This window comes from Petaurus breviceps, unplaced genomic scaffold, assembly GCF_028583685.1.
Source record: "Petaurus breviceps papuanus isolate PSGF00001 unplaced genomic scaffold, PetGlider_PUasm1.0 140, whole genome shotgun sequence".
NCBI lineage: Eukaryota > Metazoa > Chordata > Mammalia > Diprotodontia > Petauridae > Petaurus > Petaurus breviceps.
In genome coordinates this window covers 52157823-52229911 of record NW_027185698.1, presented here as the reverse complement: position 1 = coordinate 52229911, position 72089 = coordinate 52157823, and the positions used below count along the sequence as shown (strand labels likewise).

The following is a 72089-nucleotide window of genomic DNA, read 5'->3' as shown; positions in this document are numbered from 1 at the left end:
ACATAAATACATTTGTTTCATGTATTACTTTCCCTCTACTTCTCAAATTGATGCTGTTGGAGAGGAATTTCATAGATAAATTTTTTGGTTCTTGTAGAGGAAAGAGAATTGAATTTGAAATCAGGAGAACTGGGTTGGAGTCCCATAGCTGAATCTTTCTTTGATTATGATAAAGTGACTGTACTTCTGTGATCCTTTGTTACCTCATCTGTAAAATTAGCGTAACAACATCTTCTGAAAAAATTTGTAAGGAAAGTAATATAAGAAATTTCAATTTTCATACTGAATTATTAATATTCCTCTCATATTATTATTTTGATTATGATACCAACATGAATGAGACTTGAGATTTTTAAAAGTTTGTTCCATTCAACTAATATTTTGATGTGCACACTCTGCTAGGTGTCCTGTCCTAGCCATTGGGGATAAAAAAAATGAAATCCCAAACAGTCCTTAATCTCAGGGAGTTCACTTTCTATTGGAGAGGAAGGGATGAAATATTTACAGGGATAGGTAAATACAAGATAAATTATGGAAGGACAGTGTTTTACAAACTAGGCTTCTTCTAAGTAGTGACCCACTAGGTGAGAAACAAGGAAGCTTGAAACTCTAAGAAGCAGAGATGAGCCATGGCATTTTGAACTTAAAGGATGGCCTGTGCAGAGGGACAGATATGGGGGTAGATTTCTGGGTCTGGGAAATAGGCAGGTCAGGTGGATTGGAGTATAGGTATGCCTGAGTATAAAGTGAAATAAATCTGAAGAGGGAGACTGGATTCACATGGTATGGGATTATCTATCTATCTATCTATCTATCTATCTATCTATCTATCTATCTATCTATCTATCTAGGTAAACAATTATTATTTTGTCCTCAAGTCAATAAGATATCTGTTGAAGACTTGATTAAGTAAGGAAAATGGCCAGCTATGTGCTTTAGGAAGAACATTTTGTACATTTTTAAAAAGGAAATTGGGGTTAAGGAACTTCCTCAAGGTTACACAGCCAGGTGTTTCTGGGTGGGTGCTAAGCATCTGAGCCTGGATTCGATCCCCAGGTCATCCTGATACTGGAGCCAGTGCTCTTACTCACTGTGCTACCTGGCCACCCCTATTTTGTACATTTTTAGAGGATAATTTAGAGGGCATAGAGCCTGAACGTTAAATTCATAGGCTTTTTCAGTGGCCCAAGTGAATAGAGATGCAAACCTGAGTTAGGGAGGTGGACATAACAGTATATATGATACATGTTATGGATATAGAAGTGACAAGATTGACAACTGACTGTTTGGGGAAGGGAAGACAGAGGGAAAAGTAAAGGGTAATTGCAGGATTGCAAACCAGGGTATATAGAAGAATGGTGGGGCCCTGAACAGAAATAAGAAATTATGGAAATAATTTTTTTAAATTGATGGTTGAAGATAATAAGAGTTCTCTTTTGAACTTTTGATTTTGAAATGCCTTTGAGACATCTTTGATACACAAGTATAAATGTCCAACTATTGGTGATCTCTTGAAGATCAGAGGTAGATAAAGACTTGAGATTCATTTGAATAGAGAAGTTAATGGCAATGGAACTTAATGAGCTCACTTAAAAGATATTGAAAAGAAGAGAGGGGTTAGAACAGAGGAAGATGCATGTGTAAGATTAGGAGACAGCAGAGGGATCATAATCTGGCAAAAGGAGGCTGAGGAGGAAAGGTCAGACAGGTAGAATAGTACTAGTATCAGAGTGTCATGGAAACTCATGAGGAGTTGGTGGTTCATCTTGTCATGTGCTTGGTAGAAACCAAGAATCAATCAAGCAAGCCATATTTATTTAGCATTGACTTTTTTTCAGCTACTTTGCTAGGTACTAATGGTACAAATACAAAGTCTCTTACAACCCCTATCCCCTAGAAATTTAAATGAAAATTATGAAAATATTATCATTTAAAAATTAACAAATTATTGGTAACTTTGTAGAGAATATTTCCTGTGTGTTTCTGGGGTCAGAAACAAGGCTATAATGGGTTAACATGTGAGTAGGAGCAGAGGAAATGGACTAAACAAGATTAGATTTTTTTTCCCTGAGAGGTTATTGGGAAAGGGAGGAGATATAGTATGAACACTTGAAAGGAGGTCAGGGTCAAATGGAAAATTGTATAGGATTGGACAGATCTGAGCTATTTTTTAGGAGAAAGTGGAAAGCCCATAGAGGAAAAGATCAAAAGTTAAAAGGGACTTTTTCACTCAGGAAAGCTTAGGGTTGAACTAGTACAGATGCAATGAATGGAACAATTAGAGGAACTGGCCCTGGGGAAAAGAAGAACTATCTCTTTCTTAGAGATTTTTCAATGACAAAAGGGGGTGATATTGAGGAGTTCTGAACTGCAGAAGAGAAAAGAGGGGCCTCTAGGTGGTGCAGTGAGTGAAGTGCCAGCCTCAGAGTCTGGAGGACCTGAGTTGCATTCTGGCCTCAGACACTTAACACCCACACAAAAATTCTAGCTGTGTAACCTTGGGAAACCCCAATTGCCCTCCAATAAAAGAAGAGAAAAGAAAGGGAACCTACAGGAACAGCCTGTCTTTTGTCAGAAAAGTTGGATGCCAAGTCCTCTCTTGAGAGGGTAGGAAGTATTGAAAAATTCACTCAGCACTCCATAAATTTTTCTTTAGATAAGCCATTATTTTTTCTTGTGGTCAGTCATAAAGAAAGAGGTGGACAATAGGCCCATAAATGAGTGTTATAAGCAGTTTCTTCTACAGCTAAACAATATCTTAATATTTTCTGTCTTTCCTATTGGATTGAGAGAAAAAGAAAAATTATTTCAGAGTTGGGAGTAATAAGAACATTTCAGGAAAAAAGTGATACTTAAGATAATTTCTTTTGTTTCATATTAACATGCATCAACAAATGCCCAACATTTCAAAACAGTTTGGTCTTTAAAAGAAATGAGACCTATATATGTAAAATTAGACTTCCTTTTTGTCTCTTTTTCATCCTGAAACTGTTTTGCTGTTACACTTTCTTTCTCCAATCTGAATCACAACCCACTTAGCTACCTCTCCTCACTCACAGTGGGAGACACTCCTTGTAAATGACATGTATATTCAAGGAACAGAAATAAACAGTTCAGCCATGTCATAGAATGCTTGCGTCATTCTGTACTTCTAGTCTGTCATGTTTGAAACTGAAGAAAAAGGCAAACCGAGGCAATTCTCAGAGCAAGATGCCATTTTTCAGCAGGGCATGCTGCCTGTGAATAAATTGATCAATGGGTTGCCTGTATTAATGTCAAAGTCCCTTAGCAAGAGAACAGTTCCTCTTTTATAGATTTTAGGATGTATAAAACAAAAACCAGAATAGGGTAGATGATGTCATAGGCTTAAGGGTAATATGGTTGTTTACAGAACGGAAGTGCAGAGAAACACATGATTGGTTCGAAGTTTGGTAATCAGGGCTAGCAATGACTACCCCTATTTTCTCCTGGGAATAAGAAGTGCTCATTACTTGGGTCAGGTGCAAGATAGTGGGCCAGACTTTTGGACAGGAAACCAGACATCCTTGTCAGATAGTTACATGATATAGGCCTCACTTCCTTGCTTTCCCATGTTGTCCTCAAGACAGCTGATATCTCTGAGGCAGGAATATATCAGTGATTATCAGGGGATCTTAATGTCTAAATTTAACCCATTACAACCCAGCTGAATTCTGAAATTATTCAGAGGCCAAGAACCATGACTCAAGTATACAGGGCAAAAGCAGTTACAGGATAAATTAAATTAATAATTTAATTTATTAAATTAATACAGGATAAATTAAATAATTAATTGTAAATAGATCAACAATTAAATCGTATAGGATCAATCTGAGAGTTTATTGGGATGGGTAGTGTGATGGGCATGTAGGAGGTAGGCCAGCGAATGTATCCTGAACACATCAATAGACATATCCGTCTTAGCTCTGTATTCTATTTTAATCTCCCTTTCCTCTATCTTATAGGCTCTCTTTCCAAGACATGTCTAGAAATAACTGCTCTGCTGTGACTGAATTCATTCTTTTGGGGCTAGCAGAGGATCCAACCCTTCGTGTCATCCTCTTTGTGATATTTCTGGGTGTCTATGCTGTCACCTTAGTTGGTAACCTCAGCATAATCATGTTGATCAGAAATAGCTCCCAACTTCACACTCCAATGTACCTTTTCCTTAGTCACTTGGCTTTTGTGGACTCTGTATATTCCTCATCTGTCACACCTGTTATGCTCAAAAACTTCCTTGTGGGAAAAACTATAATCCCTTTTGGAGGCTGTGTGGCTCAGATGTTCAGTGGAGCCATCTTTGGGACAGCTGAGTGCTTCCTGCTGGCTGTGATGGCCTATGATCGGTATATGGCCATCTGTAACCCCCTACTCTACTCCACTAACATGTCTACTAGTGTCTGCACTCTATTACTCATCACATCCTACCTGGGTAGTTCTTTAAATGCTTGGACCTTCACTGGTTGCTTATTGAACAGGTCCTTCTGTGGACCCAATGAAATTAATCATTTTTTCTGTGATTATTCACCACTTTTGGAGCTTTCCTATTCCCAAGATAATCTTGCTGAAATTCTTCCTGCTGCCTCTGCTGGGTCAATAATGATGACCACAGTGCTAATTATCATAATTTCTTATGTATACATCCTCTTCTCTGTCCTGAAGATAAACTCTGCAGAGGGGAGGTCCAAAGCTTTCTCAACTTGCACCTCCCACCTCACAGCAGTGACTTTGTTCTATGGGACCACTACATTTGTTTATGTGATGCCCAAGTCCAGCTACACAACAGATCAGAATAAAGTGACATCTGTTTTCTACATTGTAATGATCCCCATGTTGAATCCCTTGATCTACAGTCTTAGGAACAATGAAGTAAAAGGTGCCCTGAGGAAACTCATGAGTAGGAAACATGCTTTTTCATGAGTTCAGCTCAATATAACAAGTATTTATGAAGTACATACTATGTCTCAGGCATGGAAATAACTTTTGGGACATAGGGAAAAAAGTAAAACTGTCTTTGTATGTAAGGAATTAGTGTTCTACTGATTTAATTGTTAGGATAAAATGATATCAATAAATTTGCTTTAGAAAAGGTATATTTTTATTTTGATAGGTTAAAGTTGTCCATTTGAATGTTGATTAGAAATGTCTGAAAACACATGCAGTGCTCCATAAAAATGGACCTCCCACCTTTGTAAAGGTGGAGGGAGACATATCTTCTCATTGCTGTTCTTTGGGTCCTTGATTGTTTTTTTTGGAATCTGGCAGCACACACTTTCTGTTGATATATGGGGCTTGTTCTTTACATTTACATTCTTATAGTCACTGTGTGTTATTTTATTGGCCCTGCTGTCATCACTCTGTATCAGATCATGTAAATCTTTTCCTATTTTAATCACATTTGGCTGTTTTTTTTTACAGCACAGTAATATTCCATTATCTTCATGTGCCACAATTTATTTAGCTATTATTCAGTCCCTGGGCATCTGCTTTGTTTCCAGTTTTTGTTACCACAAAATTGGTGCTATAAATATTTTGATGTATGCAGGAATTTTCCTTTTATCAGTTACTACCTTTGTGATGTAATACACCTGAAAAATTGTACTCTTTTTTCCCATATGGGATAGCTCTTCATGGGATGTAAGGAGGGCAAGATACTAGAAGAAAATTTAATTCATGAAAAAGAAAAGATATCAATAAAAAATAATCAAAAAAATTTCTACAATGTCTCTATTTCCTACCTTTCCATTCTTACATTTTCTTCCCAGCCATACATCCAATACCATCTAGCTACACTGGACTGTTTGTCTTTCCCCAGACAAGACACTCCATCTGTGTCTTTACAGTGACTGTGTCACAATCCTAAAATGTTTTGCTACCCTTCCTCTGCTGCTTAGTTTTCTGCACTTTCCTTAAGACAACTTAAATCCCATCTTTTGCAAAGAGTCCTTCATCTTTAGCTAACAGTAACTTCCTCCCTAAGATGACCTTCTATCTACTTTAGTCTGTAAGTAGTATGTGCCTGATTATTTACATGATGTCTTCCTCAGTAGAATGTCATCTTTTGAATGACAGGGGTGGGGTTTTTTTTTGCTTTTCTTTGTATGCCAAGTTATATTTTAGTGCTTGACATATAGTAAGTACTTAAAATCCTTGTTAACTGACCCTCAGTTTGGTTATTCTTTGTTAGAGGTTTTCCAGATTTTCAATCTAAAATAAGCCTAGGAGTGTTATTCCATATCTGGTCTTATTAAGGCAGAATTGAAAAGAATCATCTTTCCTAATTTAAAAAAATCTTTTTTTCCAATTATATATAAAGCAATTTTGTATTTAAAAAAATATTTCTATGTGGGGGATGATTCTGGAAAGATGGCAGAGTAGGTCAGAAAATTCTAAGCTCTCCAGATTTCCTCCACAAACAATTCAAAATAGTACCCCACAGTGAACATAGCGTGGCAAAAATAAGCATGTTTAGGGGCACAGAAGTGATTCTCCTGGGACAACTGGAGAAAAGATGAGGAAAGACCCCAGGCATGGAGGTTTATCCAGAGTAAAGTGCAAACAGTCATAGGCTATCTCCTCTGAAACAACAAACAACATGCCCTTGTGGCAGCTGGATTGGGAGGCAGCCTTACCTTTAGCCACAGGCATTCTGACCTCACAAACAGCCTGGGGAGATCAGACATCTTAGCAGGGGAAGACTGAAAGACCCTTTGCTGCAGAGGGATGCCAGACCCATCTGTGCTGCTTAGATAGGTTCTCCTGGCTGTGACTGAAGGTAAAAAGGAACCAGCACACCTCCAGTCAGTGCAGAAACAATGGTGCAGGGATACTGCTGGCTGTGGCCACTTACAGGAAAGCTGAGTTCTTGCTTTTGGTTCCAGGCCAGAGGGGAGAACTGAAGGTAATAGCCATGGAGTGTCCTCAGGGAGCAAGACCATTTCCAGCATAGTGATGCTGGGGGCCCTAGCTGTAGTTTGGAGGGGGAAAGGAGTGCCAAGTTTGGTCTCAGGACAAAGCTCAGAAAATAACAGTAAAATGAACCTGAGGTCAGAGGCACCATCCCCCAAACCCCAGGACTAGAAGTGATTATAACAAATTGCTAAAGATAAAAAAACAAAACAAAATAAATATGAGTAAGCAAAGCAGAAAGAGCCCAACCATAGACAGCTACTGTATGGATAGAGAAGACCTGGGTTTGTTTTCAAAGGAGGATACTGAAGTAAAAATGAGCCTCTCCTAACCCCAAAAGTAATGTCAAATGGTCACCTGCCAAAAAAAGAGTTCTCAGAAGAACTTAAAAAGGACTTTAAAAATCAAATAGAGGTTGAGAAAAAAAATTAGGAAAAAATAGGAACAATCTGAGAAAACCAAGAAAATTATTAAAAGAAAGTCAGGCAACTGAAAAAAGAGATCCAGAATCTTAAGGAAGAAAACAACTCCTTGAAAATTAGAATTGGGTAAGGAGAAGTGAATGATGCTATAAGATACCAAGAAATAATAAAACAAAATAAAAAAGAATGAAAAATGGAACAGAATGTGAAACATCTCATAAGAAGCAGTACTTGAACTCAAACTATGTTACGAAGTGTCAGTCATCCAAATGATAGGGTACTGACTAAGCAGTAGAGTGGTGGATCAGGAGAATAGTTTAGGTACACTATACACAGTAGTAAATAACTATAAAAATCTAGTTTTTTCTTTTTAAAAATACAACGATCCAAGATTTTGGGACAAAAACAAAGTATTTGACAAAAATTGTTTAGAAAACTGGAAAGCAGTTTCATAGAAATTAGATACAGGCCAGCATCTCACATGGTATACTGAGATAAGGACAAAATAGGTACATGATTTAGACATAAAGAATCATGTAATTGGTAAATTAGAGGAGCATGAGATAGTTTACCTGTTAGATTCATGGACAAGGGAAGGATTTATGACAAAACAAGAGATAAAAGAGCAATACAGTATATAAAGTGAATGACTTTGGTTACAAAAAAAGTAAAAAAAAGTTTTGCACAAACAAAACCAATACAGCCAAGATTAGAAAGAAACAAAACCGGGGGGGGGGATTTTTATAGCAAGTTTCTCTGTAAAGGCCTGGTTTCTCAAATATATAGAGAACTAGATCACATTTATAAGAATATGAATCATTTCCCAGTTGATGAATGGTCAAAGGATATGAACAGGCAGTTTTCAGAAGAAATAAAAATTCTCTATAGTCATATGAAAGAATGTTCTAAATCACTATTGGTTAGAGAAATGCAAATTAAACCAACTCTGAGGTACCACCCCCCAGTTATACAGCAATAAAAATACTAGCTCTTTTTCCCAAAAAAGGTCAAAGGAAAAGGAAAGGGACCTATATATACGCAAAAATGTTTCTAGCAACCCTTTTTGTGGTAGCCACGATTGGAAATTCAAGGGATGCCCATCAAATGAGGAATGACTAAAGAAGGTGTGGTATAAGATTGTAATGTTATACTATTTTGATCTAAGAAATAAAGAGTAGAATGCTTTCAGAAAAACCTGGGAAGACTTACATGAAGTGATCCAAAGTGAAATGAGCAGAGCCAGGAGAACATTGTACACAGTAATAGCAATATTTTATAATGATCAATTCTGACTGATTTGCTATTCACAGCAACACAATGATCCAAGACAATTCTGAAGGATTTATGATGGAAAAAATGCTATCTACTTCCAGAGAAAGAACTGATCAAAGTCTACATGAAAATTAAAGCAGTTTATTTTCTTTTAATTAGTTTTGATTTTTTGTTTGCATTTTCTTTTGCATTATGGCTAATATGAAATATTTTGTAGGACTGCAAATATATAATCTACAACAAATTGCTTGCATTCTCAGTGAGGGTGGAGGGAAAGAAGGGTGGGGGAAAATATAAAACTTGGCAAAAAGGAAATGTTAAAATTTTTGTTCACATGAAATTGAGAAAAAATTAAATGTAAAAACATCTTTTGCAAAGAATGAGGCAGTAGAGACATAAATAACTCAATAGGATCATCTGATTTAAAATTAGGTTATTTCAAAGTAAAGGTGAGCATAGGTGAGAAGAGTGAAAAATATGTTCTGAGATATGGTTCAGGTGTAAGAAATAAAAGATTCCAAAGGCTTCTGATATAATTGCTGGTTAATAGAACAGTGTTTCATGTAACAGAAAAGTTGCCACATCTGGAGTAGCTCCTTTGGTTGTTATATCTATTTATACTCAGATGTATTACATCAACAAACTTAACAAGAATAAGAGTTCCTGTAGATCTAAACCCCTGAGAACATAACTTATTTTCTCTGAAAATGTGTTATTGTCCTCCCATCTCCTAGACCTTCCCAACCTTTATATTTCCCTAGTGTCTTCCTGGGTTCCTATCTGGATATTTCATATAACTTGCCTGGCTCCAGAGTCTCCACCCTTTGTATTCTCCTTGATTTCCTACTTAACTTGATCCTGACTCCAAGAAGTCCATTTTATCAAATTCTACTTAATGTACTAAAGGAAAATATAAATATAACAGTGAGGTCTAAAGTAATTGATTACACAACTCTCAATTGATCTCATGGTGTTCTGTGACTTGATAAGCTGACACACCTGAAGGTCTTTTGAAAGGAAGATTAGAACAAAAGGGACAAAATTGGGAAAAAAATGTTTCAAAGACAGAGAGGACAAGGTGGACAAATCATCTCACCAAGCTCACCATCCTCACCAAGGGGACAAATCATCTCACCAAGCTCCAGAACTTCTTTTACCCTTCAATGGCCAGGGAGTGAATGATATTTATCTACCGCCTCTCAGCTTTCTCACACTGTCAACAGTCTTGTGGAAAATCTTTGTGTCATATATTATAAATGCTATTATGTTTCAGGAAAATTTTTTATTAGGAAACTTGAAAAGATTGCCAATACTGCCTTCACCCTTAGACAGTTCTCTTCACTGGAAAGAGTACCTCTGTGCCAGAATCTGCAGTTTCTGCTAAGCTGAGTTTCATACATGGTCTTTTCAGCCTCAGTTGTGTGTATGTGCAATCAGTATGGGTTGTGGCCTGAGGTGAGATGATGAGGACCAATTTTCATACTTAGTGAATAGCATCACAATCACAATTTCCACTTGTTGATCCGAGAACAGTTAAGAGCTTCCAAGGAAGATCAGACTTATTAGTTTGACTATGTTGCTATCCAATCTTGTTTTTCAACTTTTAAAAATCCTGCATAAACACAAAGAAAAAACTAAATGAAAACCCCTGAGGATTTAGAGAATGTGTCAGACAAGACACCTCTATGTTAGTAATTTTCTTCATCCCAGTGGATTTCAAATGGCATTTTAATGAGGTAGATTATATTTGTTGTTAGGATACTCAGGAGGTTATATCCCAAATGCTAAGAAAACCAACATAAATATGGTGCTGCCATGCAAAGACAATAACCTGGAGTCTACAGTTATCATCTTCTTGTAACAATAGGTACCATTGCTGTTCTTGATTTTGATATAAAAACAATTAGATCTATTTTTGATTTGTCATCCATTTCAGAGAGCTATGTCTATTCTTCATGTCCATGACAGACTTTATGTTGATTTCAATTTTACATCTCTCTCTGTCTCTCCCTCTCTGTTTCTCTTGCTCTCTCTCACTATTTTCTAATGAGTAAGCTTCATTCTTAACTTCCGTCTTCTTGTTTCTGGTCCCTTACAGTGTTATATAATATTAAAGATTTAGAAGTGAGGTATATATATTGAGCATTATTACAGCATGTTAGTAAATAAAATTCTGATCTCTCATAGGTGATATCATATGCCCTGAAACATTACTACCAACAGTAAGTACATGATCAAGGATAGTTTGATAAGTAACACTTAAGGAAAAATCTTCATGTATACATAAGAGCATTTGTTTTGTTTATTACTTCCCCCCCCCTTATCAAATTTAGTCTTTGGGTGCAGAATTTCACTGATATATTTGTTGATTGATGTATTTGTAAGAGAATCAAACTTGAAGTCGGGAGAACTGGGTTTGGGTCCTACATCTGAGTCTTATTATTGGCTCTGACTGTGATTGTGACTAAGAGACTGCACCTCCATGATCCTTAATTACCTCATCTGTAAAATTAGTTTGAAAATATCTTCTAAAAATTGTGGTGAGCTAGTAATGTATGAAATTTAAATAGTCCAATTGAGTTCTTAATATTCCTCTTGTGTAATTGTTTTGATTATGATGCTAACATGAATGAGGTTGAGATTTTCAAAAGTGCATTGTTACCTTCTATTCAACTAATGTTTTGATGTGCACACTATGCTGGCTGTCCTGTTCTAGCCACTGGGGAGAAAAAGAATAAAATGAAAAACAGTCCTTAATTTCAGGGAGCTTAAATTCTATTGGAAAGGAAGGGGTGAAATAGTTACAGAGATAAGTAAATAGAAGATAAGTTGAGGAGGGACAGGGCTTTAGAAACTAGGCTTCCTGTGAGTAGTGACCCACTAGCTGTGACATAAAGGTAACTCAAGATTCTAAGAAGCAGATATGAGATAGGGCATTTGGAGCATGGAGGATGGCTTGTGCAGGGAGCAGATCTGGGGGTAGAGTTCTGCACGTGGGGTACAGGCAGAAGACTAGGTGGGCTGGTGTATAGGCATACCTGAGAGTAAAATGAAATAAATCTGAAGAGCAACACTGGATTCATGTGGTATAGGAGCATAAATATCAAGCTAAGGAATTGTTATTTTGTCCTCAAATCAATAAAATATCTGTTCAAGGCTTGAGTAACCAAATAATATCGTCAGTCTGTGCTTTAGAAAGACCATTTTTGTAGCTTTTTTAGAGGATAGTTTAGAGGGCATAGAGACTGGACTTTAAGAGCCTTTTGCAATGGCTCAAGTGAATAGAGATGCAAACCTGAGTTAGGGAGGTGGATATTAGAGTATATGTGATAAATGTTGTGGATATAGAAGTGGAAAGATTTGGAAACTGACTGGTTGTGAAAGGGAAGATAGAGAGAAGAGTAGAGGTTAATTCTACGATTGCAAACCAGGGTCCATGGTTGAATGATGGAGCCCTGAACAGAAATAAGAAATTATAGAGATAAGTGATTTCAGGTTTAAGGTTGGGGATAAGATGAGAAAGAGCAGAGGTTCCCATTGGAAATTTCCCACATTGTTTAAGGATCTCATGTAATGATATCCCTTTGTAGCAAAACCAAGTTCTATGAGCAAAATAACATAAAATGATTTAGAAAGTAGATTTCCCATTCCTTGTGATTTTATAGCACAAAGATCATCTTGGAAACCAAGACTTTCCCTGTAGTCAATTAGCATGAAGTGAATAATATCTTCAGTTCTGGACCATGGTCCAGGTCCGGGATCACAAAGCACTCTTTTACTTTGGAAGGGATTAACAATGGTGGTTACTCAGCAAAATAGCATTTATGCATTTGGATATAGTTTATGTATACATTTAAGAAAGTATCCTATGGTGAGAATTAAAGTATTCTTTTTTACTTTTACAGGCTTTTCTTCACTATCAAAATAGTAAAATTGGCAAATCATAGGGTAATGACGATTATTAGGGAACAAATTGGAGAAAACAAATTTATTCATCACTGCCTTGCTTATGGGCACCCTGCCATGGTGCATAGGAACAAAGTTGGGGAGTAAGATAGTAGGATGGCTATGTAGGACTTGGTCAATTAATGTTTCTTGAATACATCAATGGATATATCCAAATCTTAATCTTTATTCTAATCTTAATATTCTACTTTTCTTCTAACAGGCACCCTTTCCAAGACAGATGTCTGGCAATAACTGCACTGCTGTGACTGAATTCATTATTTTGGGATTAACAGATGATCCAACCCTTTGTGTCATCTTCTTTGTGATATTTCTGAGTGTCTATGCTGTCACATTAATTGGTAACCTTAGCATAATTATATTGATCAGAATTAGCTCCCAACTTCACACTCCAATGTACTTTTTCCTCAGCCACTTGGCTTTTGTGGATATTGGTTATTCTTCATATGTCACACCTCTCATGCTCATCAACTTCCTTGTGGAGAAGACCTCAATCCCTTTGGAAAGCTGTGTAGTTCAATTTTGTTTTGCAGCCACCTTTGGGACAACTGAATGCTTCCTCTTGGCTGTGATGGCCTATGATCGGTATGTGGCCATCTGTAACCCCCTACTCTACTCCACCCACATGTCTACCAGGGTCTGCACTCTGTTATTCATCATATCCTACCTGGGTGGTTGTGTAAATTCTTGGGTCTCTACTGGTTGCTTATTGAATTTGTCCTTCTGTGGATCCAATAATATCAATCACTTTTTCTGTGATTACTCACCACTTTTGAAACTTTCCAACTACCAAAATGATCTTGCTGAAATTCTTCCTGCTGTCTCTGCTGGGTCAGTACTTATAATCACAGTGCTAATTATTCTAATTTCTTATGTATATATCCTCTTCTCTGTCCTGAAGATAAGATCCAGTGAAGGGAGAGCTAAAGCTTTCTCAACTTGCACCTCCCACCTCACAGCAGTCATTTTGTTCTATGGAACCCTTACATTCATTTATATGATGCCAAAATCCAGCTACTCAACAGATGAAAATAAAGTGGTATCCATCTTCTATACTGTAATGATCCCCATGTTGAATCCCTTGATCTATAGTCTAAGAAATAATGAAGTGAAAGGGGCGTTGAAGAAACTGATCAGTAAAAAACATCTTTTTTTTCATGAATTCAACTTAATACAACATGTACTTATTAAATAGTGCATACTATGTCCTAGGCACTATGTTTGGTTTCATGGATGCAAGTACAAAAATGAAACATTCCCTTCCTTTAAGAATCTAATATTCTATTGATACAATGGCTATGATTAAGTGATACTAATTAATGGGTTTCAGAAAAGCTAGTAACTTAATCCTCTTTGCCTCAATCCCTCATCTATAAAATGAGATGGAGAGTGAAATGACAAACTACTCCAGTATCTTCCCAAGAAAAACCCAAATGGTTCAGGAAGAGTCTGACTGAAATGGCTGAGCAGCAACAAAATTCCTTATGAGTGTTGTTTTCTTAGCTCTGCTATCATCACTGTATCAGATCATGTAAATAATTTCTTTATTTCTCTGTTGATCATATTATTTTTTACTGTGCAGTAACAGTTCATTATGTTCATAAAGAGAAAATGTGTTTAATCATCTTTCAATCATGGGGCATCTGCTTTGTTTTGGTTCTTTGTTACCATAAAAGTGCTTCTATAAATACTTTGGTCTATGCAGGGAATTTCTTTTTATCAGTGACTACCTTTGTAGCATAATATACCTAGACCATGTATTCTTTTCTCTTTGGGATAACTCTTTATGAAGGGTGAGGTAAGAGAGATACTAGAAGAAATTTATGTTATGATAAAACAAAAAATATCAATAAAGAATCATTAAAAAATAAAATCTCCACAATCTTTCTCCTTCTTACCTTGTCAGTCTTACATCTTACTTCCATTCATGCAGTGCTCAATCTAACTGCGCTGGGCTATTTGCTTTTCCCCACATGTGACATTCCATCTTCTGTGTCTTTACACTGGTTTTCTCAGAGGCCTGAAATGGTTTTCTTCCTTTTCTCTGCCTGTTAATTTGGAAAAAATTACATAAATGTGAAATTTTTTATCTACAACTAGAAGAAATAAAAGATTATTTAAAAATTAGGAATACTATAGTTTCAATGGATTTTCCCACAACAAGACCAATTATGGAATGATATTTTCAGTTCTGACCTCATTTTAAGAAGATATTGAAGATTCAGAGAGCATAGAAAAGAGGATAACCAAGTTAGTCACCAGTCAACAAGGATTTTAAGGGCTTACAATATGTGATCTGTATACCATAACTTGGAGCATAAAAAAAGCAAAAAAAAATCCCTGCTTTCCAGTAGCTTACATAGCATTTAGAGAGACACCATGTAAACAACTAGGAGAATACAAATTATAGACAGAGTAGATGAATTGTAAGCTCAGAAAGCTGTTATTAGTTAGAGAGGAGACACTTCTTGCAGAAAGTAGAATGAGAACAGTCTTCAGGAAAACCAGGGAAAATAACTGGCAGGAGTGTAAATATTTAACCTTATTAAGTACTTTATGTTTTTCCTTTCCTGTTTACCTTTTTTTACTTGAGTCTTATATTGGAAAGTCAAAATTTCTGTTTAGCTCAGGTATTTATATGAGGAATGCTTGAAAGTCCTCTATTTCAGTGAATATCCATTTTTTTGTCCTTAAGGATTATACTCAGTTTTACTGGGTAGGTGATTCTTGGTTGTAGTTTTAACTGCTTTGTTCTCTAGAATAACATATTTTTAAGCCCACTGATCCTTTAATATGGAAGCTGCTTGATCTTGTGTTTTCCTGACCGTGGCTCCATGATACTGGGTAGAGGAGGCACTGCCACAAGCTTCAGAGATTTTGTGCTGCTCTTTTCAGATGTGTAAATTTTCATTTCTTCTAAGATGGTATGATCTAAGGAGAGGTGTTTACTACTATCCTGGCCTGTGCTTTGGTTTGTGAATGACCACAAGCACTCTTTTCTGCCCTGGAACCATGATGAGGGTCCCTGCTCTAGTGTGACCATAAGCCCTAGTGTGTTACTGCTCCCCCTTGCCCTGGCAGTTGCTACCCAAGACTGTGACCCAAACCCAAGTATGGGCAAAGCAACAGAGTCCTGCCTTCAGTAGAAGCAGAGACTTTGATTAGAGAGAAATGTGGATATTATAAGCAAATTAAGTGAGGCATGGAATAGTTTACTTCTCAGATGTATGGATCAGGGAAGAATTTGTGAGCAAACAAGATACAGAGAGCATTATGGAATTCCCTGGCCCTCAGCCAACTCACAGCATATGTTAACTGTCCTATGGTAAATTTTTGTGTCCTATATTATTTTTGCTCTTATATTCCAGCAAAATTTTATAAGGATCCTTGGAAAGATTGTCAATACTGCTTTTACACATGGATAATTATCCTCACTATGGATGATACCTTTGTTCCAGGATCTGTAGTTTCTACTAAACTAAGTTTCATAGTTGGTCTTTCAGCTTCAGTTTTTTATATATGTAATCAGTATATGTTATGGCCTCACCAAAATGAATCTGGTGAAATGATGAGGAACAGCTTTCATAGTTAGTGGGCATTGTTACAAGTCCAATTGGCAATGTTGATCCTAGAACATTTTTTGAGAGCTTCCATGGCAGATCAGACTAATTTAGCCATGGTGCTATACAATCTTGTGTTTCTTTTTCTTTTTACTTTTTAAAAATACTGGACAAATATAGATAAAGAAAAATAATGAAGCCCAATGGGAATTTAAATAACTCACACAACTCATTGGTGTGTTTGTAATTTTCTCAATCCCAATGGATTTCAAAAGGCATTTTAATGATGTTGGCTACTTTTGGTACTAAGGTGCTCAAGGGTTTACATCCCAAACATTATGAAAGTCAACATAAATATGGTGCTACTATGCAAACATAATAACTAGAGCCTAATGTAATCATCTGCTTCCATCAATGAGTAACACTGGTAATTTTTATTTTAGTCAAAAAATTCTTAGCCCTGATCATTGATTTGTAGCTCATTTCAGGGAAGCCTGTCTATTCTATTGACATGCCAATCATTATATTAATTTAAGTTTTATATAGGGCTTTAATGCATTTCTCTCTCTCTTTCTCTCTCTCTCTCTCTCTCTCTCTTAATGCATTTCTCTCTCTCTCTTTCTCTCTCTCTCTCTATCTCTCAATGAGCAAGATTCATTCCTGACTTTGGCCTTGTTGTTTCTGTTCCCTTATAGGGCCATATATTGTTAAAGATTTGTTAGTGAGGTATATGCATTGAACATTATTACATGTTAGAACATCAAATTCCTTTCTCTCATAGGTGATATCTTATACTCTGGAGCATCACTACAAGCATTAAATACGTGGTCATGCATGGTAAGGTAAGAAAAACTTAGGTAAAAGTTTTTGTGTATACATAAGTGCATTTACTTTGTTTATTACTTTTCTCCCACTTCTCAAATTGAGACTTTGGGTAAAGAATTTCACTGATATATTTGTTGGTTGATGTAATGGAAAGAGAATTGGACTTGAAGTCAGGAGAACTGGGTTTGAGTCCCACAGCTGAATCTTAATAGCTCTGACTGTGATTGTGGTTAAGTGACTGCACCTCTATGATCCTTAGTTACCTCATCTGTAAAATTAGCATAACATCATCTTCTAAAATTTGTGGGAGGAAAGTAAGTTAGGAAAGTTAAGTTTTCATATTGAGTTATTAATATTCTTATTATGTGATTATTTTGATCATGATACCAATGTGAATGAGACTTGAGATTTTCAAAAGTGTATTCCATTCAACTAATATTTTGATGTGCACACTATGCAGGGTGTCCTGTCCTAGCCACTGGGAATAAAAAGAGTAAAATGTAAAACAATCCTTAATTTCAGGGAGTTTCCATTCTATTGGAGAGGAAGGAGTGAAATATTTACAGGTAAAAGTAAATACAAGATAAATTATGGATGGACAGAGTTTTAGAAACTAGGCTTTCTCTAATTAGTGTCCCACTAACTGATAAACAAAGGAAGCTTAAAACTCTAAGAAGCAGAGATGAGTTGTGGCATTTTGAGTATGGAGGATGGCCTGTGCAGAGGGACAGAGATGGGGGTAGAATTCTGGGTCTGGGGAATAGGCATGTCAGTTGAACTTGAGTATAGGTATGCCTGAGAATAAAGTTAAATAAATCTGAATAGCAAAACTGGATTCATGTGGCATAGGATTATAAAATATCAAGCTGAGGAATTGCTATTTTGTCCTCAAGTCAATAAGATATCTGTTAAAGGCTTGAGTAATCAAATGGTATGGTCAGCCTATGCTTCAGGAAGATCATTTTTGTAGGCTTTTAGAGAATAGTTTAGAGGGCATAGAGACAGAACTTCAAATTTAGAGGCTTTTGCAATAGCCCAAGTGAAAAGAGATGCAAACCTGATTTAAGGCAGTGGCTGTGTAAGTGAACATAAGCATAAATGTGACACATGTTGTGGATATAGAAGTGGCAAGATTTGGCAACTGACTTGAAAGGTTGGGGAAGGGAAGACAGAGAGAAGAGTAGAAATTAATTCCAGGATTGCAAACCAGGCTATATAGAAGAGTGAGACCCTGAACAGAAATAAAACATTATATAAATAATTTTAAAAAATTGAAGGTTGAAGATAATATGCATTCTTTTTCGAACCTTATTGAATTTGCCTTTGGGATGCCTATGTATAAAATGGGCAACTATTGGTAATCTATGGAATGGAGTTCAGAGGAGGATATACAGACTTGGGATTCAACTAAATAGAAAAGAAGTTAATGGCAATGGAACTTAATGAGCTCCCTTAAAAGATATAGAAAAGACGAGAGGGCCTAGGACAGAGGAAGATGTATGTGTAAGGTTAGGAGACTGCACAGGGATCATGATTTGTCAAAGGAGGCTGAGGTAAGAAAGGTCAGATAGGTAGAATAGTACTAGTATCAGAGTGTCATGAAAACTCATGAAGAGTTGGTGGTTCACCTTGTCATGTGCTTGGTAGTGGCTAAGAGTCAATCAATCAATCAATATTTATTTAGCATTGACTTTTTTTCAGCTACTTTCCTAGGTGCTAATGATACAAATACAAAGTTTGTTACAGTCCCTATCCCCTAGGAATTTAAATGAAGATTATGAAAATATTATCATTTACAAATCAACAAATTATTGGTAACTTTGGGGAGAATATTTCCTGTGGAGTGATGAGGTCAGAAACAAGACTTTAATGGGTTAACATGTATGAGGAGAGGAAGTGGACTAAATATTATTAGATTTTTTTTCTGAGAGGTTATTGGGATAGGGAGGAGATATAGTATGAAAACTTCAAATAATGTCAGGGTCAAATGGAAAATTTTACAGGATTGGACAAATCTGAGCCAATTTTTAGGAGAAAGGGGAAAGCACATAGAGGAAAAGATTAAAAGTTAAAAGGGAGTTTTTCACTGGGGAAAGCTTAGGGTTGAAATAGGAGAGATGGAATTTATGGAAAAATTAGAGGAATTGGTCCAGGGAAAAAGAAGGACTATCTCTCAGATATTTTTGCAATGACAAAAGGGTATTATATTAAGGAGTTTTGAACTGCAGAAGAGAAAAGAAAATGAGTCCACACAAACAGCCTTTCTTTTGTTAGAAAAGTTGGATGCCAAGTCCTCTCTTGAGAGGAGATGTTAAAATAAGAGGAATTAAAAAATTCACTCAGCACTCTACAAATTTTTGTTTAGTTGAGTTGTTATTTTTTCTTGTGGTCAGTCATAAAGAAAGAGGTGAACAATAGGCCCATAAATGAGTGTTAAAATCAGTTTCTTCTTCAGCTGAATAGTGTCTGAATATGTTATATCTTTCCTATTGGATTGAGAAGAAAAGAAGAATTAGTTTAGAGTTGGGAGTAATAAGAATATTTCAGGAAAAAAAAACATATATAAGATAATTTTTTTGTTTCAGTCTCAACAGGCATCAACAAATGCCCAACATATCAAGACAGTCTGGCCTTTAAAAGAAATGTAACATATATACAAGTAAAATTAGACTTACTTTTTTGCATCCTGAAACTGTTTTGCTGTTACTCTTTCCTTCTCCCATTTCTATCACTACCCACTTATCTACCTCTCCTTGGTCATAGTTGGAGACCCTCCTTATAAATGATATGTATACTCAAGGAACAGAAATTAATAATTCAGTCATGTCAGAGAATGTTTGTGTCATTCTCTACTTCTAGTCTGTTATGTTTGAAACTGAACAGAAAGGGAAACTGGGACAACTCTCTGAGAAAGATGACATTTATTAGCAATCCATGCTACCTGTCAATAAATTGATCAGTGGGTCAACCCTATTAATGTCAAAGTCCCTGAGCAAGAAAGAAGTTCATCTTTTATAGACTTTAGGACATATAATACAAGTAACAGAATAGGGTAGATGATGTCATGGGCTTAAGGGCAATGTGATTGGTTACAGAACTGAGGTGCAGGGAACAACATGATTGGTTGGAAGTTTGGTAATTAGGGCTAGCAATGACTACACCTATCTTCTCATGAGAATAAGAAATGCTCATTACTTGGGTGCAGGTGCAAGATAGTGGCCCAGATTTTGGACAGGAAATCAGATATCCTTGACAGATAGCTTCATGATATAGAGATCTCAGGCACCACTCCCTTGCTTTCCCACATATTCCCCAAGGCAGCTAATATCTCTGAGTCAAGAATATATCAGTGATTAGCAGGGGATCTTAATTTCTAAAATTAACCTATTGCAGACCAGCTGAATTCTGACGTGATTTCAGAGGCAAAGAACCATGACTTAAGTTGTGTTTATCTTTTGTTTTTTAAGAGGACCATGGCATCAGGGAAATGATGACATGACTTTCAGTTGACTGATTTGAGTGAGGGAGGGCTGTGCAAGGTCACCAGCCTCATCTTTTTCTCCAGAGTCATCTGAATCTGGTGACTTGATATTCATCAGGGTGACTGAAGATGGCGTAGGATGCAATAGGAGACCTGGTCCTTTTAGGCTAAAGAAAAGAAGGAAGGAAGAAATTAATGAATCCATCTATCTAGCCAGTAAAACCCAAGTTAAGTGGGTAGCTTCTGACTATCAAAATTTACCTTCTTTTTTCATTATATCCAGATGACTCTGGAGGAGAAAGTGAGGCTGGTGACCTTGCACAGCACTCTCTCACTCAAATCAAAGTAAACTGCAAGTCATTTCATTATTTTCTTGATGCCATGTTCCCCTTCAAAAATGAAGGACAAACACAACCTGTGAGTAGACCAAGCTACCTGAATGGGGACCCAACTTGGGTAACTCAGTTCGTCCTCTCCCTCTCAGTCTTATGACTTAAGTAATTACAGGACAAAAGCAGTTATAGGATAAAACTAATTAATTGTAAATAGATCAACAAATAAATGGTATAGGACCAATCTTAATCTTTTCAAGTCCATCATCACTCTTCCACGAAATGGTAGGTAACATTTCCTCATTGGTCTTTTGAAGACATGATTTGTCACTATCTTGGTCCAAGTTCTGAGATCTTTCAAAGTTGTATCCCCTATCATGTTTATTGTGACCATCATATTAATTGTTCTACTGAGTTTGCTTTGCTTCCATTAATAAGTGTCCCCATATTACTCCAAAGCAGTTATATTCATTACTTCTAGTGGTACAATAATTTGTCACTACTTTCTTATACCAGAGTTTGCTCTGCACTCAAAGGAAGCAATAGGTAAATACGATGTGGTTACAGCAGGTTGAACAAGTACTTTCCATTATTTTACCTAGAAACATTAAAGTTCCCATGGAAAATTTCCCACAGTCCTTCAGGCTGGTTATATCTAGCCTAATGAACCCTCTGAAGTAATACCAAGTTCTAGAACAAAATGAAATGAAAAGCCTTAGAGTCCAGATGCCTCATTTATCTTCTTTTGTGATTTTAGAGCCCAAGGGTTATCTTGGAAACCAGAACTTTCTTTATAGTCAATTAGCATGAGGTGGATAACATCCTCAGATGTGGAGAGTGTCCTATGAGAATTTAGGAATTACAAAGTAGACTCAGTTTCTTTGGAATGGATTAACAATGGTTGGCAGAACAGCATTTGCACATTTGGATAATGTCTCTGCATATATATATATATATATAAGAAAGGTTCTTATGATGGGAATTCAAGTATTTTCTTCACTTTTACATATTTTTTTACATTATCAAAATGGCAAAATTGGTAAATCACACTATAATGTTGGTTCATGGGGAAGAATTAGGAGAAAACTAATTTTTCAGCTCTGCTTTGCTTATTGGCCCCATGACATGGTGTATGGAGTAGGATAGTAGAATGTGCATGGAGGAGGTGACCAGTGAATGTTTCCTGAGCACATCAATAGACATATCCAAATCTTAGCTCTGTATTCTATTTTAATCTCTTTTTCTTCTATCCAATAGGCATTATTTCCAAGCTATGTCTGGCAATAACTGCACGGATGTGACTGAATTCATTATTTTGGGGCTAACAGATGATTCAACCCTTCGTGTCATCCTCTTTGTGATATTTCTGGGTGTCTATACTGTCACCTTAGTTGGTAACCTCAGCATAATCATGTTGATCAGAAATAGCTCTCAACTTCACACTCCAATGTACCTTTTCCTTAGTCACTTGGCTTTTGTGGACTCTGCATATTCCTCATCTGTCACACCTGTTATGCTCAAAAGCTTCCTTGTGGGAAAAACTATAATCCCTCTTGGGGGCTGTGTGGCCCAGACGTGTTCTACAGCCATGTTTGGGACAGCTGAGTGCTTCCTGCTAGCTGTGATGGCCTATGATCGGTATATGGCCATCTGTAACCCCCTACTCTACTCCACCAACATATCTCCTAAGGTCTGCACTCTATTACTCATCACATCCTACCTGGGTAGTTCTTTAAATGCTTGGACCTTCACTGGTTGCTTATTGAACAGGTCCTTCTGTGGACCCAATGAAATTAATCATTTTTTCTGTGATTATTCACCACTTTTGGAGCTTTCCTATTCCCAAGATAATCTTGCTGAAATTCTTCCTGCTGCCTCTTCTGGGTCAATAATGATGACCACAGTGCTAATTATCATAATTTCTTATGTATACATCCTCTTCTCTGTCCTTAGGATAAACTCTGCAGAGGGGAGAGCCAAAGCTTTCTCAACTTGCACCTCCCACCTCACAGCAGTGACTCTGTTCTATGGGACCACTACATTTGTTTATGTGATGCCCAAGTCCAGCTACACAACAGATCAGAATAAAGTGACATCTGTTTTCTACATTGTAATGATCCCCATGTTGAATCCCTTGATCTACAGTCTTAGGAACAATGAAGTAAAAGGTGCCCTGAGGAAACTCATGAGTAAGAAACATGCTTTTTCATGAGTTCAGCTCAATATAAGGAGTATTTATGAAGCACATACTATGTCTCAGGCATGGCAATAACTTTTGGGGACGTAAGGAAAAAAATTAATCTATCTTTGGATGTAAGGAATTAGTGTTCTACTGATTTAATTGTTAGGATAAAATATCAATAAATTTGCTCTAGAAAAAGGTATTTTTTATTTTGATAGGTTAAAGTTGTCCATTTGAATGTTGATTAGAAATGTCTGAAAACACATGTAGTGCTCCATAAAAATGGACCTCCCACCTTTGTAAAGGCGAAGGGAGATACAGCTTCTCATTGCTCTCCTTTGGGTCCATGGTTGCTTTTTGGAATCCAACAGCACACACTTTCTAGTGATATGTGGGGCTTGTTCTTTATGTTTACATTCTTGTAGTCACTGTGTTATTTTATTGGCTCTGCTGTCATCACTCTGTATCAGATCATGTAAATTTTTTCCTATTTTAATCACATTTGGGTGTTTTTTTACAGCACAGTAATATTCCATTATCTTCATGTGCCACAATTTATTTAGCTATTACTCAGTCCCTGGGCATCTGCTTTGTTTCCAGTTTTTGGTACCACAAAATCAGTGCTATAAATATTTTGATGTATGCAAGGACTTTCCTTTTATCAGTGCTTACCTTTATGATGTAATACACCTGAAAAATTGTGCTCTTTTTTTACCATATGGGATAGCTCTTCATGGGAAGTGAGGAGGGTAAGATACTAGAAGAAATTTAATTCATGAAAAACAAAAGATATCAATAAAAGATCATTTTAAAAAATCTCTACAATGTCTCCATTTCTTACCTTTCCTTTCTTATATTTTCCTCCCATCCATACATCCATACCATCTAGCTACACTGGACTGTTTGTCTTACCCCAGACAAGACACTCTTTACAATGACTTTACAATGTCTTTACAATGACTGTCTCATAGGCCTAAAATGTTTTGCTACCCTTCCTCTGCTCCTTAGTTTTCTGTACTTTCCTGAAGACACCTCAAATCCCATCTTTTGCAAGGAGTTTTTCCTCTTTAGCTAACAGTAGCTTCCTCTCTAAGAAGACCTTCCATCTACTTTTTCTGTAATCTGTATGTACCTGGTTATTTACATGGTGTCTCCGTCGATAGAATGTGATCTCTTGGATGACAGGAGCTGGGGTTTTTTTTTGCCTTTCTTTGTATATCAAGTTATATCATAATTCCTGACACACAGTAAACACTTAAAATCCTTGTTAACTGACCACCAACTTGGGTATCCTCCTCTAGATGTTTTCCAGATTTTCAATCTAAAATGAGCCCAGGACTGTTATTCCATATCTGGTCTTATTAAGGCAGAATAGAACAGAATCATCACTTTCCTAATTTTAAAAAATAATCTTTTATTTTTCTGGTTATATATAAAGCAATTTTTTGCATTTTTGATGTTTAATTTTTAAAATTTAGTTACCATTAATTTACAATATTTAGTTTCACAAGTTTTTTAGTTCCAAATTTTCTCCCACCTCCTCTACTCCCTTCCCCCCCACCATGATGGCATGCAAGCTGATATAGGTTCTACATATACCTTCACATTAAACATTAGTCAAGTTGTAAAGAAGAAGTATAACCAATGGAAGGAATAATGAGGAAGAAAAAACAAAAAAAAACAAAAATGAGAGAGAGAGAGTAGTTTGTTCAACTTGCATTCAGATTCTGTGATTCTTTCTGTGGATATGAACAGCCTTTTCCAGCATGAATCCTTTGGAGTTGTCTTATAACCTTGCATTGCTGAGGGGAGCCCAGTCTATCAACGTTAAATTTTTGCATTAGAATTTTTTTTATTTGCATGGGGGGGGATGATTCTAGAAAGATAATGGAGTAGGTCAGAAAATTCCAAGTTATCCAGATTTCTTCTACAAAGAATACAGAATAAAACGTTGTGGTGAACACAGAGAGGCAAAAATAAATAAGATTTGGTGCAGAGAAGTGGTTCTCCTGGAAAAACTGGAGAAGATATGAAGAAAGACCCCTGGGATGGAGGTTCAGCCTGAATAAAGTGCAAACACTTCCAGACTATCTCCTCTGAAACAACAAGCAATGTGCCCTTGTAGCAGCTGGGTTGGGAGGTAGCCTTATCTTCAGCCACAGGAATTCTCACCTCATAAACAGTGTGTATGTGTGTGTGTGTGTGTGGGGGGGGGCAGACATCTTAGCAGGGGAAGATTAAAGGACCCTTTTTTGCAGAGGGATGCTAGGCCCAGCTGTGCTGCCTAGACAGGGTCCCCTGGCTGTGACTGAAGGTGAGAAGAAACCAAAACACTCACAGTTAGTGGGGCAGGAATGCTGCTGGCTGTGGACACTTAAAGAAGAACTGAGATCTTGGTTTCCATTCCAGGTGAGAGTGGAGAACTGAAGATTATAATCACTGGAGCAAGACCATTTCCAGCATAGTGTATCTGGGGGCCCTAGCTATAGCTTGGAGGGGGAAAGGAGTGCCAAGGTTGATCTCAGGATAAAACTCAGTAAAATGGACCTGAGACCAGAGACACTATCCCCCACACCCTAGGACTAGAGGTGATTATAATAACAAAGTGGTAAAAATAAAAAGAACAAAACAAAATAAGAATAAGTAAGCAAAGGAGAAAGAATCCAACCATAGACAGCTACTGAGTGGATAGAAAAGTCCTGGGTTTGTTTTTAGAGGAGGTTAATGAAGCAAAAAAAACCCCTCTCCTATCCCAAAGTACTGTCAAAGGGTCATCTGCCCCAAAAAGAATTCTTGGAAGAACTTAAAAAGGACTTTAAAAATCAAATAGAGTTTGAGAAAAATAATAGGAAAAAATAAGAACAATCCAAGAAAACCATCAAAATTATTACAAGAAATTCAACCAACTGGAAAAAAGAGATCTAGAATCTTAAGGAAGAAAACTTAAAATTGAAAATTAGACTTGGGTGAGGGGAAGTGGATGATGTTATAAGATACCAAAAAAAAAAAAATAAAACAAAATAAAAATAATGAAAAAAATTAAAGAGAATGTGAAACATCTTGTAAGAAAAACAACTCATATAGGAAACAGATTAAGAAGAGAAAACATGAGAATTATCAGACTACTTGAAAGCTGCAATAAAAAAAAATAATGTTGATACAATGGCACAAGAAATAATTAAAGAAAATTGCCCTGAAGTTTTAGAACAAGAAAGGAAAGTAGAAATAGAAAAATATCTACCAATCACCACCTGAAAAAGATGACAGGACGAAAATTCACAGGATATAATAACCAAGTTTCAAAATCTTCAGGTTAAGGAGAGTATGTTATGATTGAGAAGAAAAAACAATTTAAATACTGCAGAGCCACAGTTAGCAAGACCTACCAGCTGTTGCACTAAAACACTTCAAATCTTGGAACTCTACATATCAAAGAGCAAAACAACTGGGGTTGCAGCCAAAAATAACTTACCCAGCAAAGTTGAGTATAATCCTGAAAAAAAAATTACATTCAATAAATTGACAGACTTTGAGGCTTTTTGTCACAAAAGACCAGAACTTAATAGAAAATTTTGACATATAAGATCCAGAGAAATATAAGGTAAACATCAAAGACTAAATAAGGATAAACTGTTTACTTTTTATATGTGGAAGTGTAAACCATATACATATATATATATATATATTTGTAAATCATATTCTTAAGGCTCTCATTAGGAATTGAGTAGTGTGAAAGAAACACTGGAGATGAGTTGAGTATGATGTGGTGATTCTAAAAAGTAAAATTGTGTAAGAAAAAGTAAAAAATCAGTTATCTCATACAAATGAGGTTCAAGAGGAAGAAGTGATACAAAGGAATCAGGTGGGGCTAGACGGCTGGTAGTACTGGACCCTACTCTCAAGAGATCTGGCTTAAAGAGGGAACACTTAGAGATATAATTTTTCCTCTGATTACTGCTTTTACTGTATCCCATAGGTTATGATATGTTATTTCATTATTATCACTTTCTTTAATACAATTAATTATGGATGTATTTAAAAGTGAACTATATCAAGCACTTAAAGACTAATTCCAATATTAAATAAATTATTTGGAAAAATTGGCAAAGAAGAGATCCTATAGAACTCCTTTTATGAAACAAATATGATACTGATACCTAAACCAGGAAAAGTTAAAACAGAGAAAGAAAATTATAGACAAATTTCATTAATGAATATGGCTGCAAAAATCCTAAATAAACTACTATCTAAAAGATTACAATCATATATATATTTCAATGTTCATTCCCACTAGATTTGGATGGATAGTCAGGGCCAATATAATAAAAATAACAATTTTACCAAAATTAATCTATATATTCAATGCTATCCCAGTAAAATTACCAAAAGATTATTTTCAGAGCTAGAAAAAAAAATAGCAAAATTCATTTGGAAAACCAAAAGGTCAAGAATATCAAAGGAACTATTGGAAAAAAATTTAAAGGAAGGAGGTTTAGCAGTTCCAGATCTTAAACTATATTATAATTATCAAAACTATCTGGTACTGTCTGAGAAATAGAAAGGTAGATCAGTGGAACAGAGTAGACATACACAATCTATAGCAGAAAATGTATATAGTAACCCAATGTTTGACAGTTGTAAAGACTTAAGTTTTGGGGATAAGAATTTATTATTTGGTAAAAATTGTTGTGAAAGCTAGAAAGTAGTCTGGAAGAAATTGGACACAGACCAATATCTTACACCATTTACCAAAACAAGGTCAAAATCGATACTTTGTCAAAGCTATGGGAATGTAAGTCATTCCCCAATTTATAAATGGTCAAAATGTACAAATAGGCAGATTTCCAATAAAGAAATCAAAGCAATTTATAGTCCTATGAAAAAGTGTTCTTAGTCATTATTCATTAGAGAAATGCAAACTAAAACAACCTTGAGATATCATTTTATACAAATCAGATTGGCTAAAATGATAGAAGGGGAAAGTGATAAATGTTGGAGGGGATGTGGAGAAATTGGGACCTGAATTCATTGTTGGTGGATCTGTCAGTTGATCTAACCATTTTGGAGAGAGATTTGGAATTATGCCCAAATAGTTGTTAAGCTGCCTATACAGAAATTTTACTATTAGGTCTGCTTCACAAGATGATTAGAGAAAATGGAAAAAAAAAACCCTCTATGTTCTAAAATATTTATAGCAGTTCTCTTTGTGGTGGCAAATAGCTGGAAATTGTGGGAATACCTGTTAATTTGAAAATGACTAAACAAATCGTGTTATATGTTCACAATGGAGTGATATTTTTACTATAAAAAATGATGAGCTCGGGGAGGCTAGGTGGACAAGTGAATAGAGCACTGTCTCTGGAGTCAAGAGGACCTTGGTTTGGATCCAGCCTCAGACACTTAACACACACACACAAAACACAAAACCTAGCCATGTGACCTCTTGGTCTTAACCCCAATTGCCCTCCAAAAAGCAAAAAAAGGAAAAGGAAAAAAAAGAAACGATGAGCTCAATGATTTTAGAAAAGCATGGAGAGACCTCCACGAAATAATAAATAGCTAAATGAGCAGAACAGAGAGTATATTGTATACAGTAAAAGCAGTATTGTTTTAAGAGCAACTTTCAGCAAACAAAGCATTCTATTATAAATACCCAAATTAACTGCAAGATCCTATTAAAGATGGTCTTTGAGTCCAGAAAAAATACTGACACAAGCATATGTATGTGTGTGTTTATGCATGTACAGAAATTTATATATTCATGTGTGTGTGTATGTATACACACACTTACGTGCATGTGCACACACAGAGACAGATTTGTGTCTAATGGTAGCCATTTCAAAGTTTGATGTGGAGGGGGAGGGAAAAAAAAAGAAAGTCACATGATAACTTTGTTGTATATTAAAAAGGAATAGCAAGCGGTACATAATGGAGCTCCAATTTCAGGTTCAATCCTCTGTTTTTCTATCTCACTTTGTTATGGAAATGTTTTATTTCTTTACTTCAGAATAAAATATTGATTTTCAAATTCTCTCCCTGCTTCCATCTATTTTCCCTTCCTTGAGAATGCAAGCAATTTGATAAAGCTTATATATGTGCAGTCATGTAAAACACATTTCTATATTAGTCATGTTGTGAAAGAAAACATATAACCGCCCCCCCCAAAAAAAACTGGAAGAAAAACATACTAAAAAATTGCCTAGATCACATTGAGACTCCATTACTTCTTTATCTGGAGCAGGATAACAGTTTTCATTGTAAGTCCTTTTTTTAAAAAAAAAATTAGTATTCTATTTGTCCAATTACATAAAAAGACAATTTTGAACATTCATTTAAAAAACATTTGAGTTCCAAATTTCCTCCCTCCTTTCCTTCCTTAACCTCTCTCTAAGAGAGTAAACAACTAGATATAGGTTATATCTATATATAAATTACATAGGTTATATATGCACAATCAGGTAAAACATATTTCCATATTAGTCATGTTGTGAAAGGAGGAGCAGAAGGAAAAAACCACAAAAGATAAAGTGAAAATAATATGTTTTGATATGCATTCAGATCCCATCAGTTCCATTTGTGGATAGCATTTTTCATCATAAGTGCTTTGAAATTGTCTTAGATTTTAAAGAATAACTAAGGCATCCACAGTTGATCACCATAAAATATTGTTTTAACTGTGTACAGTGCTCTCCCGGTTCTGTTCACTTTGCTTTGTATTAGTTCATTTATTTTTTTCCAGATCTTTCTGAATCCATCCCCTTTGTCATTTCTTGGAGCACAATAGTATTCCATCACAATCATATGCACCACATTTTCTTCAGCCATCTCCCAATTGATGGACATTCCAAGTCTTTGCCACCAGAAGAAGAGCCACTAGAAATATTTTTTTATGTTTAAGTCATTTCCTTTTTCATTGTTCTCTTTGGGGGTACATACCTTGTAGTGGTATTGCTAAGTCAAGGGATATGCACAATTTGATAGTCCTTTGGGCATAGTTTAAGATTACTCTCTGGTATGATTAGATAAGTCCACAGCTCCATCAATAGTAGTACACTGAAGAGAAGTGGTGCTGGCATTGCTCTGGAACAATAAGATCAGACCATACCTCTGTATAAACATTAACTTAGCTATTTTTACTCTAAATGTAACCAGATCCTTGTCCATGGATCAATAGGTGGACCTAATTCTGGAGTAGTTGAATCATATCATGCATTTTTGCTACAAATCAAACCAGAATACAGCTAAATGGGAAAAAGATTCTGAAGTTGTTTTTGGAGAGGCAAAGAAGAGAATTAGTGGAATAGGTATTATCTTTTGCTCAAATGCTATAAGAACAATTTCATGAGACTTTTTTTTTCATTTTGTATTTATGAGCTTATTAACATAATTGACAAAAAGACCACTGTGAAAATGCTTATAGTTTTATGTGTCGACATACATTAGAAAGAAATGATTGGAATTTTTATATATTATCAACAAAATCTAGCAGAAAGAGATAAAGAAATGCCATAAAATAACTGCAGACAGTATAAAATACTTGGAAGTCTACCTGCCAAGACAAACCTAGAAACTATATGAACACAATCATGAAACACTTTTCACACAAATTAAGTTAGATCTAAACAACGGAAGGAATATTAATTGCTCATATTAATATATTGAACCAATATAGCAAAAATGATGATTCCAACTAAGTTAATTGACTTATTCAGTGGCATACCAATAAAATTACCCCCCAATATATAGAGCTAGAAAAAATAATAACAAAATTCATATACAAGAACAAAAGGCCAAGGATATCAAGGGAATCGTTGAAAAAATGTGAAAGTGACTTAGCAGTAACAGATCTCAAACTGTATTATTAAGTAGTAATCATCCAAACAATATGGTACTGGCTAAGAAATAGAGTGGTGGATGACCAGAATAGATTAGGAACACTATACACAGTATTAAATAACCCTACTAGTCTAGTTCTTTGACTAACCCAAAAGTTTAAGATTTTGAGTAAAAAAACCAGTATTTGACAAAATTGTTTGAAAAACTGGAAAGCAGTTTGGTAGAAACTAAATATAGGCTAGCATCTCACATAGTATTCTGAGATAAGACCAAAATGGGTACATCATTTAGATATAAAGAATGCTATCATAAGCAAATTAAAGGAGCATAGAATAGTTTACCTGTCAGATTTATGGATAAGGGAAGAATTTATGACAAAACAAGAGATAAAGAGCAACACAGAATATAAAATAGATAATTTTGGTTACCAAAATGCACAAACAAAACCAATGCAGCCAGGATTAGAGAGAAAGAAAACTGGGGGAAATTTGTTATAGCAAGTTTCTCTGACAAGACCTGATTTCTCAAATATATAGGGAACTGGGTCACATTTATAAGAATATGAATCATTCCCCAATTGATGAATGGTCAAATGATATGAATAGCAAGTTTTCAGAAGAAATCAAAGTTCTCTATATTCATATGAAAGAATTTTCTAAATCCCTGTTGATTAGAAAATTGCAAATTAAACCAATTCTGAGGTACTACCTCACAACTATTGGATAGGTTAATATGATAGAAGAGAAAAATGACAAACATTTGAGGGGATGTGGAAAAATAGGGACAGTAATGCACTATTGGTGATCCAACCATTCTGGAAAGCAATTTGGGACTGTGTCCAAGGGGCTTTCAAACTGCATATTCTTTGACTCAGCAATACAACTACTAGTTCTGTATCTCAAAAAGGTCAAAGGAAAAGGAAAAGGACCTATATATACAAAAATATTTCTAGCAGCCCTCTTTGTGGTGGCCAACATTGGAAATTGAAGGGATACCCATCAATTGAGGAATGACTAAAGAAGTTGTGGCATATGATTGTGTGGTTATACTATTGTTCTCTAAGAAATAAAGAGCAAGACACTTTCAGGAAAACCTGGGAACATTTACATGAAGTGATCCAAAGTGAAATGAGCAGAACTAGGAGAACATTGTATGTAGTAATAGTAATATTCTACAATGTTTACTTTTGAATGACTTGCTATTCTCAGCAGTACGATGATCCAAGACAATTCTGAAGGACTTATGATGAAAAAAATGCTAACCACCTCCAGAGAAAGAATTGATAAAAGCCTGAATGCAAATTAAAGCATAGTTTTTTTTCTTTTAATTAGTCTTGACCTTTTTGTTTGTATTTTCTTTTGCAACATGGCTAATATGGAAATGTTTTGCAGGACTGCAAATATTTAATCAACAAATTGCTTACCTTCTCAATGAGGGTAGAAGGAAAGAAGGAGGGGGGAATATGAAACTTAGAATGAAAAAAACATGTTAAAATTTTCATTTCTATGAAATTGAGAAAAATTTAAAGGTAAAAAACATCTTTTACAAAGAATGAATCAGTACAGATATATAAATAACTCAAGAAGACCATCTAATTTAAAATTAGGTTACTTCATTGTAAGGATGAGCATAGGTGAGAAGAATGAAAAATATGTTCTGAGATATGGTTCAGGTGTAAGAAATGAAAGATTCCAAAGGCTTCTGATATAATTGCTCGGTTAATGGAACAGTGTTTCATATAACAGAAAAGTTGCCACATCTGGAGAACCTTTGGTTGTTATATCTATGTACACCACTAGTTGGCAATCTAAGCTTCAGATGTATTACATCAACAAACTAAACAAGAGTAAAAGTTCCTGGAGAAGTACACCCCTGAGAATATGCCTTATTCTTTCTAAAAATCAGTGTTATTGTACTCCCATCTCCTAGACCTTCCCAATCCTTATAGTTCCCTAGCATCTTCCTGGGTTCCTATCTGGTTTGGATATTTCGTATAACTTGCCTGCCCATTGGGTTCTCCTTCTTGATTTCCTCCTTAACTTGATCCTGCCTCCAAAAAATCCATTTAATCAAATTCTACTTAATAAACTAAAGGAAAATGTAAATCTAACAGTGAAGTCTAAAGTAGTTGATTATGCAAGTCCCAACTGATCTTATGGTGTTCTGTGACATGATAAGCTAACGCACCTGAAGGTCTTTTTAAAGGAAGTCCTTTCAAACTTCTCTCTTTCAAAGACAGAGAGGTCAAGACCAAACCATCTTACCAAGCTCCAGAACTTCTTTTACCTTGAATGGCTAGGAAGTGAATGATGCTCATTTCCTGGCTCTCAGACTTCTCACAGCATCTGTCAATAGTCTTGCGGAAAATCTTTGTGTTGCATATTATAAATGCTCTTATATTTCAGGGAAATTTTTTATTAGGAAACTTGAATAGATTGTCAATACTTCCTTCACCTATAGACAATTCTCTCAATTGGAAAGAATACCTCTGTGCCAGAATCTGCAGTTTCAACTAAGCTGAGTTTTTTGCATGGTCTTTTCAGCCTCAGTTGTGTGTGTGTGTGTGTGTGTGTGTGTGTGTGTGTGTGTGCAATCAGTATGGGCTGTGTCCTGACCAAAATGAATCTGGTGAGATGATGAGTACCAATTTTCATACTTAGTGAACAGCATCACAATCACAATTGCCTCATGTTGATCCCAGAAAAATAGTTAAGAGCTTCCAAGGAAGATCATCAGACTTATTAGTTTGACTATGTTGCTATCCAATCTTGTTTTTCAGCTATTAAAAATCCCACATAAACACAGACATAGAAAAAAGTAAATAAAAGCCCTGAAGGGTTTAGAGAATGTGTTAGACAAGACACCTTTATGTTAGTAATTTTCTTCATCCCAGTGGATTTCAAATGGCATTTTAATGATGTAGATTATATTTGTTGTTAGGGTGCTCAAGGGGTTATATCCCAAATGCTAAGAAAACCAACGTAAATATGGTCCTGCCATGCAAAATGATAACTAGGAGTCTACAGTTATCATCTTCTTGTAACAATAGGTACCATTGTTGTTCTTGATTTTGATATAAAAACACTCAGATCCATTTTTGATTTGTCATCCATTTCAGAGAGCTATGTCTGTTCCTCATGCCCATGACAGACTTTATGTTGATTTCAATTTTACATCTCTCTCTCTTTGTCTCTCTCACTCACTCACTAACTCACTCACTGACTCACTCTCTCTCTCTCCCCCATCACTCCCTTCTGCCCCCTCACTAAGTAAGATTCATTTCTAATTTGGGTCTTCATGTTTCTTGTCCCTTTTAGTGCCTTATAAAGTAAAATTTTTGTAAATGAGCTATATTATGGGACATTATTATACAGCATTAGTAAAATCGACAGCAGGTCATATCACATATCCTGAAACACCACTACAAACACTTAGTACCTGATAGAACATGGTTAGATAAGGACACCTTAGTTAAAGATGTATGTGTATACATTGATACATTTCTTTTATATATTACTTATCCCCCACTTCTCAGATTGAGACTTTGAGGAAGTGATACATTCATTGGTTGATGTAGTAGAAAAAAATGTGAACTTGAAGTCAGAAAAGCTGGATTTGAATCCCAGATCTGATTTACTAGCTCTGACTGTGATTGTAGGTAAGTGACTGAACCTTTGTGATCCTCAGTTTCCTCATTTGTAAAATGAGAATAACAATGTTTCCTCTGAAATTGTTGGAAGAATGTAATTTATGGAATTTAAACTGCTGTAGCTACTAGTATTCTTGTTATATGATTTTTATGATTGTTACCAATATAAATAAGATGAGGTTTTAAAAAATGAGTTGGTGCATTCCATGCAACTAATACCCCCCCACTGTGCATGTATATGCCTTATCCAAAGCACTGGGAATAGAAAGAAAAAATGCAAAATAGTTCTAAATCTCAGGGAACTTATGTTCTACTGGAGAGAAAGGGGTAAAATATTTACACAAATAAGTAAATTCAAGACAAGTTGAGAAGGGACAGAGTTTTAGAAACTAGGTTTCCTGCAAGTGGTGATCCACTAGCTGAGCCACAAAGGAAGCTTGAGGTTCTAAGAAACAGAGATGAGGTAGGGCATTTGGAGCATGGAGGATGACCTGTATAGGGGACAGAAATGAGGATAGAATTTATGAGTTTAGGCAACAGACAGTAGGTTACTTTGGCTGGAATGTAGAGTATATGCCTGATAGTAAAATGAAATACATCTGAAGAGGGAGGTTCTATTAAGATTGAGCATGATTCTAAATAGCAAGATAAAAAAATTATCATTTTGTCCTCAAGACAATAAGGGATATTTTCAAGGCCTGAGTAGATGGTTGACATAGTTATTTATGTGCTTTAGGAAGATCATATTTGTAGGTTTTTTTAGAGTATAGTTTAGGGGAAGAAAAGATGGGGCTTCTAATTAAGAGGCTTTTGCAATAATCCAAATGAGGGATGAATTAGGGTGTTGGTTATCTGAGTGGATATGAGGAGATGTGATATATGTGATATATATAGAAGTGGCAAGATTTGGCAGTTAACTGGTTGGGGAAGGGAAGATAGAGAAAAGAGTAGAGATTGATTCCAGGATTACAACCCAGAATACCTGGAATGAGAGACCCTGAAAAGAGATAGGAAATGATCGAAATAAATTGTTTTGGGTTAAAGAATTAAGGATGAGTTCTCTTTTAGACTTGTTGAGTTTGAAATGGCTTTGGAACATCTAGGTAAAAAATGTTCAGCTATTGGTGAAAAGTAGTTTGGAGTTCAGGGCTACATATATAAATTTGGGATGCATATGAATGTAAAAGTTAATGTCAGTGGAAGATAACGAGTTCACTGACAATGTATAGAAAGAGGTCTAGAACAGAGATGTGGTTACATTTACAATTAGGAGGCTTTACAAGGATCATGATCTGGCAAAGGAGGCTGAAAAGGTTAGACAGGTATGAAGAAGGATAGTACCAGGAGAGCCAGTGTCTTGAAAACTCATGAGGAGAAAGTATCCATGAAGAGTAGGTCTCCCTCCTTGTCCTATGCTGGGCAGAGGCCAAGAATCTATAAATTAATAAGTATTTATTAAGCACCTACTATTTTTCAGCCAGTTTACTAGGTGCTAATTTGTTCATTATTCATTTTCAAAGAGGATCTGTAAACAGGGTGATGTTATGACTTATGTGTAAATTGTATTTAAGTGAGACAGAGTTGTACAAAGTTGTCAGCCTCACTTTGTCTTCCAGACTCATCAAAATCCAGTGGCGAGAAAAAAGTCAGGACAACTATTGATGTGTCTGGATTAAGTGGATGACCTTGGCATCTTCAAAGTCCGACCAAACTATGACACAGCACTTGCTTTGGCTGCCTATATAGCCATTGGAACAAATTGTTCTCATCTATCCATTCTGCCAAGGTAAGTCTCCACATGCTTGGGGAAGACACCCCCCTAATTCCCTACACTCTTGAAATTTAAATGAAGATTATGAAAAAATATTATTATTTGGAAATCAATAAATTATTGGTAACTTTGCAGAGAATGGGTCCAGTGGAGTGATGGGGTCAGAAACCATACTGTAATGGATTAAAAAGTAGTTTTTTTCCCTGCTGAGAGCTGATTGAGAAAGAGAAGAGCTATAGTAGGATAACTGAAAAGGATGGCAGGGTCAAATGAAAGGTTTTAAAGGATTGGACAGATATGAGCCCATTTGTAAGAAGAAGGGAAGAAACCCGTAGATAAGATTAAAGGGGTGTTTTTCAATAGGTAAAGCTTAGGTTTGAAATAGGAGAGATGGAGTCAACAGAGAAAGGAAGGATGATCACTTTTTCAGAGATTGTTGCAAAGACAATAGAGGATGATACTGAGGAATATTGAATTGTAGAAGGTCAAAGAAAAGGGATCTTACAGTGACAGCTTTTCTTTTGACATAAAAGTAGCCTGCAAAGTCCTCTCTTGAGAGGGAAGGGTGAAATAGGAGGTGTTGAAAAATTGACTCAGCACTCTACAAATTTTTTTTAGTTTAGGCATTCTGTTTTCTTGTGGTCACAAAGATCTGAACTATAGAATCATAAGTGAGCATTATGGTATCTCAATATTTCATATTTTTCTTTTTGGACTTAGGAGAGAAGAAATATAAGTTTACTGTTGAGAGTAATAAGATAATTCCAGGAAAAAGTAATATTTAAGATAATTTCTTTTATTTAAAACTTAAGAATCAACAAATGCAAATATCATCAAAATGATTTGTCCCTTAAAAGCAAAATTTTATATATTTTTGAATATACCTTTTATATTATATATGTATGCATATGTGCATAATATAAATACATACACACATATATATATGGATATACATACACACATACACATACTTTCCTTTGTGAGAGATATGTATAGTCAAGGAAAAAAAATCAACAGATCAGCCATATTTGAAAATGCTTGTCTCCTTCTATACCTCCAGTCTGTTGAATTTGAACAAAAAGGTAAATTGAGGAAACTCTCTGATCAAGATAACATTTATTAGCATGATTGCCTCCACTAATGCCAAAGACCTCAAGCAAGAGGATAGTTCTTCTTTTATAGACTTTTGGGAGTACAAGACAAAGAACAGAATGGAGTAGATGATATCATGGGATTAAGGGTAACCTGGTTGGTTACAGAGCTGAGGTACATGGAATGACATGATTGGTGGGAATTTTGGTAACAAGGACTAGCAATGACTCTCCTTCTCTCATGAGAATAAGAAATGCTCATTATTTGGGTACAGGTGCAAAATTGGGTTCAGACTTTTGGACAGGAAAGCAGACATCCTTGAAATATATCTTGGTGGTGTAGAGACATTAGACCAGACTCCTTTGCTTTCCACACATTCCAAAAAGGCAGTTAAATTCCTTCAGGCAAAAATAGATAAGTAATTACCTAGGAGCTGGCTTTCTAAAATTAACCCATTAAAGATTAGGTGAATTCTAAAATAATTTCAGAGACAAAGAACCATGACTTAAATAATTATAGGACAAAATCAGTTACAAGACAAAATCAATTAATTGTAAATAGGATCAATAAATAAATTATACAGGATGAATCTTAATCTTTTTCAAGTCCATCAGCTCTCTGCTGAGAAGTGGTAGGTAATATTTCCTCATCAGTCTTTTGAAGCCACGATTTGTCAGTTTCGGTTCAAGTTCTCAGGTCTTTCGAAGTTGTTTCCCCTCTCATGATTATTGTGATCTTCACATTGTTCTTTTGGTTCTACTGAATTCACTCTGCACCAGTTAATGAAAGTATTCTGTTCTACACTACTGGAAAGCAGTGTTATTCATTATTTATTATAGCAAAATAATTTGCTACTAATTTCCTATACTAGAATTTGCTCAGCTATTCTGCAATTGAAATAAGCAATAAGTAAACAGGATATGGTTACAGCAGATTGAGCAAGTACTTTCCATGATTTTATCTAGAAATAGTGGAGGTCTCCATGGGAAATTTCCCATAGTCTTCAGGCTGGTAATATCTAGCCTAATGTTAGCCCTTCATAGTAATATCAAATTTTAGGAGCAAAAGAAAATGAGAATACTTAGAAATGAGATTCTCCATTCCATCTATTTTGTGATTTTAGAACACAAGGGTCATCTTGGAAACAAGTACTTTCCTTATAGTCAATTAGCATGAGGCAGATAATATTGTTGGATGTGGAAAGTGGCCCTGTGAGAGGTGAGGGATCACAAAGCAGTCTCTGTTTCTTTGGAATGGATTAACAATGGTGATTAATTGGCAGAATAGTATTTACACATTTGGATATACTTTCTACATGTAGTTAAGAAAGATTCCTATTTTGGGGATTCAACTATCCTTTTCACTCTTACAGTATTTTTCATCCTTTCACAATGATAAAATTCCCAAATCACATGATATGGTTGGTCAATGGGGAAAAATTTGGAGGAAAGAAATTTATTCATCTCTGCTTTGCTTATGGACACATTGCCATAATACATAGGACTCAAGAATGGGAGGTATGTAGGAGGTGGTCAGTGAATGTTTCCTGAACACATCAATAGACATTTCCAAATCTTAAATCTGTATTCCATTTTAATCTCCTTTTCTTCTGTCTAATAGGCACTTTCCAACACCAATGTCTGGCAATAATTGCACGGCTGTGAAAGAATTCATTATTTTGGGGTTAACGGATGATCCAACCCTTTGTGTCATCCTCTTTGTGATATTTCTAGGTGTCTATGCTGTCACCTTAGTTGGTAACCTTAGCATAATCACATTGATCAGAATTAGCTCCCAACTTCACATTCCAATGTACCTTTTCCTCAGCCACTTGGCTTTTATAGACACTGCATATTCCTCATCTGTCACACCTGTTATGCTCAAGAACTTCCTTGTGGACAAAACTATAATCCCTCTTGGAGGCTGTTTGGCCCAGATGTTCTGTGGAGCCACCTTTGGGACAGCTGAGTGCTTCCTGCTGTCTGTGATGGCCTATGATCGGTATATGGCCATCTGTAACCCCCTACTCTACTCCACCAATATGTCTACTAGGGTATGCACTCAGTTACTCATCACATCCTACCTGGGTAGTTGTATAAATGCTTGGATCTTCATTGGTTGTTTATTGAATCGGTCCTTCTGTGGATCCAACAAAATCAATCATTTTTTCTGTGATTATTCACCGGTTTTGAAGCTTTCCTACTCCCAAGATGATCTTGCTGAAATTCTTCCTTCTGGATCTACTGGGTCAATAATTATGATTACAGTGCTAATTATCATAATCTCTTATGTATATATCCTCTTCTCTGTCCTGAAGATTAGGTCCACTGAGGGGAGGTCCAAAGCTTTCTCAACTTGCACCTCCCACCTCACAGCAGTCACTCTCTTCTATGGCACCCTAACATTCATTTATGTGATGCCCAAGTCCAGCTACTCCACAGATGTGAATAAAGTCATGTCGGTTTTCTACATTGTAATGATCCCCATGTTGAACCCCTTGATCTACAGTCTAAGAAACAATGAAGTAAAAGGGGCACTGAGGAAACTGATGAGTAAAAAACACCTTTTTTCATGAATTAGTTCCTTGCAACAAGGATTTATTAATTACAATCTATATCCCAGGCACTTCATACAGTTTGTGGAATGCAAAAACAAAAACGAAACTGTCTTTTCCCAAAAGGATCTAATATTTTATTGATATAATGATTAGAATTAAGTGATACCATTAAATAGGTTTTAGAAAAGGCATATTTCTTGGATGGGTTAAATTTGTGAATTTAAAGGTTGATTGCAAGGTTCTGAAAATATATTCAATGTTCCACAAACAAATCTCCCACATCCGCAAAGTTGTATAGAGAAGTGCCTTATACACTTCTTTGGGTCCATACTTATTTGTTTTTTGGAATCTACAGCAACACTCAGTTTCTGTTAAATTGTAGGGGTTGTCTTTTACATTTACCCTATTACGTTCAATGTGTGTGATGTGTTGTTGGCTCTGTTGTCATCACTGTGTAACAGATAATTTAATCATTTTATGTTTCTGTATCATTTGTATTTCTTGTTTCTGACAGCACAGTTATATTCCACTATGTACACGTGTCACAATTTGTTTAGCCATTCCTCAGTCACTGGCCATTAGCTGTGATAAGTTAAAAGTCCAAGAGATATAGTTTCTGGGTATTTAATAATCAATTTATTTATTATGGCTAGTAAATAATTAAGAAAATGAGGTCAGTGGCACTCTTGGAAACCAAAGATGGCCCCTTGGAGGACACTGAATGCTTAAAAAACCTTTGGAAAAGGGGATTACTTGAGGGGGAAATCAGCTCTAATTAGTTAACATTCAGTGAGACAGTAGACATATCAATGAGAAAGTGGGCAAAAAGTCTTCACCTCCTCCTGCTGAGAATGTGACTTGGTCATGAGACTCAGTGACCTCTGATAAACTGGATAAAAGAATTCATCTCTACCCAGACCACTCTGGCTGGTTTCCCCCTTCATAACTTGGCTCACATGAAATTCTAACAGAAGGTTGCAAACAGGGGTTTATTTCCTAAGGGAAACTTCTCAGCTAAACTGGATTTTGTTTGGAAGGCTTTCTAGTTGAATAGGGTTCCACTGAAGATCGTAAATCAGGGACCCTGAGAATTCAGGAAGTCTTATGTATCAGCAATGTCCTTAAGGGACTGACTGAATAACCTGCACAGCTTGGTTTCTGAATGAGATAATATAAAGGGAAAACCTTAATTTTAAGTAACACTTGGTTATTAATATAAAAGAAAAATAATTATTTCTCTTACTGCTTTGTTTCCAGTTCTTTGCTACCCCAAAGTGGTGCTAGAGATATTTACGTATACGTGGGTTATTTCTTTTTATTAAAGACTACTTTTCTGGCACAGTTTAATGGTTGATCAACAATAATGTAAAAATGTGTTCTGTATTCTACATGATAACTCTTCGTGAGGGGTGAAGAGAGAGATACTAGGAGAAATTTAGATCATGTAAAAACAAAGGATATCAATAAAGAATCTTCTAAAAACCAAAACTGGTTGCTTCCTACCTCTTCAGTCTTACTTTTTACTTCCACCCATGCAGTGTACAATCTAGCTACCTTGAACTCTGACTTTCCTCATGAATGACACTCCATTTTCTGATTCTTAATGGATCCCTATTTGACCCCCACTTTTCCAGTGTGGACACTGACCGTCTTTTCCACCTGCTTCCCTCCTCCTACAACCAAAAGAGACTTTCTCTTTAGTTCCCACCCTTGACCCCATGAGCAGAATGGAGAAGGTCATGTGCCCTAGTGCGCAAGCTTGTCAAAGCCTTCACCAGACAGAAATTATTGTTGAGTTCATGTTTGTCTGAGGATAAAACTAGATCCATGCTCTTACCCCACTTTGGGAAGTTATAGAATAAAAATCAACATGAGCCTTTTAGTTAAGCTCAGAGTTCCCAGGCAGGAAAAACCTGCCATTTTCCAACAGTCTCTATTTTCTTTAATATTTTTTTTTGTAGCTTGCCACTGCCACTCTCTAGTGCATCCCATTCCCAAAAAGGAGACATCTATGAGCCAGAAATTGCTGTGATCAATTATACTTTTACCTGATGCCCTATTTCAATGCCAATTCAACAGAAATATAAATAAACTAGATAAAACAAAGAAACTTTTATGTTACTATAGGTTTTCCTAAACAGGGAGAGACATTCAAAGAACTGTCTAATCCCTGATATCAGTTTTGCTATGTGGAAGGAAAACATTGAGTGGTGTTCCCAGACAGAATTATCAGGCTGCTTTCTTGACCAAAATGGACGGAACACTAGTTGCTCTTCAAATGCTGCCCCATCCACCACCAGACCTGCTCCATTCTCTCTTCAGTCTCTTGTGCACTGTGGCCAAACACACCCTCCCATCTGTGCACATCCTGCTTCTCATAAAATTATCCTAGAGGAAGAAGAAAGGAAAAGAAGAGGAGTTACCAACCTTTTAAAAACACAGTTCCTCTTTAGTCAGTGGATCAAACCAAACTGACGATCCTTTGGTGCGGTGGCCGCTGCAAATGCAAAGTGTGTCTGAATACTATTTCTGATTCTTCAGTGACAATGGCTGGGGAGCATGAAAGGGAGTGAAGAGTTTACACAGCTCATAGAGTTTTTAGATGGTAATATATGTAGTGGGGTGAGGCTATTTCCTGAATGGCATGCTGACATATACTGAAAATAAATGGTTTTGATATCCACATGGAAAGAGGAGCCTCTTTGATTAGTTATGGGATTAGAATTGGGCTGCATTTTCAAAGGGAATTAATCAGCTAAAAAAATGTTAACTGGAGAGATTATTACTTAAAGCGGAAAGTTAATTGGAGTAAAAAAAAAACTGAGAAAGTCACAAGATCAGATGATTATGTAATTTAAAAGATTTTCAGAGTTCTGCCTTCTGTGATACTTTAAACATTTTCAGTTTTGGATTTCTCAGGTGCTCTTGGTATTTCTTAAGTATAGCAACAACATAATTGTTAACTTTCAGTGTAGATATTTAAATGATAATAGAACCAAAATGAATCAGCTGATGTGGTGAGGACCAGTTTTCACCTAGTGAACATCGTCACAATGACAATTGCTACATACTGATTCCAGAACAATTTTTTGAGAGCTTCCATAGCAGATCATACTTACTAGATTGCTGTATTATTATCCAATCTTGTTTTTCCATTTTTTGACAATACTAGATAAATATAGACAAAGGAAAATAAAAGAAGTCCCTTGAGAATTTAGAGAACTTCTTAAACAACTCACCTTCATGTTAGCAATCTTCTCAATCCCAGTGGATTTCAAATGGCATTTTGATGATGTTGACTGTATTTGGCATTAAGGTGCTCAAGGGTTTAAATCCCAAATGCTACAGAACCAAACATAAATATTTCCTTAGTGTGCAAAGATAGTTCCTTGGAGTCTAAAGTTATCATCTTCTTTCATAAATAAATACTTCTGCTGTTCTTGGTTTTGTTGTAAAAATATTTAGCTCTAATTTTTGATTTGTAACTCAGTTCAGGGAGTAGCAGAGCTATTATTTTTTGATACATCAAACTGTATATTTATTTCAGCTTTGCATAGGGCTATAATCTTCTTCTCCACCTCACCCTGTCTTAATGAGTAGGATTCATTCCTGATTTGGGTCTTCATGTATCTGGTCCCTTGTAGGACCATATAAAGTCAAAGATTCTCAAGTGAATTATATGCATGGAACATTATTACAGCATGTTAGTAAGTAAATTTTCATCTACCATAGGTCATACCATACATCCTGAAACATCACTACAAACAGTAAGTACATGATAGAAAATGGATAGGTTGGAATATCTCTGTGTATGAATAGGTATATTTGTTTCATATATTACTCTCCTCACCCTGGTTCTCAGACTGAGGCATTAGGTGTAGGAATTTCACTGATATATTTGTTGGATGATGTAGTAGAAAGAGAATTGAACTTGAAGTCAGGAGAGCTGGGTTTGAATCCCACATTTGAGTCTTATTGGCTCTACCTCTGCTTATGGGTAAGTGACTGCACCTCTGTGATCCTCTGTTACCTCATCTGTAAAATGAGAATAACAATATTTACCCCAAAAAAATATGCGAGGAAAGTAATTTATGAAATTTAAATTGTAGTATTGAATTATTAGAATTCCTGTTATCTATTTATTATGATTATGTTACCAATATAAATGAGACTTAACGTTTTAAAAAGTGAGTTGGTGCCTTCCAGTTGACGAATATTTTTCTGTGCCTACTATGCACAATTTTGTCCAAGGCACGTGAAATAGAAAGGGAAAAAATGCAAAACAATCCTTCAACTCAGGGAGCTTAAAGTCTATTGAAGATGAAGGGATAAAATATTTAAACAAACAAACAAATACAAGATAAGTTGAGGAGGAGCAGTTTTAGAAACTAGATTTTCCCTAAGTGGTGACCCACAAACTGAGTCACCAAGGAAACTTGAGATTCTAAGAAGGAGAGATGAGGTAGGGCATTTGTAGCATGGAAGATGTCTTGTGTAGAGAGAAAGAGATGGGGATAGAAATGAGTCTGGGGAACAGACAGTAGGCCAGTTAGGCTGGATATAGAGTACATGTCTGAGAACAAAGTGAAATAAATCTGAAGAGGGAGACTGGATTCAGATCGTGCATGACTCTAAACATCTGGGTGAAGAATTGTTATTTTGTCCACAAGGTAATAACGGATGTGTTCAAGGCTTGAGTAAGCAAGTGACATGATTACCCATGTACTTCATGAAGGTGATTTTTGTAGGTTTTTAGAGGATAGTATAGAGAAAGGAGAGAGTAGACTTTTAATTAAGAGGCTTTTGCAATAGTCCAAGTGAGAGGAGATGCAAACCTGAGTTAGGGTAGTGGCTAATTAAGAAGACATGAGAGGATATGAGTTATATGTTGTAGATGAAGAAGTGGCAGGACTTGGCTGCTGACTGGTTAGGAAATGGAAGATGGAGAGAAGAATATAGCCTGATTTTAGGTTTGCGAACTAGGCTTCTTGGAAGGATGGTGGGACCCTCAACAGAAATCAGAAATTATGTAGATAAGTGGTTTTAGGTTGCAGGTTGGGGATTAGATGATTTCTATTTTGAACTTGTTGAGTTTGAAATGCTTTAGGTATATCTAGGTGTAAATGTCCATTTGGACATTCCCACAATTTTGGGGGGTAAATATTGTTATTCTCATTTTACAGATGAGGTAACAGAGGATCACAGAGGTGTAGTCACTTACCCACAAGCAGAGGTAGAGCCAATAAGACTCAAATGTGGAATTCAAACCCAGCTCTCCTGACTTCAAGTTCAATTCTCTTTCTACTACATCAGCCAAAAAACTCCAATTGGTGGTGTGTTTTTGGAGTTTTGGACTGGATTTACTGACTTAGGATTCATTTGGATGGAGATGTTAATGGCAGTGGAAACTAATGAGTTCATTTAGAAGGTATAGAAAAAGAAGATTGTGTCTAGGACAGAACCTGGAGGCAAATTTATGATTAGGAGACAGCACAAGGATAATAATTTGCCAAAGAGGCTAAGAGGAAAGGTCAGACAGATAGGAGGAATACTAGTACTAGGAGGGCCAGTGTCATAAAAATTCATCAGGAAAAAGTATCCAGTAAGAGTAGGTGGTCCATGGTGTGCTGCAGAGGACAGGAATCAATCAATCAAGTATTTAATAAGAACCTACTATTTTTCAACCACTTTCCTAGGTGCTAATGATACAAGTGCAAAGTCTGTAACAATCTCTACCATCTATAAATTTAAATGAAGATTACTAAAACATTATGATTTAGAAATTATTGGTAACTTTACAGAGAGTAGTTGTAGTGGAATAATGGGGTCAGAAACCAAATTAGAATGTGTAGGAGAAGAGGAAGTGGACTCATCAAAGGTAGATTGTTTTTCCCCCTGAGAGCTGATAGGGAAAGAGAAGAGATGTAGTATGATAAATTGAAAGAATTTCATGGCCAATTGAAAGGTTGTAAAGTATTGGATAGATCTGAATTTACAATCAGCCTATAGATAAAAAGACTAAAGCTTATTGGGTAGTTTTTCAATGGGGGAAGCTGAAAGTAGAAATAGGAAGGATGGGACAATGGAATGAGTAGAGGAATCAGTCCTGGAGAAAAAAAGGACTCTCTCTCTCTTTTTCAGAGATTGTTGCAAAGACACTAGGGGATGATGATATTGTGGAATATTGAATTGTAAAAGAGGAAAGGAAAGGGATCCAACCAGGACAACCTTTTTTGTCATAAAAGTAGTTTGCAAAGTCCTCTCTTGAGAAGAAAATGGAAAGCAGAAGGTGTTGAAAAATTGCTTCATCATTCTACAAATATTTACTTATTTAAGGCATTCTTTTTACTTGTGGTCACCAAGAAAGAGTAGAAGCATAGAGCCATAATGGAGTGTTATAGTTAGAGTCTTCTCTGAGATAAACACTACCTCAATATTTTACATCATTTTACTGGACTGAGAAGAGGAGGAAAAATCAGTTTAGAGTTGGGACTAATAAGACTTCAGGAAAAAATAATATTTAAGACTATTTCTTGCATTTGGAACTTAACAAACATTCACAAATGCAAGCTTTTCAACATAGTTTGTCTTTAAAAGAAGTGTAGCATTTATATATACATATATACATACATATACACGTGTATGTATATATGTAGATGTAATTTTGTACTTCCTTTTTTCTTGCTCATTTTGAATATGTTTTGTTCTTGTTCCTTTCATCCACGCCTTTCTGTCACTACTCAGTCAGCTACTTCTCTTTCCACTCAGAGTGGAAACCCTCCCTTGAAAGAGATCTGTTTAGTCAAGGAAACCAAATCAACTCATTCATCATGTCTGAGAATCCAGCTTCATTCTGTACCTGTGTCATTTTTCTGCCAAGAAGTGGTAGATTATTATCTAATATTATCTATATTATCCTAATCAGTCTTATGATGACATGGTTTATCACTATTTTGTTCTAAGTTCTAAGATCTTTCAAATTGGTTTCCCCTCTTGTGATTATTGTAGTTATCATATACATTTTTCTTCTAGTTTGACTGAATTCATTCTGCATTATTTAGTGAAAATGTTTCCATATTACTCTAAAATAGTGTTATTCATCACTTCTTATGGCACATAAAGTTGCCATTACTTTTCTGCTTGCTAAGAATTTGCTCAGCTATTCTGCAATTGAAGGCCTTGACAGGTAAATAGGTAAACAGGATTTTGTCATAGCTGACGGTGCAAGTGTTTTCCATTGTTTTACCTAGAAACAGTATTTCCATGGGAAAATTTCCATAATCTTTTAGCCTAGCAATATCTAGCTTAATTTTAAGATTATTTTTTAGAACTGCCAAGTTATAGCAGAAAAATACACAAAACAGGGGCAGCAAGGTAGCTAAGTGGATAGAGCAGGGGGACTGGAGTCAGGAAGACCTGAGTTCAAATCCAGTCTTAGACACTCAATGCTTACCTATTATGTGATCGTGGGAAAGTCATTTAACCCCAGTTGACTTGTGTAAAAAATATGAGAAGAATCAGAATTGTTATTCATCTTCTCTTGTGACTTTAGAACACAAGGATCATATTGGCAACCAGGACTTTCCTGATAATCAAGTAGCCTCTTGTGGATAACATCTTCAGATGTGGAAAGTGGTCTTGTGAGAGGAGAAGGAACATAGAGAAGACTCTATTTCTTTGGAAGGGATTAACAATGGTGCTTGGATAGCAGAACAGCCTTTACAGATTTGGATGTAGTCTCTGCATATAGTTAGGAAAGGTTCCAAAGATATTATTAAACAATCCTCTTCACTCTTACAGCTTTTTCCCACATTCTCACAATAGCAGTATTAGCAAATCATACAATATGGTTGGTCCAGGGAAAAAATTTGGAAGCAATAAAAAAATATTCATCTCTTGTTTTGTTTATGACCATGCTGCCATGATGCATATCGACAAAGTATGAGAGTATGACAGTAGCCTGAGCATGTAGGAGCTGACCAGTGAATGTTTCCTGAATACATCAATAGACATATCCAATGCTTAATCCTGTGTTCTTTTTTTCTTCTATCAAATAGGTTCTCTTTTCAATGCAGATGTCTAACAATAACTGCACTGCTGTAACTGAATTCATTATTTTGGGGTTAACAGATGATCCAACCCTTCATGTCATCCTCTTTGTGGTATTTCTGGGTGTCTATGCTGTCACCTTAGTTGGGAACCTTACTATAATCACATTGATCAGAAATAGCTCCCAACTTCACACTCCAATGTACCTTTTCCTCAGTCACTTGGCAATTGTGGATATTGGATATTCTTCATCTGTCACACCTATTATGCTCAAGAATTTTCTTCTGGACAAAACTATAATCCCTCTTGGAGGATGTGTGGCTCAGCTATTTTTTGGAGTCACTTTTGGGACAGCTGAGTGCTTCCTGCTGGCTGTGATGGCCTATGATCGGTATATGGCCATCTGTAACCCCCTACTCTACGCCACCAGCATGTCTACTAGGATCTGCACTCTGTTACTCATCACATCCTACTTGGGTGCTTGTGTAAATGCTTGGATCTTCATTGGTTGCCTATTGAATCTGTCCTTCTGTGGACCCAATAAGATCAATCACTTTTTCTGTGATTATTCACCACTTCTGAAGCTCTCCTACTCCCACAATGATCTTGCTGAAATTCTTCCTGCTACCTCTGCTGGGTCAATAATTATGATCACAGTGATAATTATTTTAATCTCTTATGCATACATCCTCTTCTCTGTCCTGAAGATAAGCTCTACTGAGGGGAGATCCAAAGCTTTCTCAACTTGCACCTCCCACCTCACAGCGGTCACTCTTTTCTATGGCACCATTACATTCATTTATGTGATGCCTAAATCTAGTTACTCAACAGATGAGAATAAAGTGGTGTCTGTTTTCTACATTGTAATGATCCCCATGTTGAACCCCTTGATCTATAGTCTAAGGAACAATGAAGTAAAAGGTGCCCTGAGGAAACTGATGAGTAGGAAACATCATTTTTCATGAACCCAACTCAATACAACAAATATTTTTTTAAGTACGTATTTGTTAAGTCCTACGTACTGTGATATGTTTCAGAGATGCAAGGCTAAAATGAAACATTTACTTCCTTTAAGGATCTAATAACCTACTGATATAATAGTTAGGATTAAGTAATACCAACAACTCAGCTTTAGAAAAAATATATTTTCATTTTGATGTGTTAAATTTGTGAATTTGAATGTTGATTGCAAAAGTCTGAAAATACATGCAATATTCCACAAACATGGACCTGCCACCTCTGCAAAGGTGTATGGAGACTTGTTTTATTGCTCTTCTTTGGGTCCATGGTTATTTCTTTGGAATCTTGCAATGCTCATTTTTGATTGATTTGGGAGGGGGGCTATTCTTTCCATTTACATTGTTATGTTCATTTTGTGTGTATTGTGTTCTTTGCTCTACTATTATGACTCTAACAGATCAAATAAATCGTTTCTCTTTCTGTATTAATCATAGTTGTTTCTTATAGCACAATCATATTCTATTATGTTTGTGTATCACAATTTGTTTTACCATTTCTCAGTCACTGGCCATCTACTGTGAATAATGAAAAGTCTGAGAGACATAGTTTCTGGGTATTTAATAATCAATTTTTAGTTATTACTAGTAAATAATTAATAAAATGAGGTCAGCTTAAAAAAACCTTTGGAAAAGGAGATCTACCTGAGGGTGGACATCAACTCCAAGTGGTTAACATTCAGTGAGAGGGTGGACATATTAATGAGGTGGGCAAAAAGTCTTCAGCTCATTCTGCTGAGAATGTGACCTGATCGTGAGCCTCCACCACCTCCAGCAATCTGGATAAAAGGCTTCATCTCTATCCAGACCACTCTGGCTGGTTTTCCCCTTCATAAGCTGATTCACCCTAAATTCTAATGGAAGGGTGCCTTATTTCCTAAGGGCAAGTTCTCACCTAAACTGGATTCTGTTTGTGAGGTCTTCTCATTGGGTGGGGTTCCACCGAAGATCAAAAAACATGTACCCTATGGATTTGGATAATCTCATCTATCAGCAATGTCCTTAAGAGACTGACTGAATAACTACAGGGGCTGGTTTTTGAATGAGGAAATAGACAGGGAAAATCTTAATCTTAATTGGTTATTAATATATTAGTTATTAATATAAGAGAAAAATAATCATTCCTCTCCTGCTTTATTTCTAGTTCTTTGCTATCATAAAAGTGGTGCTAGAAATATGTAGGTGTATGTGGGGAATTTATTTTTATCAAGGACTACCTTTGTGGCATAATGCATTGTAAAAATGTATTCTTTTTTTCTACATGATAGCTTTTTGTGAAGGTGAAGGAGATATACTAGAAGAAATTTAGATTATGTAAGAACAAAAGATATCAATAAAGAATCATTTAAAAAATAAAAATCTTCACAACCTGACAACTTTTCAGTTTTACACTTTATTCCCATCCATACACTGTACAATCCAGCTACACTGAATTATTTGCCTTTCACCACACAAGACACTCCATTTTCTTCATCTTTACACTGTCTCACAGGCCTGAAATGCTTGGCTCCCCCACACTGGCTGCTTATTTTCCTGTGTTTTCCTAAGACAATTCAAATCCCACATTCTGTAAGAAGCTTCTTCTGTGTCATGGCTAAAGTGCTAGGCCTGGAATAAGAAGGATCTGAGTTCAAATCCTGTCTCAGATACTTATTAGCTGTGTGACTCTGGGCAAATCACTTAAGCCCAATTGCCTCAAAAACAAAAAAGGAAAAAAAAAGCCTTTTCTGGCCTTTCAAGCTAACAGCAACTTCTTCTCTAAGATGATTTTCCATCTACTCTGCCTATAATTTGCATGTAGCTGGTTATTTATGTGGCATCTCTCGTAATGGAATGTGAACTCCTGGAAGACAGGGACTGTTTTTTGTTTTCCTTTGTATTCCAAGTTATAGCATAGAGCCTGGTATATACTAAGCATGGAAAATCCTTGTTGACTAACCACCATCTTGGTTATTCTTTTCTAGATGTTTTTCTGTCTTTTAAGACTTTCCTAAAATGAGGAGACCAGACCTGAACATGGTATTCCATATCTGGTCTTATCAAGGCAGAATGCAGTTGTCAGTTTCCTAATTTTTGTTTCTCTGCTTCTATTAGTCCTTCTGCCTGACATCATCTACCATTCAAAAATGAGTGCCTTTCCCATTGCTTTGTAATCCCCCCCCCAAGTACTACTTTAACATTTAATTTGGATTATAATTCTGTATTTCCTGTTCTGTGCTATTGTTCTACCTTTTCCCAAAAATAACATCATTTATGAAATAATCTATATATAGTATAATCTGATCATAATCTCTTCATAAAATAATTTGAAATCTGAAAATGCTAGTCCCTCTTTCTCTTTTTCCCTTATAATTTTCCTTTTCATTGTGAAGTTCATATAGGCTCTTGGGGCATTTATCCCAACACACACACACACACACACACACACACACACACACACACACTAATGATTCATAGAGTGAGGTTGGCTATGTCTGCCTTCTAGGTTATAGGGATAACCTCAAGGGAGTATAATGGTTTTTTTTAAAACAGTATTGGCTTGAACCTCTCTCCCCATTTTGGTGTGTTCTTCCCAATACCAATTTCCTGTGCCAATTAATATCTATCCAATATCATCACTTGAAATAGTTTGTAGTTACCCAATGTAATTTATATAACATCATCAATTAACAGTACAAAGTTATATTTACTGAAAAGATATGGCCCAACAGGTAGGTATAAATTCATCCTTGTGGATCGTTTGCATACTCTTCCCAATACCACCTCAGACCCTGGAGAGTGGGCTCAAACTTAAAGCAGTTGCTACAAAGTATTGGCTCTACCAAGTTCACTTCCAAATACAGCATAGTCTATGAATAGTTTCTCCCTCACCTGTGAAATCAATACCTTGCTGAGATGGATTCTGATTTCCTCTTAGTACTCTCCTGTTGGTATGGAATTGGTTACCTACAAAATCAAGTATAGATTCCATTATCCAAACCTCTGGCATTTTGCTCTTCTGACCTTTTGAGGCTCATATGGTCTTAGTCTTCTCTAACAGTCCTTTACCTAAGAATAGGTCATAATAGACACAACAAAGATGGAAGTAACCACAAGACCATATGTAAATGGATTCATGTCAACCTGTTTAGACAGATGAAGCTGTTAAAACTGTGTTTTGTATGTTAGGAATTTTCCTAATTGCACCCCTGGAGAAACAGTCACTGAACGTTCATCCCCCAAACTCCCCTAAGTTTGAAAAAGAGGGAAGTACGTGGACCTTTGGGGACAACAAATCTTACCATAGGCTTATGGTGAGCTAAATTTTGTTGCAGATGTTACATAGGGATGGTTGAGTGGAACTTTAGGAGTTAATTGACATGTTTTTCAGGAGCAAGAGCAGTATAGTTTTACTTATAGCTCTGGATCAGGCAAGGGAGGAGGTGAAGTGGGGTACAATGGAAGTATATGTGGTGGGGATATGGCCAGGCAGCAATGTGAGGCATGGCTGGAGCTGGCACAGCCTGATTTAGTGTTTTTGTGTACTGAAAAGAAACTTCCGAAGTAGAAGAAACATTGTATTGCATAGAGTTTATTGTGATCATCTTTACCTGAGAGTTGAGTTGAGTTTTTTTTTTGAAACCTATTGTTACTATGTATGTTGTGTGATAAAACTTCAGCACTCTTTTCTTTTCATAATTTATGAAAAATCCTGAATGAGCTATGTTCCTACCTCTCTACTCAAACTGATAGGTGACACTTAAAATAATTATTACCAACTCTTTTGTGGATGCTGCCCACCAGGAGATAACAGTTATATCCCATGATCACTAAATATTTTTCATCCTTAGGCTAATTTTTAGAAAATGCTTCTTGTAGGTGGTCTTCCCTCCAGTTGATAGCAATATGTTTCTAAAGCTACAGAGGTAGTTGAATGTGTGCCAAGGAAGAGTTGCCAAGAAGACCAATCATGAATTCATACAGACTATTCACAATCTCAGCTGTGCATTCTCTGACCTATTAGCACTCCTAAACCTTAGAGGCCTGTTGTGAAGCAAGATTTCGAGGATACATATTATTTATAAGATAATATTTTCTCTACTTAAATGAGAATAATTCAGCCCCAAATGTATTAAAGGTCCTTTCTTTTTTTATGATCTTTCTGGGACACAGACCTAGTAGTGGTATTACTGGATCAAAGGGTATATACAGACTGGTTGCCATTTAGGCATAGTTCCAAAATGCTTTCCAGGGTGGTTGGATCAGTTCACAACTCTATCAACAATGTATGAGTATCCCAACTTTCCCATGTCCTCTCCAATAGTTATCATTTTCTTTTTTTGTCATATTAGGTAATATGATTGGTGTGAGTTAGTATTTATTTCAGTTGCTTTAATTTGCATTTATCTAACAAAAAGTGATTTAGAGCACCTCTTCATATGCCTATAGATAGCTTTAATTTCTTTATCTGAAAACTGCTTGTTCATATTCTTTGATGATTTATCAGTTGGGGGATGGCTTATATTCTCATAAATTTGACTCAGTTCTCTATATATTTGAGAAATGAGGCCTTTGTCAGAGACATTTGCTATTTTTTTTTTTGCTAAGATTGTTTCCTAGCTTTCTGCTTTCCTCCTAATCTTGGTTGCATTGGTTTTGTTTGCACAAAAGCTTTTCAATTTAATATGATCAAAATTATTCATTCTACATTTTGTAATGCTCTCTATCTCCTTTGGTCATGAATTTTTCCCCTCCCCATAGATCTGACAGGTAGATTTGCCCTTCTAATTTGATTGTTTCATAGTACCTTTTAGCAAGATTTAGTTTCCTTCCTTATATCTTTTAATTAGATATATTTTTGCTTTTACTTTGTCTGAGATCAGGATTGCTACCCCAGTTTTTTTTTACTTCAGCTGAAGCATAATAGATTATGGTCCAGCTGCTTATCTTTACTCTGGGTGTGTCTCTGTGCTTCAAGTGTTTTTCTTGTAAGCAACATATTGTAGGATTCTGGTTTTTGATCTATTCTGCTATCCACTTCTGTTTTCTGGAACAATTCATGCCATTCATGTTCACAGTTATGATTACCACCTGTGTATTTCCCTCCATCCTATTCTTCCCCCTCTTTATCCACTCTCTCCTTTCACCCTTTCCCACCTCACCAGTGTTTTGTTTCTGTTTACCACTTTCCCTGATAGGTGCTCCTTTATGCCAGTCCCTTCTGCAACTCTTTATTAAATCTCCTTCCCTCCTATTTCCCTGTCAGGTAAGATAAATGTCTTTATTCATATAATTGTGTATATTATTCTCTCTTTGACCCAGTAATGATGAAAGTAAGGTTCAAGTTATGCCCAATGCTCAGCCTTTCATATTCTCCTCTACTGTAATAGGTCTTTCTTGCTTCTTCATGTAAGATAATTTACCCTTCTACTTCTCCCTTCCTTCTGCACCATTTGTACTCCTATTTCTCATCTCTTAAAATTTTTGTCATTCCCTCAAATTCACCTTATACTCATATCCTCTGTCTATGTATAGTTCTTTTTTCATACTGTTAGTGACACAATTTTAAAAGTTACAAGTATTATTGTTGTGCAGAGAATAGGAGTGAGCTGAGACCTGGGTTCAAGGTAAATTTAGGTGTGGATTTATTGATTAAGCATGCACTGCCTGGAGTATAAATTCAAATCAGGCAGCCCCAAATTGGGGTACATACAGTGCTTATAAAGGCTAAAACCACAATTGGGGAGGGGAGCTAGCATAAACAATGATGTACAGAAGCCAGGAATTGCCATTGGTTAGATCTATAGCTCAGGGTTAATTTGGGAAGATGGCACAAGGGTAGAAGGGTGCAACTTTTCCTGGAGGGGGGTCCCTCCCAGAACAGGGTGGAGGGTACAGGGTGGAGGGTCATTGGGTAATGGGGTTCTGAGTAAAGAGTGTGGGGACCCTGCTTGGTCAGCAGGAACAGAACAGGGTGGTCTCTTTGTAAGATAAACTTGTGCCATAACCCTGGGACTACAACTTGGGCAATACCCAAGACTATGCCTTAAGCTGTTTTAAGATATTACAGGGTATAGGATAGAGACAAAGACAAATATATAAAGGGGCTTAATGGCGGGTTTCAAATCAGGAGATGGGTAATTTCGGTTTGGGCACAATATGATCTTCCTGTGTAAGGATGTAAACAAATGTAAACCAATGTATAAACAGATCTATTGAATCCCTTATGTTTTCTTTTTTCCTTTTTACCATTTATGCTTCTCTTGAGTTTTGATATTGAAGGTCAAATTTTTTTTTAGTTCTAGTCTTCTCCTTATTAAAGTTTGAAGTCCTTCAATTTCATTGAATGGCCATTTCCCCCCTCCCCATCACCTTGAAGTGATTCTTGGTTGTAGTCCTAGATCCCTTTCCCTCCAGAATATAATGTTCCATGACCTCTCATCCTTTAACATTGCAGCTACCAATTTCTGTGTGGTCCTGATTGTGACTCCCCAGTATCTGAATTATTTCTTTCTGGCCACTTATAGTATTTTTCCTTGACTTTATAGTTCTGAAATTTGTCTATAATATTCCTTGAAGTTTTTATTTTGGGATCTTTTTCTTGAGGTGATCAATGCATCCTTTCAATGCTTATTTGCCCTCTGGTTCCAGGACATCAGGACAATTTTCCTTAATAGTTTCTAGAAAGATGCTGTCTAGGTCTTTCTTTTGATTATGACTTTCAGATAGTCCAATGATTCTGATATTGTCTCTCCTGTATCTATTTCCCAGGTCAATTGTTTTTCCCATGAGGTATTTTACATTTTCTTCAATTTTTTCATTCCTTTGAATTTGTTTGATTAATTCATGCTACCTCATAGAGTCATTAGCTTGTATTTGCTCAATTCTAACTTTTAAGGTATTGTTTTTCTGATTAGCTTTTGTACTTAATTTTCAATTTGTCCAATTGTACTCTTTAAGGAGTTATTTTCTTCAATGGATTTTCTTCATCTCCTTTTCCATTTGGGCAATTCCACTTTTTAAACAGTTTTCCAGGTTGTTGACTTTTTTTTCATAATCCTCTTGTATCATTTTCATTTCTTTTACAAACTGTTCTTATATCTCTCTTATATGATTTGTAATCTCCCTTTTGAGATCTTCCATGAGATCTTTCTGGTCCTGAGACTGCTTTCCATCCATTTTTCTTTGTGCTTTTTTCCCGTAGATGTTGTGACATTGTTTTCTCTTCTGAGTTTGTGCCTTGGTCTTCCTTCTCACCATAACAGCTTTCTATGGTCAGATTATTTTTTTATTATTTTCTGCTCACCACCACCACCACTACCACCCCTTTTGACTTTTTTCCTTTCTCTTAAATTTGATCTCTGCTCCTTGGATGGAGGGGTCACTGTCTCTCCCTTCTTATGCTGGTGGCTGAAGGATCTGGCTGTTCACCTGTTGCTGCACTGATGTTCCCCTGAGGCTCACAGGGGACCCTTATGTCTGGTGCTATACTGTAGGAGTAGGGTAGGTGTTGTTTGGTGCTACTGGAGGCTGCAGGGTTCTGCTATCTTACCTGGTGCTAAGATGGGGTCTTAATGGTGGTTTCTGGTATGTTCTGAGAGGTGTTTCTGCATTTCCTAGGGACTACACTGAAACACTTGTGGACAGGCCTCTGGAGGCTGCTTGTTTGCTGAGGGCTATGCTGAAGCATGAGTCCTGGCCACTGAAGGTTGTTTGCCCAGGGCTATGCTGAAGCTTGGTGGGCTAGTGCTGGCTTGTGTATGTCTAGACACTATTTGCTTAGGTGCCCATATTATAGTTCCCCTGGCTATGCTAAGGCACAAGGGAAGTCCTGGTGTTGGCATTTGCCTGCTCCACCACACTGGGGCTAAAGATCTCCCACTAGTGTGCTAAGGTGGGTCTTGCTGCTGGTTTGCTGGGATGCTTCCTGCCCTATACTGCCCTCCACTTTCACCCAAGTGATATGGACCTTTCTTGCTGATCTTCCAAGTTTCTTGGGTTAAAAGATTGTTTCAACCCATCTTTTTCCTAATCCTGCTGTTCTAGCATTTGTTGTGGGGTTGTGATTCTTTGGATGTGAGTACGGGAGAGTTGTGTCAGTTTACCCTTACAATGACACCTTAGCACCTGGAAGTCCAGATCTAGGGTGCATTTTGAAAAGGCATTATTAACTAGAAAGAATTGAACTGAAAATGTCATTAATTAAAATAGAAAGTTAATTGGAGTAAAACCTTTTGAGAAAGCAACAAGATCAGATGATTATTTACAAAATTGAAAAGATTTTCATAGTTCTGACTTCTGTGATACTTTAAAAAATTAGTTTTAGATTTCTCAGGTACTCTGGGAATTTCTTAAGTACACCGACAGCATAAATGCTAATTGACATTGCAAAAAATTAAAAGGTAATAGAATCAAAATGGATCAGGAGTTGTGATGAGGACCAATTTTCATCTAGTTAACATTGCCACAATAACAACTACCACATATTGATCCAAGAACAATTTTTGAGAGCATCCATAGAAGATTATACTTACTAGATTGGCTATATTGTTATCCAGTCTTATTTTTCCCTTTTTAGAAAATCCTAGAAAAATATAGACAAAGAAAAAGTTAACAAAGGCCCCTGAGAATTTAGAGGACTTCTTGAACAACTCACCTTCATGTTAGTAATTTTCTTAATCCCACTGGATTTCAAATGGAATTTTGATGATATTGGCTATAGTTGGTGTTAAGGTGCTCAGGGGTCTAAATCCCAAATGCTGCAAAACCAAACATCAATATTCCCTTGCTGTGCACAGAGAGTTCCTTGGAGCCTGAAGTTATCATCTTCTTGCATCAATAGGTATCACTGCTGTTCTTGGTTTTGTTGTAAAAACACTTGGCTCTGATTTTTTATTTGTAGCTGAGTTCAGGGTGGGCAGACCTGTATATTCTTTTCTATTTCTCAAATTTACATTGATTTCAGTTTTGCTTAGGGCTTGAATCTCCCCCCACCCCCAATCTATCTTAATGAGTAGGATTCATTCCTGATTTGGGTCTTCATGTATATGGTCCCTTGTAGGGCTATATAAAGTCAAAGATTTGCAAGTGATATGTATGCATGGAACATTATTCCAGAATATTAGTAATTAAATTCTGATCTACCATAGGTAATATCATACATCCTGAAATATCACTAACAAACAGTAAGTACATAATTGAATGTGGTTAGATAAGAATACCTTAGGTAAACAACTCTGTATGTATAAAGGTACATTTGTTTCATGTGTTGCTTTCCCCCTGCTTCTCAGACTGAGGTTTTAGCTGGAGGATATTCACTGATATATTTCTTGGTTGATGTAGTGAAAAAAGAATTGAACTTGAAGTCATTAGAGCTGGGTTTGAATCCCACGTCTGAGTCTTACTGGCTATGACTATGATTGTGGGTGACTACACCTCTGTTATCCTCAGTTACATCATCTATAAAATGATAACAATTATATTATCAACTAAAAGTTTTGGGAGGAAACTAATTTATGAAATTTAAATAGTGGGATTGATTTATTAGAATTATTGTTATCTGCTATTGGTAATTATATTACCAACATAAATGAGACTTAAGTTTTTCAAAAATGTGTTGGTGCCTTCATTCAGCAAATATTTCTCTGTGTCCACTATGCACAGAGCCTTGTCCAAGGCACTGGAGATAGAAGGGGGATATGAAACAATCTTTAAACTCAGGCAGCTTATTGTAGAAAAAGGGATAAAATATTTACACAAATAAGCAAATGCAAGATAAGGTTAGGAGAAACTGCTTTAGAAACTAGACTTTCTGTAAGTGATGAACCACTAGCTGAGACACCAAGGAAGCTTGAGATTCTAAGAAGCAGAAATGAGGTAGGGCTTTTGGAGCATGGAAGATGTCTTGTGTAGAAAGAAAGAGATGGGGATAGAATTCTGAGTCTGGGGAACAGGCAGTAGGCCAGTTGGGCTGGATATAGAGTACATGTCTGAGAACAAAGTGAAATAAATATGAAGGGGGAAACTGGATTCAGATTGTGCATGACTCTAAACATCTAGGTAAAGAATTGTTATTTTGTCCTTACTGCAATAAAGGATCTGTTAAGGTTTGAGTAAGTAAGTAACATGATTATCTGTGTGCTTTAGAAAGACCATTTTCGTATGTTTTTAGAGTTTAGAAGAAGGAGAGACTGGACTTCTAATTAAGAGATTTTTGCAATAATGCAAGTTAGGGGATATTCATGCCTGAGTTAGGATGATGGCTATTTAAGTGAAGATGAGAGATTATAAGTTATATGTTGTAGATGAAGAAGTGGAAAAATTTGGCAGCTGACTGACTAGGAAATGGAAGATGGAATGAAGAATAGAGACTGATTTCTGGATTGCAAATTAGGGTTCTTGGAAATATGGTGGGACCCTCAACAGAAATAAGAAATTATGTAGATAAATGGCTTTAGGTTGAAGATTGGGGATAAGATGATTTCTCTTTTGAACATGTTAAGCTTCAAATGTTTTGGAGTCATCTAGTTACAAATGTCCAGCTACTGGTGATCAGGGGATAGGAGTTCTGGGATGGATTTACAGACTTAGCATTCATTTGGATGAAGATGTTAATGGCAGTGGAAGTTAATGACTTCATTGAGAAGGTAGAGAAAAAAGGAGAGGGACTAGGATAGAGTCTGGGGGCATATTTATGATTAGGAGGCAGCACAGGGTTAATAATATTCCAAAGGAGATTGAGAAGAAAGGTCGGACATGTAGGAGGAATACTAGTACCAGGAGAGCCAGTGTCATGAAAATTCATGAGAAAAAGTATCCAATAAGAGTAGATGGTTCACAGAGTCACATGTTGCAAAGAGGTCAAGAATCCATCAATCAAAAAGTATTTAATAAACACCTACTATTTTCCAGCCACTTTCCTAGGTGCTAATGATACAAATACAAAGTCTGTAACAATCCTTTCCATATGCGAATTTAAATGAAGACTGCAAAAACATTGTGATTTAGAAATTATTGGTAACTTTGCAGAGAATAGTTGTAGTCAAGTGATGGGGTCAGAAATCAGATCAGAATGCTTTAATGAGTAGGAGAAGAGGACTCAACAAAGAGATTTTCCCCTCCTGAGAGCTGATAGGGAAAGAGAAGAGATGTAGTATTATAAATTGAAAGAATGTCATGGTCAAATGAAAGGTTGCAAAGGATTGCACAGATTTGAGCCCATTTATAGGAACAAGGAAAGAAGCTTATAGATAAAAAGATTAAAGATGATAGGGTAGTTTTTCAACAGATGAAGCTTAAGGTTGAAATAGGAAGGATGGGATCAATGGAATAAATAGAGGAATTAATCCTGGAGAAAAGAAGGACTCTCTCTCTTTCAGAGACTATTGCAAAAACACTAGGGGTTAATATTGAGGAATATTAAACTGTAGAAGAGGAAAGAAACAGAATCTCACCAGGACAGCCTTTCCTTTGTCACAAAAGTAAGTTGCAAAGTCTTTTCTTGAGTGGAAAATGGGAAGTGGAAGGTGTAGAATAATTATCTCATCACTCTAAAACTTTTTACTGTTAAGGCATTCTTTTTTCTTGTGGTCACAGAGTTGAACTATAAATAAGTATTATAGTCAGATTTTTTTTCTGAGATAAACAGTATCTCAATATTTTGTGTCATTTTTACTGTACTGAGAAGAGAAGAAAAATGAGTTTAGAGTTGGCAATAATAAGAGCCTTTCAGGAAAAAGTAATATTTATGACATTTTCTTGCACTTGGAACTTAACAAAGATTAACAAATGCAAGTGTTTCAAGACAGTTTAGTCTTTAAAAGAAACATAACATTTCTACATACATATACGTGTGTGTAGATGTAAAGTTATGCTTCCTTTTTTCTCCTGTGCATTTTTAAAATGGTTTGTTCTTGTTCCTTTCATACACTCATGTCTATCACTGCCCAGTCAGCTACCTCTCTTGCCACTAACAGAGGAAGTTTTACCTTGTAAGAGATCTCTTTGTTTCCTTAACTGGAAACAAAATCAACAAATTCACCATGTCTGAGAATGCCTCATTCTGTACCTCTAGTCCATCACTTTTCTGCCAAGAAGTGGTTGATAATATTTCCTCATCAGTCCCATGACACGATTTGTCCCTATTTTGTTCCAAGTTCTAAGATCTTTCAAAGTGGTTTCCCTTCTCACGATTATTGTGGTTATTACATGAATTGTTCTAGTAGTTCTAATGCTTCATTTAATCAAAGTATTTCCATATTATTCCAAAGCAGTGTTTTTCATCATTTCTTATGGCACATAAAATTGCCAGTACAATCCTATACCACAATTTGCTCAGCTATTCTGCAATTGAAAGATGCAGTAGGAAAACAGGACATGATTACAGGCAGTTGAGGAAGTGTTTTCCTTTGTTTTACCTAGAAACAGCAGCATTTCCATGGAAAATTTTCCATAGTCCTTCAGACTAGCATATTATATCTATCTTAATGATTCCTCTTTGTAGAAACACCAAGTTCCAGTAGCAAAATACAATAAGACTCAGAATTGAGAATCTCCATTCTCTTCTCTTAGGATTTAAAAAAAAAAGTGTGATCTTGGAAACTAGGACTTTCCTCATAGTCAATTAGCATGAGGTGGATAAAATCTTCAGATGTGAAAAGTGGTCCTATGAAAGGGGAAGGAACAGAGCAGACTCTATTTCTTTGGAAGGGATTAACAATGGTGCTTAAGTGGCAGAACAGCATTCACACATTTGGATATAGTCTCTATATATAGTTAAGAAAGGTTCTAATGATGTAATTAAACAATCCTTTTTACTCTTACAGCCTTTTTGTATTCTCACAATGGTAAAATTGGCCAATCATACAGTATGGTTGGTCAGGGGAAAAATTTGGAGGGAACAAATATTCATCTCTGCTTTGCTTATGACCATGCTGCCATGATGCACAAGAGCAAAGTAGGATGGGCATGTAGGAGCTGACCAGTGAATGTTTCCTGAATACATCAATAGACATATCCAAAGCTTAATCTTATGTTATATTTTAATCTCCTTATCTTCTGTCTAATAGGCTCTCCTTCTAACACAGATGTCTGGCAATAACTGCACTGCTGTGACAGAATTCATTATTTTGGGGTTAACAGATGATCCAAATCTTCGTGTCATTCTCTTTGTGATATTTTTGGGAGTCTATGCTGTCACCTTAGTTGGTAACCTTACCATAATCACATTGATCAGAAATAGCTCCCAACTTCATACTCCAATGTATTTTTTCCTCAGCCATTTGGCATTTGTAGATATTGGATATTCCTCGACTGTTACACCTGTTATGCTCAAGAGTTTCCTTGTGGACAAAACCATAATCCCTCCTGGAGGCTGTGCAGCCCAGCTGCTAAGTGGAGGCATCTTTGGGACAGCTGAGTGCTTCCTGCTGGCTGCGATGGCCTATGATAGGTACATGGCCATCTGTAACCCCCTACTCTACTCCACCAGCATGTCTACTAGGGTCTGCACTCTGTTACTTATCATATCCTATCTGGGTGGTTGTGTAAATGCTTGGATCTTCACTGGTTGCTTATTGAATCTGTCCTTCTGTGGACCCAATAAAATCAATCACTTTTTCTGTGATTATTCACCACTTTTGAAGCTCTCCTACTCCCACAACCATCTTGCTGAAATTCTTCCTGCTGCCTCTGCTGGGTCAATAATTATGATCACAGTGCTAATTATCATAATCTCTTATGCATACATCCTCTTCTCTGTTCTGAAGATAAACTCCACTGAAGGGAGATCCAAAGCTTTCTCAACTTGTACCTCCCACCTCACAGCAGTTTCTCTCTTCTATGGGACCCTTACATTCATTTATGTGATGCCTAAGTCCAGTTACTCAACAGATGAGAATAAAGTGGTGTCTGTTTTCTACATTGTAATGATCCCTATGTTGAACCCCTTGATCTACAGTCTAAGGAACAATGAAGTAAAAGGGGCCCTGAGGAAACTATTGAGTAGGAAACATCCTTTTTCATGAATTCAACTCAGTACAACAAATATTTATTAAGTACATACTATGTCACAAACACTGTGTTTTATTTCAGGGATGTAAGGAAAAAATGAAACATTTTCCTCCTTTAAGGATCAAATATTCTAATGATATAATAGTTAGAATTAAATGATATCAACAACTCAGTTTTAGAAAAAAAATGTATTTTCATTTTGATAGGTTATTTTGTAAATTCAAGTTTTGATGGCTGAGGTCTCAAAATACACACAAGGTTCCACAAACATGGATCTCCCAACTCTGCAAAGGTGTATGGAGAAGTGTCTTATTGCTCTTCTTTGGGTCTATGACTTTTTGGGGGGACAATCTTGCAGCACTCATCTTACCTTGATTTATAGGGGCTTTTATTTCCATTTACATGATTATGTTCATTGTGTATGTTGTGTTCCTTGCTCTACTCTCATGCCTCTGTAACAGATTATGTAAATCGTTCCTATACCAATTACAGTTGTTTCTTACAGCACAGTCATATTCTATTGTGTTTGTGTGCCACAATTTGTTTAGCCATTCCTCAGTTACTGGGCATCTGCTTTGTTTCCAGTTCCTTGCTACCACAAAAATGGTGCTGGAAATATTTTGTGTAGGGGGTGCTGTTGAGGGCTCTGAGGGGTGTGTCATGGGCACACTCTGAGGGGTCTGCATGCCATGGGGATGAATTCAGACTGGGCCCACAATCTCAGGAAGCTGATTCTCCACCTCCCGTTACTCACTTCTCATGCAAGGGAGGCTTGGAACATTCTGACGGTCCCTGAAACCCTGGCTGCTTGAGTGATATGGATAAAGTAGTAATGCATGAGACAAGAGAGCAAGGGAGTGTCCCATTGGAATGGCCTTCTGAAGGTTGCAAGTTAGGCACCTCATGTAGCAAACAACATGAAGTTTACCATGAGAAAGTATGATGTAAGTGCTTTAGCTGTATTATATAAAGCTGGACCCTCAGATACTTATTTGAGATTTGCTTAGCATGCATGTAATAAATTATGAATGGTTTGACAATCTTCGCCTGGCCCACAGACTCATTATTCATGCTCCCATGTTTTGGTTGGTGCTGTGAGTGCAGGCCACAATTTTAGTGTATACAGGAACTTTCCTTTTCTCAATGACCACCTTTATCACATCATACCTTAAAATGTATTCTTTTTCCTATGGGATAGCTCTTCATGAGATGTGAGGAGGGAGAGGTACTGGAAGAAATTTAGGTCATGAAAAAAGCAAAAGAAATTAATAAAGAATCATTTAAAAAATAAAAATTTCCTCAACCTGACCCCTTCTTACCTATTTAGTCTAACATTTTACTCCCCTCCATGCAGTGTCCAATGTGTCTACCCTGGACCATCTGCCTTTCCTCACACAGGAAGCTCCATCTTCTGTGTCTTTATATTGTCTGTCTCACAGGCCTGAAATACCTTGCTCTCCACTTCTGCCACTTAATTTTCTGGGATTGCCTCAAAACAACTTAAATCCCACTTTGCACAAAATTCTTTCTGGATCTCTCAAGTTAATAGTAACTTTCTCTGTAAGATGACCACCCATCTTCACTGCCTATAATTTGCATGTAGCTAGCTATTTACATGATGTCTCTCTCAATAGAATGTGAGGTCCTGGAAGGCTGGGTTTTTTTTGTTTTCTTTTGTATTCCAAGTTGTAGCATAAAGCCTGGCATATAATAAGCCCTGAAAATCCTTGTTGACTGACCACCATCTCAGCTCTTCTCCTCTAGATACCCTCCCTATTTTCAATTATTTCTTAAAACAAAGAGGCTAGACCTCAACATGGTATTCCATATCTGGTCTTATCAATGTAGAAATCAGTAAAATTATCAGCTTGCTAATTTTGGATTACATGCTTCTCTTAATTCAACCTAGTAGTCTTTCTGGTTGACATGATTCAGTATTCAAAATGATTATCTTTCCCCTTTGTTTTGTAATCTTTACTTTTTTCAAATACTAATTTAACATTTAACTTTGATTACAATTCTGCATTGTTTCTTCTGTGGTGTAATTCTATCTTTTACCCAATATGACATTGTTTGCGAAAAAATCATATTGTAATATAACCTGTTCATAATCAATTTCATAGAATAATTTGAAATCTGACAATGCTATTTCCTCCTTTCTTCATAATTTCCCTTTATATTATTGTGAGGTTCATATAGGCTCTTGGGGGTACTTATCCCAACTAACACAGGCAAACTAATGAATCAGGGCCCACAGAGCAAGGCTTTCTATATCTGCTCTCAGAATTTTAGGAGGTAATAATAAAAGGATTGTGCTGCTTTTGCTTATACTATCAGCCTGAACTCCTGTCTCCATTTCAATGTGTTTTCCTAACATCAATCTCCAGTACCAATTAATATCTCCCCCAAACCATCATTTGATGTGGTATCTGGTTTTCCCATGTCTTCTAACCAATCATTATCAATTAGCTTTAAAAGAGATATTTACTGAGAAGATATAGCACAACCAAAAGTTAGAATCACATGCCAATGGACCATTTACATAGTCTCGCCTGTATCACCTAGTCCCTGGAAGAGTAGACTCAAGCTTAGAGAATTTACCACAAAGCATTGGCTCTACCAACTTCACTGCCAGAGGTAGCATATTTAATGCATCCTCTCCTCCTTGCTTGTAGTAGCTGAGCTCCTGACTGTGAAACCAAGGGTCCTAATCTTTGCCTAGTGCTCTGCTGGTGGTCTCTAATTGGTTGCCCACAGACTCTATGAGAGACTCCAATATCCAAACTTATTGCATTTTGTTGATCTGGCCTTTTAAACTCACATGGTCTCAGCCTTCTGTAATGGTTCTCCACCTAGCAAGTCAGAATAGACAGAACAGAGGCAGAAACGACCACAAGGCCATATGAGCATGGATTAATGCCAACTTGGGTGGAGAAATTAGGTTATTGACTCTGTATTTGGAATGTTAGAATTTTCCTTACTGGGGGCTTGGAACATAGTGACTAAAATTATAATGTTCACATCTAAAAAACCCTCTAAAGGTGAAAAGGAGGGAACTACAGAATCCTTTGGAGACAAAAAATTATATCATAGTCTTTAAATGAGGTGATTTTTGTTACAGATGTTACATGGGGTTGGTGAGCAGAGCTTTAGGAGAATAAACTGACACCTTTCAGGAACAAAAAACAGTGTTGTTTTGATTGTTATTCCAGATGAGGCAAATGAGGAGGTGGAGTGGGGTATGTTGGAGATACCTGTTGGGAACGTACTCCTGAGACTAACACATCTGTCTTCCACAAGTTATCTTACCATGCAGATGTAGGGGACACAGAGTAAGACTGTTTGCTGAAAGGTGTGAATCAGGAGCCTGCAGTGAGCCATATGTCCTGTTCACTCCCATACACTTTGTTGGTGTTTGCTCACTGGGCTTGCTGAGCTGTGCACCTCAGAATGGCTTAAATCAGCTTTGTGCTCAACTGATGCAGCAAAGCATCCTTCTTCTGTTTCTCACTAGTTCCTGGAAAGGATGGTCCAGTCTCCACCACAAGCTCTCCTCTTTGTGCCTTTCTAGCATAAACTTCTCCTGTTCCTCCTGGGTTTGGGGTTCCATTGTAACTTTGGACTTAGGGACCCGACATGCATGTCTATCTTTTCCTTTTAATGAACAGTTTTGTCCTTACTCAACCAGAACTGCCCTACATTTGGGTGGTGGGTATTTGCATGTTGACAATATGGTAGCGAGATAGCTCTTGAGGAAATGACCAGACAAAAATGTGGGTGTAGCTGGAGCTGACCTTGGCCTGATATAATGGATCAACTGAGGCACTCATTATTGTACACTGAAATGGAAACTTAACTAGGAGAAATAGTAATAATGAGTAGAGTTTATTGTAATCATTTGAATGTGAAGTTCAGAGTTTTCTTTGAAAACTTTTGTAGCTTTGTATGTTGCATGCTAAAAGTTCAAAAGTTTTTTTCTCTATAACTTGTGAAAAAAGCCTGAATGGGCTATGTATAAGATAATACAAGGTTCTTCCCAGGTCATATTCAAAATAATTATTATCACCTGTATTGAGTATGATGCCCAGCAAGAGATAACAGTTACCTCACATGGTCTCTAAACATATTTTATCCTTAGACTAATTTTGCTTTTTTTTTTTGGAGGGGGGAAGGTAGGGCAATTGGGGTTAAGTGACTCACCTAGTTAAGTGACATGGCTAGTTTTTGTGTTAAGTGTGTGAGGCCAGATTTAAACTCAGGTCCTCCTGACTCCAGGGCCAGTACTCTATTCACTGCACCACCTAGCTGCCCTCTTAGACTAATTTTGAAAAAAAAAAATGCTCATTGTAGGCCTTTCCCCCCAGTTTACTGTAACATGTTTCTAAAGCCACAAAGGAAATTGAATGTATGCCAAGGCTGAGTCTCCATTCTTGGCCAATATTGAATGCATACAGACTGTTCGCAATCTTGGCTATGCATTCCCTAGCCCATCAGCACTTCTAAACCTTGGAGGCCTGTTGTGCAGCAAGATTTTGATGATAAGTAATGGAACAAGAAAATACTTTCTCTTTAGACAAGAATAATTCATCCTCAGACTGCATTGCAAGTAAAGATTTGTCCTACAGCAGAGGCTGGTCCTTGTATTAACATGTCAGTGGCAGACAAAAGAGTAGCAAAAGTAGAGACTTGAAGAAGCATGCTTGTCATCTGGAATCACCTGGAGGAGGTGTTATCTGCTTCCTCATTATTTATATGCAATATCCCTCCCAGGCTAACTATATCACATCTTTCAATAAACCACTTCGGTGCATATGCAAGTTGAGTGTTGGACTTTGCTTTCACTTTTAAGTGGTACAAGGAGAAGTGAGCAAGCATTTATTAAGCACCTGTGATGTAATATGTGCTAAACACTGTGCAAAGCAGATCATTAGGTCTTTACAAATGGCAGAGTGGTATGGCTACTGTTATTGTGCCCATTTTACAGATGAAGAAACTGAGGGAGACAGAGATCGAGTAACTTGCCCAAGAGCACATAGCTAAGAAATGTTGGAGGCTGGTTTGGAACTCAAGTCTTCCTGATCCCAGACCCAGCACTCTATCCACTGCACCAGCCAGCTGCCTAGACCACACATTTACAGCCATAACATACACCATAGAGATATCTGTTTAGAGGGCACTTGCTATTTAATGTTTGCAAATGGACAGAAAAGACTTATCACTTATCCAGGGCTTGATATTAAAACCTGGAACCAAGGATGGCTTGTCAGGACACCTGACAAAACCAAATCATCCAAAGAGTAAATGTTCAAAGGTAAGGGCTCTGATTACTATTAGTCTTCTGAAAGGTGGGAGATTTAAAAACACCAAGCTTTGAGAAATGAAGAATGGCAGAGACAAAAAGTTAAATGTAACAATTTCACATTTTCATATACAATTCTCATTTGTGAGCTTTTTTATTTATAGAAATAGTAACTTTCAATGATGATTTTCTAGCATATAAAGAAAATTTTTTCTTAAAAGAATAATGTTTAAAGCATATTCTATCCTACTTGAAGTCAAAATGATGGTAAAATCATTCTCTTTCAAGGAAAATCATTCTTATTTAGAGAGATTTGATTATTAGTATTTTTTTCCTCATCTAAACTAAAATTTGTCTCTCTGACATTGCTTCTTATTGCTGGTGGTTCTGTTCTCTGGGATCAAGTAGAAGATGTTTTCCACATGAAAATTCTTCAGCTACTTGAAAAAAACTATCATGTCCTTTTAAAATCACATCTTTTCCAGGTGCACATCCTGTATCAGCAATGCCATATTCACAATGCCTATAGAGATTACAAATATGCTGATATAATTATCCATTACAAAATACGTCATGTTTGCCATATGAGGAAATAAACTAGAAAATTTATTAAGATACCAAAAGACTGAGTCCCAAAACCAGAAAGTGAAAGCCATCAGAGTAGTTATGATATTGGCACAGGTCGATAAAGTAGAAAGCACCCACATTTTCAAGCCTTTAAAACAGAACAGGCTACCTCAGGCAAAGGTCCTCCTCTCCCCACACACAGCAACCACCCAGCGTCCTGGAAGCGCGCTCCCAGCAGCTCCGGCCCCTGGCAGTCCTCAGCAGGAGTCCTTAGCAGAAAGTCCTTAGCAGTCCTAACTCAAAAAGGGCTTCGCGCTGCCACTGCCTCTGCTGCTGCCGCCGTCATCACCACCGCCAGCCAACGCAGGAACGCTAGCTTGGCTTCCGCTTCCTCTTGCTCCGCCCCTTCCTGCTACATCAGCAAGTCCAACGGGGCATGGAAGATCTTTAAATCCCATAACCCTTACACATCCCCAATTACTTGAACCCATAATCTTATGGGATGCTTTTCATTCTTCTCTAGCCTGACCAGCCTCTTTGTATATATTTCAGCATGTCAGTATCCTTCGTAATATGTCATGTCCAGAGCTGAACTTGGAACTACAAAATGTATTTTGATCAGAGCAGATAATCAATATGACTCTTTCCTGACTCCATGTGTACTTCATGTAATCCAACTCCAATTCCTTATTCTAGCATGGAAGGATTCCTGGGTGCCTAAAGGAGGTGCCACTGGAGCACATGTTTTCCAAAGTTTTCCTATGCTGTAAAGGCTTAAACTATGGTGGTGGTAAGAGACCATATCTGCATTTTGAGCACCTGATTAAGTACAAAGAAGTTTATCAATAGTAAACTGACCTTGTGAAATGAAAACTCAGGCTATCACAATTACTGAAAGGAAGAAAAATGTGAAGCAGCATGCCTGGCAAGGGTTGCATGTAGAAGGTGAAATGATTCAGCTAGGCTGCAGCAGAAGAGAAAAGATTTGGATTCTCAAACTATCCCTGTTTGGCCCTTACCTTTCTAATATGGACACTGACAGTCTTTTCCAGCTACTTCCTTCCTACTCTCAAATGAGATTTTCCCTTTAGTCCCCAACCTTGGCTCCATGATTTTAGAAGCCTCTTACTAAGCATGGGAAGAATGGAGAAGACCATGTGCCCTGCTGTGTAAGTTTGTCATATCCTTCACCAGACAGAAATTATTGTTGGGCTTATATTTGTTTCAGGATAAAACCATATCCATGTTTTTACCCCACTTTGGGAAGTTATAGAATAAAAATCAGCTCAAGCCTTTTAATTAAGCTCGGAGTTCCCAAGCATGGAAGATCCTGCTATTTTCCAACAGTCTATATTTTCTTCAATATTTTTTTGTGTTGGTTTGTTTGTCCTTCATTTTTGAAGAGGACTGTGGCATCAGGGAAATGATGACATAACTTGCAGTTGGCTTTGATTTGAGTAAGGGAGGGCTGTGCAAGGTTACCAGCTTCACCTTCTCTTCCAGAGCCATCTGGATCCAGTGACCTGATATTCATCAAGGTGACTGGAGATGACCCAGGATGCAATGGGAGACCCTGGCCCTTTTAGACTAAGGCCTTTTCAGGTACTTACTTAGAGGGAGGTAACCATTCAATGAATAGACCTCTTTAAGAAGTGAGTCAAAGATGGCCCCTTTAATTAGAAAAAGAAAAAAAGTGTGTAGCTTGCCACTACCCCTCTCTATTGCATCCTATTCTCAATAACAAAACATATAAAAACCAGAAATTGTTGTGATCAACCATAGTTTAACTTATGCCACATTGCAATGTAAATTCAACAGAAAGAAATAAACTAGATAAAAGAAAGAAATTTTTGCATTACTATAGGCTTTCCTAAATTGGGTGAGAAAAGTGAAGACATGGTGAATCCCTGATATCAGTTGTGCTTCATGGAAGAGAAACAATGAGTGGTGTTCCCAGACAGGATTCTCAGGCTTCTCCCTTGACCAGAATGGATGGAGCACTAGTTGCTGTTCAAATGCTGCCCCATCCACCACCAGACCTGCTCCAGGCTCTCTTTAAATTCTTATGCACTGTGGACAAACTCATCCTCTCACCTGTGCACATCCTGCAGGGAAAAGAGAAGAGAACCCAGCTTCTTTAAAGCATAGTCACTCTTTAGTCAAAAGATCAAAACAAACTGAGGGTCCTTTGGTAAGGTGGCTGCTGCAAATGCAAAATATTCCTGAATTCTATTTGGTCCTTTCTTATTCTTCAGTGATGATGGTAGGGGAGCACGAAAGGGAAAGAAGGGTTACAAGACTCAAAGAGTTTTTAGATTGTAATATATGTAGTGGGGTGAGGCTACAATCCCCCACATTGAAGAGGCTGCTTCCTGAATGGCATGTTGACATGTAATGAAAATGCCTTGGAAAAAATCTAGAGAAAGTTGAGGTATTTTATAAATAGTTCTGATATCCACATGTTAAAGAGTGATTGGATTGACCTCAGAATTAGAATTGCGGTGCATTTCCAAGGGGCATTAATCAGCTAAAGATTGTACTGGATTGGTCATGGATTAAAATCGAAAGTTAATTGTAGTAAAAAAAAATTTGGAGAAAGCAACAAGATCAGATGGATACGTATGTAGTTGAAAAGATTTTTCAGAGTTCTGCCTTCTGTGATACTTAAAAAAATAGTTTTGGATGTCTCAGGTGTTCTTGGAATTAAGTATATCAACAACTTAATTGCTAACTTACATTGCAGAAAGTTAAATGATAAAAGAACCAAAATTAATCAGGTAATGTGACAAGGACCAATTTTTATGCCTAGTTAGCATTGTCACAATACTAATTACCACATATTGATCATAGAACAATTTTTGAAAGCTTCCATAGCAGATCATATTTATTGGTTTGGCTATAGTGTTATTCAATCTTCTTCTTCCATTTAAAAAATTCTAGATAAGTATAAACAAAGAAAAAATTAATAAAGGCCCCTGAGAATTTAGAGAACTTCTCCAACAACTCACCTCTGTGGGCAATTTTCTTAATCCCAGTGGATTTCAAATGGCATTTTGATGATGTTGTCTATGTTTGGTGTTAATGTGCTCAAGGGTCCAAATCCCAAAGGCTACAAAACCAAACATAAATATTTCCTCACTGTGCAAAGATAGTTCATTGGAGTCTAAAGTTACCATCTTCTTGTATCAGTAGGTAACACCGCTATTCTTGGTTTTGCTGTAAAAACACTTAGTTCTGTTTTTTTATTTGTAGCTCAGTTCAGGGGGGCCAGTCTATTCCTTTTGATGTGTCAAACTT

At 36.6% G+C, this 72089-nt stretch overlaps 6 protein-coding genes across 8 annotated transcripts; all 6 read left to right on the top strand.

Annotated features, from left to right (window-relative positions):
* The first annotated feature begins 3990 nt into the window (after nt 1-3990).
* On the top strand, nt 3991-4938 carry LOC138151074 (olfactory receptor 5P80-like). The gene has a single exon (XM_069074551.1). The coding sequence runs from the start codon at nt 4000-4002 to the stop codon at nt 4936-4938; it is 939 nt and encodes a 312-aa protein (XP_068930652.1). The 5' UTR covers nt 3991-3999.
* A 7869-nt stretch (nt 4939-12807) lies between these two features.
* Nucleotides 12808-13782, top strand: LOC138150062 (olfactory receptor 5P1-like). The gene has a single exon (XM_069073437.1). The coding sequence runs from the start codon at nt 12808-12810 to the stop codon at nt 13780-13782; it is 975 nt and encodes a 324-aa protein (XP_068929538.1).
* Nucleotides 13783-22055: 8273 nt separating this feature from the next.
* Nucleotides 22056-22997, top strand: LOC138151066 (olfactory receptor 5P80-like). The gene has a single exon (XM_069074542.1). The coding sequence runs from the start codon at nt 22059-22061 to the stop codon at nt 22995-22997; it is 939 nt and encodes a 312-aa protein (XP_068930643.1). The 5' UTR covers nt 22056-22058.
* An 11556-nt stretch (nt 22998-34553) lies between these two features.
* On the top strand, nt 34554-40013 carry LOC138151057 (olfactory receptor 5p57-like). 3 transcript variants are annotated; one of them, XM_069074521.1, is made up of 2 exons: nt 34554-34566; nt 38956-39927. In XM_069074521.1, exons 1-2 carry the CDS (start codon nt 34554-34556, stop codon nt 39888-39890), a joined length of 948 nt encoding a protein of 315 aa, XP_068930622.1. In that variant the 3' UTR covers nt 39891-39927. The 3 variants fall into 3 exon arrangements, with proteins under 3 accessions (XP_068930622.1, XP_068930611.1, XP_068930632.1); XM_069074510.1 differs by lacking the exon at nt 34554-34566 and adding an exon at nt 39981-40013 and having other exon boundaries at nt 38952-39875; XM_069074531.1 differs by lacking the exon at nt 34554-34566 and having other exon boundaries at nt 38952-39927.
* Nucleotides 40014-47947: 7934 nt separating this feature from the next.
* On the top strand, nt 47948-48886 carry LOC138151052 (olfactory receptor 5P80-like). The gene has a single exon (XM_069074502.1). The coding sequence runs from the start codon at nt 47948-47950 to the stop codon at nt 48884-48886; it is 939 nt and encodes a 312-aa protein (XP_068930603.1).
* A 13115-nt stretch (nt 48887-62001) lies between these two features.
* Nucleotides 62002-62940, top strand: LOC138151047 (olfactory receptor 5P80-like). The gene has a single exon (XM_069074493.1). It carries the CDS (start codon nt 62002-62004, stop codon nt 62938-62940), a length of 939 nt encoding a protein of 312 aa, XP_068930594.1.
* Nucleotides 62941-72089: the final 9149 nt, after the last annotated feature.

Excerpts from the sequence above, each read along its gene's own strand:
- LOC138151074 (XM_069074551.1), top strand. The coding sequence starts at position 4,000 with ATGTCTAGAAATAACTGCTCTGCTGTGACTGAATTCATTCTTTTGGGG.
- LOC138151066 (XM_069074542.1), top strand. The coding sequence starts at position 22,059 with ATGTCTGGCAATAACTGCACGGATGTGACTGAATTCATTATTTTGGGG.
- LOC138150062 (XM_069073437.1), top strand. The coding sequence starts at position 12,808 with ATGTCTGGCAATAACTGCACTGCTGTGACTGAATTCATTATTTTGGGA.
- LOC138151057 (XM_069074510.1), top strand. The coding sequence starts at position 38,952 with ATGTCTGGCAATAATTGCACGGCTGTGAAAGAATTCATTATTTTGGGG. Across the intron at positions 39,876-39,980 it reads GGAAACTGATGAGTAAAAAA|GTCTTTTCCCAAAAGGATCT; the intron begins CACCTTTTTTCA and ends AAAAACGAAACT.
- LOC138151047 (XM_069074493.1), top strand. The coding sequence starts at position 62,002 with ATGTCTGGCAATAACTGCACTGCTGTGACAGAATTCATTATTTTGGGG.
- LOC138151052 (XM_069074502.1), top strand. The coding sequence starts at position 47,948 with ATGTCTAACAATAACTGCACTGCTGTAACTGAATTCATTATTTTGGGG.